Raw genomic sequence first — 57,816 nt, forward strand, 5'->3', positions numbered from 1 at the left:
CTAGTTAGGTAAGTTTTGATAAAAAACAATGTTTATTTGTTTTGTTTAGTTTGATTAATGCATTATGAAGCAATATTGTTCATCCTGGGTTTACAAGGCATGTTCATAACCAAAATATGCTTAGGAAACTAATTTTAAATCCAAATTGTATAGATATATAAGCTGGATAAGATTTGGCAGTTTTAGGAATTGAAACTTCATGTATGGTATTGATTTAATGTTATTTGTTAGTTTTTTGGATTCAACTATTTTTTGTATTGGTAATGTGGTTTGTGAAGACCAAAAACAGTATGTTTTGAGGCCTAGAAGGCCAAATCTAGGTTTTGATAGTAGTTCTTTAATTTTAGGAAATTTTCCAGATTCTAGGTTCATGTTCTTCGCATGAACTTTGCCTTTTAGATTATAGGGTTCTTTCGACTACCCAAACATATTTTGATCAAATCATGACTTTTGAGTGTAATCGAAGAAGATGGATGCTTGATTCTTGATCTATTCATGATTTTGAATAAAACCTTGCCCTTGATTGCATGAAAACTTGTCTAGTTTGTTATTTGTGTTTGTTGGGTTTCGATTTGATTGTTCATCGTGTTCTTCATATTCTTGATGTTTGATATGTTTTTGTAAAAAAAAAATTATGTTTTTGTGTTTTTATTTTAGTTTTGATCTGTTTTTGGTTTAATTGTTTGTTTTGCTTTAGTTTTGGGTCAAACCATAGTTTTCGGTTCGATTCAGGGTTGAGCTAGTGTTTTCAAGTCATCCTAATTGGTTTTGCTTTGGGCCAGGCACTAAGACTTTGCTTGGTTGGTTACTTTTTTGTTGAGGAATTTTTGGCCTAAGGGGTTGTTTGGCAAACGTATCTTTAGGCCTATTTTAACAGTTTTGTTTTGAATAAAAATGGTTGGTGGCCAAACAGACCCCAGATAAATTCCTAACAATTTGAAAAAAAAAAGTTTAATTTGAAAAAAAAAAGTTTAAGGACTAATTTAAAATTATTTGTGGGCCCGTTGCATATTTTTCTAGCAATTTTATTTAATATCGGGGTTGTAGACTTATACTGTAAGATGCTGACCTGATATTAAAATACATGCTTCTTGTCGAAATTTCCAAAATATCTGAAAAAAATTTCTCATTTCAAAAATAAAAAAAATATTTTATTTGATGTGCATTTGACCAAGTCTCTCAAAAGATAAAAATCATAATTTGCTTTATATATATATATATATATATATATATATATATATATATATATATATATATATGGGGTATGATTTAACATTTTATATATATACATAAAAATTCAAAAAATATCTTTGCATGGATTTTCAGATTTAATAATCAATTTATTGAATCCATGATAACTTGACCAATATTTTATTAACCCCTAAAAATTTTAATTCATGATAATTAATGGTTAACATTCTAGTATAAATGTTGAACCTACAAATAAGCTAACATTTAAATATTAGAAGTTGATTTGAAAACTCCTAAAATTATTTCGGGTATTCACCAAATTAATTGGGAGTGTTTTTCACCATAACATATGAGTTGTGAAAAACTCTTTCGCCTTCTAGGATAAGTAAACCCTATCAGGGCACCTATATGGATTCTTCCCACAAGAATTTATTTGGGCACACGAGCCCATAATGAATTTGAAACGCCATATTTATTCATGAGAATAAATCTTTATTCTAAGTCATAGACGAACCATCGGTTAAGAACCATCAATAATTCTACATCTAGACCACACAATGCTGCTTACCTCTAGTAATGTGCGTTAAAGGGTGCTAATACATTTCTTAACCAGAACTAATAACTTATCCTAGAATTTCATATAATACCAATATAATTGAGTTTTCTAGTAACCCTGAACTAGATAACTAAGTAGTGACTTCTTGATTTCAATGCTGCAACACTGTGTGCACATTTGTGATAATGATAATGATTTTTTGTCTTTGCATAACCAAAATATATAAAAGATAAAATCACTCTAATTTTCTAGAAATAATTTACTTGCAATTACATTTTGTTTTCTAAAATTCTAAAAATTACACTTTATATATCAAATATAAAAGTCATGATGTTTTTCCTCTGTCATACTTTATTTCAATGCAATTCTTCTCAATCATTGTACAGTCGTCAAACAAATTGCATTAAATTATATTAGGGGACTACTACTGTTATTATTATTGAAATTTCCTTCTTGTTAAATTTCCTTCTCTAAAATAATTTTCCATCTTGTTAAATAATAATATAAAATTATTTAAAAAGTTTCATTCAATAATTTAAACAATTAATTGAAGATTTAACGTAAAATTATTACTGTTGTTGTGTAATGCTAAACAGATGATTTAACATTTCATCCAGAAATCAAAATAGACATTTTTTTTGTGTCTTGAGATGAGCCTTCAAATTTTCCATAACTTGCACCGAATACACAGCCTTCCAAAAATAATAATATATTGTTGCAGTGATAAATAATATCATATCTTGTCGAAATGAATCTTCTCACTTTTCCATGATATATACAGATTGCACTGAGATAGAATACTCTCAATCTTTTGTCCTTGATAGGGTAATGAATATCCGGGAATATATATATATATATATATATATATATATATATATATATATATATATAGAGAGAGAGAGAGAGAGAGAGAGAGAGAGAGAGAGAGAGAGAGAGAGAGAGAGAGAGAGAGCAATCAAACAAGAAAATAATAACTTATTTCCACTCCTACACCATTACTCTTGCAATGGTTTCTCTTAACACCTTGTGCATGGAGTTGCACCTGGATTAAACCTCAATTTTCACCTCACTAGGTGGGAATAATTATGGAATTAATGTCAAACTTTACAATGACAAATTAACAAGAAATCAATTAATTGATTTGTCCTATTGCTTGACAGAGTCAATTAAGATCATGGACTGACACAAACCTCATGAACTCCATAAGAGTTAGATGGCATTTTTTAATAAGCTGGTTGACATTAGCTCTTAAAGGATATGTTAATGTATTGTGCCAATCTGTATATCAATTTCACCGACGACGGTGAGATATTTTACTTGGATCAAACGTAGATTTGTACCTTCCAACATAATCCTTTCAGTACAATGTTCAGCCATTTTGCAAGGATTTACCAGGTCCAAATGAGAAATGGCACCAAATTTTATTGTAAGATAGAAGTCTTTGACTTAATTTTTCCTGATAATCACCTTTGTTATCTTTCGTAATGGGCTAAAACATTACCAATTTGGCTACGAACGCGTTTCACAGTTCTAACAAAGAATTTTATGGCACCTCACCAACTCTCAAGCTGACAATTTCAAGGTTTACTACCTGCGCGCGTGGGAAACCACCAAGAAGAAGTAGTCAAAAGACAAGAATATAGAAGTTGTACCTCAGTCAGATTTGAAACTTAATTTTATGCTTTAATCCAGGCTGTATACATCATTAAAAAAACACATCTTTTTCAGCAATGATTAAATAGATCACTATATAAAGGGCTGGCATCCATGCTAAACATGCAACCACAAAAAGCAAGAGTTCTAAAGATGGAAAACAGGGGGAGGATGGGGCATTTGTCCCCAATGATACATGCCATAGCAATATGCCTTGTAGCCACCAGTGTGGTGGCATATGAGCCTTACTATTATAAATCTCCACCACCTCCATCTCAATCACCACCTCCACCATATCACTACTCATCACCTCCTCCACCAAAAAATCTCCCCCTCCACCATACCACTACACATCCCCACCTCCACCAAAGAAGTCTCCACCACCTCCATACCACTACTCATCCCCTCCTCCACCTAAGAAGTCTCCCCCTCCACCATACCACTACACATCCCCACCTCCTCCAAAGAAGTCTCCACCACCTCCATACCACTATTCATCTCCTCCTCCACCAAAGAAGTCTCCTCCTCCACCTTATCACTACACATCCCCACCTCCTCCAAAGAAGTCTCCACCACCTCCATACTACTACTCATCCCCTCCTCCACCAAAGAAGTCTCCCCCACCTCCATACCACTACTCATCACCTCCTCCTCCAAAGAAGTCTCCCCCTCCACCATACCACTACTCATCCCCACCTCCTCCAAAGAAGTCTCCACCACCTCCATACCACTACTCATCCCCTCCTCCACCAAAAAAGTCTCCCCCTCCACCATACCACTACACATCCCCACCTCCTCCAAAGAAGTCTCCAACACCTCCATACCACTACTCATCCCCTCCTCCACCTAAGAAGTCTCCCCCTCCACCATACCACTACACATCCCCACCTCCTCCAAAGAAGTCTCCACCACCTCCATACCACTACTCATCCCCTCCTCCTCCAAAGAAGTCTCCCCCTCCACCATACCACTACACATCCCCACCTCCTCCTAAAAAGTCTCCACCACCTCCATACCACTACTCATCCCCACCTCCTCCAAAGAAGTCTCCACCACCTCCATACCACTACACATCCCCACCTCCTCCAAAGAAGTCTCCACCACCTCCATACCACTACTCATCCCCACCTCCTCCAAAGAAGTCTCCCCCTCCACCATACCACTACACGTCCCCACCTCCTCCTAAGAAGTCTCCCCCTCCTCCATACCACTACTCATCTCCTCCTCCACCAAAGAAGTCTGCCCCTCCACCATACCATTACACATCCCCACCTCCCCCAAAGAAGTCCCCCCCTCCACCATACCATTATACATCTCCTCCCCCTCCAAAAAAATCTCCCCCTCCTCCATCTCCATCACCACCTCCATACTACTATAAGTCACCACCACCACCATCGTCATCACCTCCACCACCTTACTATTATTAGTCTCCACCACCTCTAACGCACTCTCCACCTCCTCCATACATTTATGCATCACCCTCGGCCACCACCAAAACACTACTAAGCTGTTGTAGTGTCAATTTGAAGTTTAACAACATGCAATAAGTTACTATTTCTTTCTTTTTCTTTGTTGTGAACGAACAAATTCCAAATTTGTTTAAATCAACTTTCTCTGTGTAACAAGGATCGAGATCGTATACTAATGGTGAATTCTTTTGTACGGAGAAGTGCTCATTGGAACATTAATTTCTCTTTATCCTTTGCAATGCAATAGTTATAATTGCATTAATTTGAAACGATAATTATCACATTACATTTCTCCATCTGTCAAATTTATATATTTTTGCTTGTTGCAAGTTTGAAAATTAATGTCTTGTTATTAAATGTCATTGGCCCTAAGCGATTTCATTGTTTGTTGTGTCTTTTTCCATTACAAACTGCGAAGAAACCTTTTGTCTTAGCTAGGCTAGTCAAAACCCTAGGCTAAGACATGGTTATCTGGATATTCTAAAGAAATATAGGATAGGTCAGGTACTTTGACTTATAAGTAAAGATATAATATAGGCCGAATGGTGGATTGAGACGTTCGAGAGAGTTCAATTTATGCTCTCATCTCTTTCAATACAAACCGAATGTTAACAAGTAAACTTTATTTTATGTATAATTAAACAAGTCAATTATGTCCAACAAAATTGGGCATAATAATTTCTACCCCTTGTTTTTTTTTTTTATAATAATCAAGGAATTTATTGATAGATGCTAGTGTTAAAAAGCCAATGGCAAATTACCATGAAAAAAGAAAATTACAGTTCTCCATTTACGAAGGAAAACAAAGAAAGAAGAAACGAGTATGAAATATTTACAAACACCATGTTTGTAATCAGAACTAAGAAAACTTTACTTATTTGACAAATTTATAATACGTTCTGAATCTCTGAATAAGTTCAATCTCGTGTATATAAAGTTTCTATTAATTGTCTGCAACTATAAAACTAGACGGGGAAGAATTAGCTCAAACATTGCATCCCAATTCTTGGAAAACCAATTTGTTACTAGCCAACTAGATTCCCCATAAAATGCCACAAGTCGCGCTGAAATTTTCCGTTTGGCTTAGACCATTGCAAGTCCAACATATCACAAAACGGTTCCACAATTTCCGAACTACAGAATAGTGTAAAAAAAGATGATTCGCGACTTCTATTTTTTCAGCACAAAATATACAAATTGCTTCCTTCAAATGTATTAGATATCTTCTAGCAAGAAACTCCTTAGCCCAGACTCTTTCATGACGTGAAAGCCAAATAAATACATCAATATTTGGAGGAACTATTTCTTTCCATAATAAATTAGATGGAAATGAAGAAATATACTCGGGTAATCAATTCTATCAATGAAGTTGTTGCACGATTTGATTGAGTAAGCACCATTTTTTTCTGGTTTCCAATGTTCGGAATCAGCTATATTCTGCTTCAACTTAATTTCTTGAATCAGATCAAGAATTTGACGCTTCTTCACTCTGCAGGCCTTAAGTTTCTCTTCCAAGTTAAGTTCCAACACCAAGAGTCATTACTCAAGTGAATTTCTACCCCTTGTGCTGCCAGGTATAGGACTTCTAAAATAATAATAAAGATGATAAAAAAAAGTGGGCCTTTATTTTTTAAATACACACACACACACTAGGTGCACCCTGCATCGGCTATCCATTCTTGTCCTACACAGGCGATCCTAACTGGGAATATATTGACTAATCCCAGAATTAGTTTAATGCAACCTAGATCATGTTATCAACTAATTCTGGTCTTACATAAGGGGACGATCTGGGAAAAACGTTGACTAATAAGCAATGAATAATTCGTTTTTTTACCAGTAATCATCATTTGTCTTGTCAGTTCTCTTCTGTTGAAATATGAAGGAAATAAAAGCTCCATGTGAAAGTGAAAGTAGAGAAAATGGAAGAGTTCTGATAAGAAGAGAATTTGGGACAAGAGATAAGGAAGGAACAGAGGAGAGAAAGGAAAGATTGTTTTATTAATTCAATGCCCTCTTCCATACAGAGTTTGTGAACCTAAATAGGCCACCCAAAATAACAATAATTCGAAATAACAGGGATTCCCAAAGTGGAGCTGAAGACCAGGATTGCGATTAGCATTCCTACTTCCACCACTTTGATTATTTGACTAATTCAACTTGGCGATAAAAACAATGATAAAACCAAAACAATAGCAGTCCACGAACTCAGCTGCTTCCACGTATTCAGCTCCTTGAGCCATGCAACACTTCCTCCACGTACTCTGCTACTTCTTATCAATCCATCCCCCTGCGAAGAACCTTGTCCTCAAGGTTAAATTGAGGATATGTCTTGGCGAAACGCCACAAATTCTCCCACGAAGCATCTTCTGGCAAGGCTCCCTTCCACTGAACTAAGACCTCTGTTTTGGGACGATATTTGCCCTTTTGGACCACCCTTCTATCCAAAATCAATTCAGGTTCTGGTAGTATGATGTCATCTGTAGACACAGGGGGAAGAGTTATCACGGTATCGTCAACAACCGGTCCCCATTTCTTTTTGAGCAAGCTGACGTGAAACACATCATGAATGTGTGCCCCTGCTGGTAGGTCTAGCTTGTAAGCCACAGCCCCCACGCGAGCTAAAATTCTGAATGGTCCAAAAAACCTGGGAGAAAGCTTCAAAGAACTCCTGAACGCTACAGACTTTTGACGGTAGGGTTGAAGCTTAAGAAACACATAATCTCCAACATCGTAGGTGACCTCCCGTCGATGCAGGTCAGCTCGAGACTTCATACGAGTCTGTGCTTCCAACAAATTTCTCCTGAGGTCGCGCATGATGACTTCCCTTGTTTGCAGTAAGTTATCCACTGCTTGGACCTTTGTTGTGCCTGGAATGTAAGAGGTCATGTTCGGAGGAGGAACCCCATAAACTGCTTCAAAGGGAGACATTTTTGTTGCCGAATGAACTGCTGTGTTATACCTATATTCTGCCCAAGCAAGCCATTCCACCCAGCCTTTTGGTTGATCCGAAGAGAAGCAACGCAAGTATTGCTCAAGAGTTCGGTTGACCACCTCCGTTTGTCCGTCGGATTGTGGATGATAACTGGAGCTATAACACAACTTTGTTCCCTGTAATTTGAACAAGGACTTCCAGAAAGTGCTAAGAAAAACTTTGTCACGATCACTCACAATGGAGAGAGGCATCCCATGAAGCTTCACCACGTTATTGAGGAACTTTTTTGCTACTGATACCGCCGTGTAGGGATGTTTTAAGGGAACAAAATGGGCATACTTTGAGAGACGATCTACCACCACCATGATCACATTATATCCTTGTGACAGTGGCAATCCTTCGACAAAATCCATGGATATATCTGTCCAGATTCGTTGAGGAATAGGAAGGGGTTGAAGCAAACCTGCTGGTCGGAGAGTCTCATGCTTGCAACGTTGGCACACCTCACAATCTCGGATAAAGCTTTTTACTGAGGTGCGGATACCAGGCCACACAAAACTGGCTGAGATTCTCGTGAGGGTCTTTAAATAACCAAAATGGCCACCTGATGGTGAAGAATGTCCATCGGCCAAGACAGCAGGTAACAGCGTGGAATTGGGACTTAAAAGAATTCGTCCATTTTGCATCCAAACTCCATCTCGTTGAACACAATTTAAGGGTTGATTAGTAAGCAAGGAATTATAATAAGGATGATTGAGTACCTCTTGCTGCAAGATTTCCCACCAATCGGCAATTGGCACAGTCAAGGCCTGAAATTGGAAGGCCGCCACGCGTGAGAGAGCATCAGCACCTTGGTTCTCCTTCCCTTGGCGATATTGAATGGTGTAATCAAAACCCATTATTTTTGGCAGCCACCGAGCTTGAGACGGCGTTGTGAGGCGTTGCTCTAATAAATATTTGAGGCTTCTGTGATCTGTCTTAATCACAAAGGGTCTGCCCAACAGGTAAGGTCGCCACTTCCTCACGGCTTTCACCACTGCCAACATCTCCTTGTCGTAAGTGGATAATAACTTTGATTTGCCCTTCAAAGCCTCACTGTAGTAGGCAATCGGTTGGTTGTCTTGAGACAAGATTGCCCCTAACCCGTCTCCGCAAGCATCACATTCAACAACGAATGGCTGGGAAAAATTGGGCAGTCGTAAAACTGGGGGGGAGACGAGAGCTTCCTTTAATTTGTCAAAAGCCAATTCACATTCTTCAGTCCAACAAAACCCATCTTTAGTGAGAAGTTTTGTTAAGGGGGCCGCGATTACACCAAATCCGCGTACAAATTTGCGATAATAACCAGCCAAACCCAGGAAGCCACGGACACCTTTAGGAGATGTTGGCACCGGCCAGTTCTGAACGGCGTGTATTTTCTCTGGGTCCACTGCCACACCCTCCGAAGAAATGAGGTGGCCCAAATACCCCACCGATAGCACCCCAAACTGGCATTTGGAGAGTTTGACAAATAGCTGGTGGTCAGCCAGAATTCCCAGCACCTGTTTAACATGCAGCAGATGATCCTCCCAAGACCTGCTATACACCAAAATATCGTAAAAAAAAACGAGGATAAATCTTCGCAAATGTGGCCTGAAGATATCATTCATGAGACTTTGAAAGGATGCTGGAGCGTTGGTCAACCCAAACGGCATTACCAAAAACTCATAGTGACCATCATGAGTGCGGAACGCCGTCTTCTGAATATCCTCCTGATGTACCCTGATCTGGTGGTAACCGGAGCGCAAGTCTAATTTTGAAAAATACTTCGCGCCATGTAGTTCATCCAAAAGCTCATCAATGACAGGTATGGGAAATTTATCTTTGACCGTAATCTCATTAAGTGCCCGATAATCGACGCAAAAGCGCCAAGACCCATCTGATTTTTTTATCAATAAGACGGGTGATGAAAACGGACTCCGGCTTGGGCGAATAATTCCGGACTGAAGGAATTCTTTGACCAATTTTTCGATCTCATTCTTTTGATAGTGGGGATACCTGTAAGGTCGGGTGTTAACTGGTGGTTGATTTGGTAGTAAAGGAATGCGATGGTCGTGGCTGCGCGTAGGTGGCAGGTTGGTGGGTTCATCAAATATGTGAGAATATTGTGATAGAATTTGCTCCAGGTCTGGTGGTAATGGAGTGTCTTGGCTGGACTGCACCTCCGAAACCATGTGAACAAAGAACCCCATACCAGATAAGTGCAACAATTCCTTCTCACTCAGCGGCGCCAACTCTGAACCTGTTATTCCGTGTAGAACGTGGGTTCTGCCTGATTGTTTGAAGGACATCCGAAGCTTCTTGTAGTCAGTCTTGATTGGTCCCAAAGTTTCTAGCCATTGGACTCCTAGCACTACTTGACAGGCAGCCACGGGCAGAACAAAGAAATCAGCCCGAATCGTGATTCCTTGGAGAGATAATGAGAGTCCAAAACACCTCCCCGTACATTCAATTACTTCTTTATTCCCTACTGTCACTTTGAATGTCTTCCCCTTAACCACATGCAATCCTAACTTAATGACCACCGATTGATCAATAAAATTATGGGTGCTCCCCCCATCAATGAGCACAATTAATTCCTTGTGGCCAATCCTCCCTGTTACCCGAAAAGTTCGTGGGTGTGATGTACCCACTAATGCATGGAATGATATTTCGGGTAATGCTTCTTCGTCAGGCTCAATATCCATGTCCACCTCATCTTCATCCCCCTGCGACTGCACATCTACCATCATGAATAATTGGGGTCTGGAGCAACGATGCCCTTGAACATACTTTTCATCACAGTAAAAACATAAGCCCTTTTCCCGCCGTTCTCGTGCCTCCTGTCCAGTAAGTCTTCGTGCAGGTCCACCAGGGAAATGGGAAACCTGTGGTGGTCGCTGAGAAGGGGCAGGTCCTAGTAGTCCCATTGTGGAAGTCTGCTGTCTCACCTGGCCTGAGGTTGCCGTAGTTCTGAATGTGTTGTTCGTCCTCCTTTGGAACTGGTTGCGTTCCTCAATTAGATGAGCGACGCTAATGCATTCCGACAGTGTTTTTGGTTGCTTCACTCGCACATCCAAACGAATTTCATCCTTCAGCCCTGCAATAAAACAGCCCACCAAAAACGTCTCTGGGAGCTCATCGACCTTATGAGATAATTTCTCAAATGCCTCCTGATACGCATTGACAGTAGTGACTTGTTTAAGACGGGAAAGTGCCTCAGATGGATCGTCATAATCAGTTGGTCCAAAACGATGGAGCAGAGCTTGGACAAACTCATGCCAGCGTAGCTGCCCTTTGCCCTTGGTATACCAGCGATACCATTGGAGTGCTACACTTGTTAAGTGAAAAGAAGCCAATTGAACCTGTCGCGGAGCATCAACATTCTGAAATTCAAAGTACTGCTCTGCCTTAAAAATCCAACCTGTTGGGTCTTCACCCTCACCAGCATAGGTTGGAAAGTTCAGCTTAAGGTTGGAATGACTTCTGTCGAAAGTAGAAGTGTGTGAAGAAGATGACCTGTCATGAGAAGAACTTCCCCCAGCAAAAGGATTTACTTCCCTCTCACTGGAACGATGGGTCTGAGCAATTCTCATTGCTTGGAGTTCAGCCATGACTCCTTGAAGAGCGTTGTTGACCCGATTAAAATTCTGATTTAATTCATCAAAATTGGCGTCGTGTCGTCCAAGAGCTTCAGTGATCTCAGCACGAAACTCTGCATTATTTTTACCACGCGTGTCCATGGGTTGAACCGCGCTCTGATACCACTGATAAGAAGAGAATTTGGGACAAGAGATAAGGAAGGAACAGAGGAGAGAAAGGAAAGATTGTTTTATTAATTCAATGCCCTCTTCCATACAGAGTTTGTGAACCTAAATAGGCCACCCAAAATAACAATAATTCGAAATAACAGGGATTCCCAAAGTGGAGCTGAAGACCAGGATTGCGATTAGCATTCCTACTTCCACCACTTTGATTATTTGACTAATTCAACTTGGCGATAAAAACAATGATAAAACCAAAACAATAGCAGTCCACGAACTCAGCTGCTTCCACGTATTCAGCTCCTTGAGCCATGCAACACTTCCTCCACGTACTCTGCTACTTCTTATCAAGTTCCAAATCATTTAAGTTTGAAAAGCCATTATTGAGGTTAACAATAATTGATTTATGCTAAAAGTTACAATTAAACGAACAAGAACACGAACCAATTCTTCTTGTTGCTGTAGTTTAATTTCCAAGAGCGAGATTTCTTGTTTATATTTGCTAGATGAATTATTGCATTTATGAAAATAATATATACATGAACTGATCTATTGATTAATTATCAGATCTTAATGAGTTCGACATTGGTTATTTAAATTCATACGGACACACACCCACGTATATATACAGCCAACTTATTTATTTAAAAGCAACGAAGGAGAGGGAGTTTATAAATGGTGAGTAATAATGTTGGCTAAATTTGTTACATGACTGACCTCTTAAAAACTACTGTCTCATGTTTGGATTCACAGTCTCACGGTGGATTTTGCCTTAGGACAACGCCTTTTGAAGAGAAATATGTGATACCTGGAATTTATAAACTACTTAGATCGATCCTCAACTCCTAATCAATATGTAATATTGATATAATAAGTGAGAGATATAAAAAAGTTTCCGCTGAAAAAATGGAGCAGCCAGAAAATGGAAGCAAGGCAGGAAGACAAAGATCCCATGTGGATACATCTTTAGTTTCTGCCAACTTACAGTTTTTAAATTATATGGGACACTCATAATTTCCTGTTCCACCCTGTTATCTGACAATTATAGTTTCAATTTTCATTTAATAAATCAAGTGGATTCGAAAAAAAGCAGAGACCAAGATAGCTTACAGAGAATAGCAACAAGGCGTAAAAACAGGTTAGTGAACAGCGTTACAAAAGCTTATATAAAATACACCGACAATTAAGTAAATGAATTGAAACTTCTTTAGGATTATAAGATTGTTACTATGTAATAGTATATTGCATATAAATAATAGATTACTTTTAACCAATAAAGTTCAATGTTAACCAAGAAGAGATAAAGTTTAGGACAGGGAGAACAAACCAGACTTGATTGTGGATTATACTTCGTAGAAATCTAAACTTATGTAAGAAATAGTTTATATAGAACAAAGAATGGATCAACATGAAGGTAAAAAGGAGCCTGTGTATGTAGAAAGATCCTTAGAACAATGATCGATATAAATTGAAATAACAGTTACCAAATTTAAAGAAGGATATTAGGGAGGAACAAATCAACAACAATAACAATAATATCTATGAAATTCAACTAAATTGATTGGATCTTCAAAACTTGTTTATCAAGTAGGCTTGCTACCAAAAGGGTGTAACCGGTAGGTTTATAACCATTAGGCTGATAACCAGTAAACTTGTAATCAGTAGGCAGTAATTTTTATAACCAATAAACCCAAAAAGAACCAAAAACATATATATTTTCCTATCAGGAACCTTCATTGAGTGGATGTACTCGATTAGAGACAACTCCTTGATTGTAATTTATTTTTATATGCAATAAACTTTCTTGTTCTTGAATTTCAGCTATTTTTTTCTTGATAATAATTAAGTATTAGGATTTTAGTTTGTTTATAAATCTAGAATTTTTAGTTAAAGTTTAAAACTTCATTGAGTGATAAATTATTGGTGTTCAACTTTGAATTCAAAGTCCTCAGCGCAGGTGGGCACAAAAAAACCCTAAAATATTTGGTCATTATAGTGAGAATATTATATTTATTTCTTTGAAATTATGAAACCGAAAAGACAAAAAATACCAAAAAAACTTAGAAGAAAAAGAAGAATTGGTAGAGGTCTCTATTTGAAGAAGAAAGTGAAAAGGTAGCAGCCAAGACTATTTAGCTATATATTTAGTCTTGGATATAATATTCTCTATGAGTACATCATGTACAGGAAACTAGAGAACTAGTCTAGAAGACAGCATGTTAATTTAGCTATTTATTTCAGTAAAAAATAGAACACTTCATATCAATGCATGACATTATTGCTTGAAAGTTTCCAGCCAGAAACATTCAGCCTGGCACAAACAATCAAAATTTTGACTGAAATGAGCCGTGGCATGACTTTAATTAGCTGACAGAGCCACTTTACATTATTGATCCGGTCGCCAAGAGGCTGCAATAATATTTAAAATTAATCTATTCATTTTTCCAAAGACGAATTGATCGATTTCAAGTTTGTTTTGTGTACGGAAGTGAAAAATTAACTGGGTAATCTTCAAGAAAACTAGTCATTAATTAGTATGTCATTAACATTTGTCTACCATTAATTTTCTTCGAGGAAGTAAAGTTCGGTTGTTTCCAATAAATCAAAAAAATATCACGTCAAATGTGAAATAAGACGTATAAAAAACTATTATTAGAATTCATTCAATAACTTAAGTTTTGGATTGCAATAATTATTTAACAAATTCAAATAGTAATACGATCAAGAATTAGAAATATCCATGTTGTGTTTGTTAAATAAAAAGAAAGATAATATTGTAAGTGAAGAAAGTTGTATACAGCTATGTACGTGGGTAGTCAGAGCCGATCTCTTTTGACTCTCTGGTTAACAAACACAAACACAAGTACTTGCATTGGGACGTCTTTCATTGCGTGTGAACTGACCAACTCCCTTAATATGTCAGACATTTTTTTTGTGTGTGTCTTCAGATGAACCTTCAAATTTTCCATAACATGCACCGAAAACACAGCCTTCCAATAATAATAATGTTTTGTTGCAGTGATAAATAATATCATATCTTGTCGAAATGAATCTTCTCTCTTTTCCATGATATATACAGATTGCAATGGGATAGAATACTCTCAATCTTTTGTCCTTAATAAGGTAATATATATATGGGAATATATATATATTGACCAATCAAACAAGAAAATAATAACTTATTTCCACTCCTGCAACCATTACTCGCAATGGTTTCTCCTTTTCAAACGTTAAGGAAGCTAGAGCAAACTCCTTGTCCATGGAGTTAGAGATTGGATGAGTTGCAACTGAATTAAACCTTAATTTTAACCTTACTAGCACTACCAGAAAATTGACAAATACAAACGTACACGAACATACCGACATAAATATTCTATTAGTAAATTGCGGTGAATTTTTCCAATTGAATATGCCCTCACAATAGCCATCAGTAAACACTGATGGAAATATTCCTTCGGTATATATTCCGAGAGAATTACAATGGAAAAAGAAGAAAAAAAAAGCCACAAAGTATCATGACGTATTATTTTTATAGACAAAATTACCAATAAATTTAAATTTGTTCATCAATAAATCCATATGTAATATTTAATTTATGACCTGACAACCGACCGTCCTCTCACTCTCCCCCATTTCTCCTTCTTCCTCCATTTTTCTCTGTAACAAACACCACAACCCCCCCTAATTTTATCATAAATCAACCTCCTACTACAAATCCAGTCACCTCAACACTCAGTTTGTCAGCATCTCTGTTCTGATTCAAATTTTATTGAGGATTCCTCACTTCAAGTAAGCAAAACTACCCATTTTTTATTTGAACTCAATTTTAAAATGTTAATTTTTATTGCATATTTTTGTACTATATGTATTTTGTTTGGGTGTTTACATATTTTATAGCTTTTTCTCATATAAATTTGTTGTATAAATGTATTATTTGTACATGGGGTTTGTTTGAGATTTTGTAAAATTGTATTTGTTTGTAAATTGATGAAATTTAATTTGAATTTGTGATTTAGGTGTTTTGTGATGAAATAAATAATGGCTTATTTAATGAGTTCCTTTTATATTTTGTCAATTTTATTATTGAGTTGAAATTTTCAGTAAATGTATAGAAATTTGAATTTATGTAGATAATTGGTAATGAATTAATTGTACTGTTAAAATAGTTTGAATAAGTTTGAGTTAAACCAATGTTCTGTTATTTATTTAGTTTATGTAATTAATTAATACATTTTGTTATCAATATTCTATATAGATTTGACATAAGTAATGGATGATCGTTTATGGATGTATCAAGATTCACTCGAAGAGTTATGTAGGATGGATTATTGCAATTGTTTCAGGATTTTATTAATTATGCATTATCTAATCTGAGAAATATTAGTGGAGGCGGTATTAAATGTTCATATAAGAGGTGTAAAAATAAAAAGTTTCTTGATCTAGATATTATAACGATGCATCTTCTACAAAAAGGGTTCATGGATAAATACTTGTGTTGGTTTGCACACGGAGAACCATATGTTCCTTACGAAACCATGGTAGAAAGGATGGTTGGGTCAACTTCAAGTTCTAGCAATGTGTATAGAGTTGTAGATGATAATAATAATCTTTTTAGGCGTATGGTTATAGATGCAATGAAAATGAATTGAGGTTATATTTTGAAAAATTAATTTCAATTAACAAATGCAATTTCAAGTTTACAAACATTGAAGCAGCTAGAACCATAACATTGGTGATGAAATCATCGATGGAAATTTCATTGTTTCAATGGAGTCAAGTTTCCAAACATCTTGAATAGAAACTTATGGTTGATGCATGGTTCGGAAGGTTTAAGGTTAGTACTAACTTAATTTTTTTATTATTATTACGTTAATTTGGTTAGTTTATTAACTTATTAATGAAAATTTTCTTGTACAAATTTTAACTCAAGGGAAACAATTTAATAGGATAGAGCTGACAACGTTATTGCAGGAGAGTTTGGGAGAATCACGCTACAACTAAGTAATATTGAAATCATGATAAAGATTTTTAATCCTTTATTCAATTTTATTATTCATTTACTAACAGATAATTTATTTGTACCATATAGGTTGCATCATTTTTGGTATGAGGTGCAGAAGAAAGCTAAAAAATATATGAAAGAAATGGAGCTTCTAGGCTAGAAGGAGGTGGCGATTTGGAAGGATTTCAGACCTTCGTACATCTTAGAGGTAGTGTGGGTGGAATATATTCAGCATGTGATGTTTGATCATTTCGTGTGATGATCACAATCCGGTGTGAAGAACTGAAACCGACATGTTCACAATTATGTTACCACGCACATCGGCAACTCCATTTTGTTCGTTTCTTGGACGCGAACCATTTTTTATTATAAATATATTTAAATAACTATAATTTTCTCTTGCAGGCTACAGTTCTTGGATGCGAACCAAACCTGATGGAGCTTTTTGTGGAAACACATGTGCAGATTGATGACTGCCAAAAAAGGATGCAACAACTCGTAGATAGCCGAGCTCAACACTTTGTGGTATGTTGTTTTCAACCATTTTTTTCTTAAGTTGGATGGAGGCATGATCATCTGGTGGACCTAATAAAAATTAGTTGTATTGTCTCTTTAACACTACAACTGATTTCTTGCAGACAACCCGTAGTGTTTCAACCGTTGGATACTCAAAATCAGTTATGAGCACTCAAACTCCAGAGTTCGAGGTGATTTTAAACCAGCAAGTTAAGGATCAGATGACCCATCTTACCGTTGATTATGAACAACTTAGTGTTGAGATGACCGAACTTCGCCGATTGGTATTGAAGATGAGATTACAAATGGGTGGTACATGTGCTCCCTCTTATTTGCCCCACGGTCCAGGCAAAGACTCGCCTCCTCCTCCTCCTCCTCCTCCTCCTTCAACGCCTCTATTCTATATTAGTTGTATTTGAACTTATAAATGTTTAAATTTATAATAAATATTTGAAGTTTATATTAATTTCATTTTTTTTAATTATTTTTGTTTCTGTTTAATAGATTTTAATATATATCTGACAGAGTTATCGATGGACATAGTCTGTCGATATATTCCAGAGTGTTGGAAAAGAACTACTGCAAATGTCACTGCCATTGTTTACTCACTGACGTAATAAAAGATGATTTGTTTGACGATTACATGTCAAATTCATCGACTAAGAAAAAAATTTACCGATGGAATGATATACAGTTATTTTGTCAATGATATTATTCAATGATGGAAGTATTAACAAAATGAAGCGAGTTAAGTTTTTTTTTTTGTGCACTTTTTCTGTCAATAAATCCATCTTTAAATTATTACTGACTGACTCACCGACATACCACAAATCACTAACGAGAGTTTTTCCAACAGATTATTTCCGTTTGTGATCATGTCGACAAGTTTCTTGCTGACAAATTGTGAGTACAAATATCAACAGAAAATTCTGTCAATAAATCTAAAAATTCTGGTAGTATAGGTGGGCATAATCATGGAATTAATGTCAAAACTTACAATGGCATTTTAACAAGAAATCAATTTATTAGACTTTCAAGACAAACAAGATTGATTTGTCCTATTGTCCTATTGCATGACAAAGTCAATTAAGATCATGGACTGACACAAACCTCATGAACTCCATAAGAGTTAGATGGCATTTTTTAATAAGCTGGTTGACATTAGCTCTTAAAGGATATGTTAATGTATTGTGCCAATCTGTATATCAATTTCACCGACGACGGTGAGATATTTTACTTGGATCAAACGTAGATTTGTACCTTCCAACATAATCCTTTCAGTACAATGTTCAGCCATTTTGCAAGGATTTACCAGGTCCAAATGAGAAATGGCACCAAATTTTATTGTAAGATAGAAGTCTTTGACTTAATTTTTCCTGATAATCACCTTTGTTATCTTTCGTAATGGGCTAAAACATTACCAATTTGGCTACGAACGCGTTTCACAGTTCTAACAAAGAATTTTATGGCACCTCACCAACTCTCAAGCTGACAATTTCAAGGTTTACTACCTGCGTGGGAAACCACCAAGAAGAAGTAGTCAAAAGACAAGAATATAGAAGTTGTACCACAGTCAGATTTGAAACTTAATTTTATGCTTTAATCCAGGCTGTATCATCATTAAAAAAACACATCTTTTTCAGAAATGATTAAATAGATCACTATATAAAGGGCTGGCATCCATGCTAAACATGCAAACACAAAAAGCAAGAGTTCTAAAGATGGAAAGCAGGGGGAAGATGGGGCATTTGTCCCCAATGATACATGCCATAGCAATATGCCTTGTAGCCACCAGTGTGGTGGCATATGAGCCTTATTATTATAAATCTCCACCACCTCCATCTCAATCACCACCTCCACCATATCACTACTCATCACCTCCTCCACCAAAAAAGTCTCCCCCTCCACCTTATCACTACACATCCCCACCTCCTCCAAAGAAGTCCCCACCACCTCCATACCACTACTCATCCCCTCCTCCTCCAAAGAAGTCTCCCCCACCTCCATACCACTACTCATCCCCTCCTCCACCTAAGAAGTCTCCACCACCTCCATACCACTACTCATCCCCTCCTCCTCCAAAGAAGTCTCCCCCACCTCCATACCACTACTCATCCCCTCCTCCACCTAAGAAGTCTCCACCACCTCCATACCACTACACATCCCCACCTCCACCAAAGAAGTCTCCCCCTCCACCATACCACTACTCATCCCCTCCTCCTCCAAAGAAGTCTCCCCCACCTCCATACCACTACTCATCACCTCCTCCTCCAAAGAAGTCTCCACCACCTCCATACCACTACTCATCTCCTCCTCCACCTAAGAAGTCTCCACCACCTCCATACCACTACACATCCCCACCTCCACCAAAGAAGTCTCCCCCTCCACCATACCACTACTCATCCCCTCCTCCTCCAAAGAAGTCCCCACCACCTCCATACCACTACTCATCCCCTCCTCCACCTAAGAAGTCTCCCCCTCCACCATACCACTACTCATCACCTCCTCCTCCAAAGAAGTCGCCACCACCTCCATACCACTACTCATCCCCTCCTCCACCTAAGAAGTCTCCTCCTCCACCATACCACTACACATCCCCACCTCCTCCTAAGAAGTCTCCACCACCTCCATACCACTATTCATCCCCTCCTCCACCAAAGAAGTCTCCCCCACCTCCATACCACTACTCATCACCTCCTCCTCCAAAGAAATCTCCACCACCTCCATACCACTACTCATCTCCTCCCCCACCTAAGAAGTATCCCCCTCCACCATACCACTACACATCCCCACCTCCTCCGAAGAAGTCTCCACCACCTCCATACCACTACTCATCTCCTCCCCCTCCAAAGAAGTCTCCCCCTCCACCATATCACTATACATCCCCACCTCCTCCGAAGAAATCTCCACCACCTCCATACCACTACTCATCTCCTCCCCCTCCAAAGAAGTCTCCCCCTCCACCATATCACTATACATCCCCACCTCCTCCGAAGAAGTCTCCACCACCTCCATACCACTACTCATCTCCACCCCCTCCAAAGAAATCTCCCCCTCCACCATACCACTACTCATCTCCTCCTCCTCCAAAGAAGTCTCCCCCACCTCCATACCACTACACATCTCCCCCTCCTCCATCACCATCACCACCTCCTCCATACATGTATGCATCACCTCCACCACCAAAACACTACTAAGATGTTGTAGGGTCAATTTGAAATGTAACAACATGCAATGAGTTCCTATTTATTTCCTTTTCTTTTGTTGTCTACGAAACAAATTAGGATTCCTAATTTGTTTAAATCATCTGTCTATGTGGAATAAGGATCGAGATTGTAGATCCATGGTGAATTCTTTTGTACGGAGAAGTGATCATTGTAACATTTCTTTGTACCATTTTGCAATGTAATAGTTGTAATTGCTTTTGGAAGGATAAATATCACATTACATTTCTCTTTCTGTCGAAATTATATAATTTTGCTTCTTCCAAGTTTGAAAATCAATGTCTTGTTATTAAATGTCTATTGGCCCTACGTTGATTTCCTTGTTTGCTGTGTCTTTTTCCATTAAAAACTCCGAAGACATATATTCGTTAATTTAAGGGAAGCACGTAAAAGCGTAATTCGCGAGTCCCAAGTATGTGTTTGTTCATAAAAACAACGATGTGGTTTTTCAAATTATTATTTTTTTACTTTAACCTAAGCCATGTATATTAGCACCTCCAATCTATGATAGTCTATTGAATAACTTTCTAAACAGTAAAACAATGTAGGAATTAATATAAATTAGGAGACAATGTGATTGTTTTATACACTTATTTTGTATTAATTATAATATGTTTGGATCAAATGAGGAATAACAGAAACGCATGTGTTTACCAGGTAGCCAGCTACAAATGGAAATATTCTAAAGAAATATAGGATAGGTCATGTACTTTGACTTATAAGTAAAGATATGATATAGGCCGAATAGTGGATTGAAACGTTCGAGAGAGTTCAGTTTATGCTCTAATCACTTTCAATACAAACCGAATGTTAACAAGTGAACTTTATTTTATGTGTAAATAAACAAGTCAATTATGTCCAACAAAATTGTGCATATGAATTTCTACGCCTTGTGCCGGTGAACTCACTAAGTCATTCAAATTTCATCACATCAACGTAAAAAAAAATGTTCCAAATAAACCACAGCCTAAATTTAATAACTATGCTATTAGTGTTGGGCTTCAAGTTTCTAAGAGATACTTTCCAACTTGATTCTTGGATCTTATTTAATTGATTTTGTCTTGAAAAGAAACTCTTATGAAAAGAAAAGAGTGCCTAAAATATAACTTCGGGGATTATGGTGCCAGAAATAGGCCCAAGTCATAGATTTAGAGGTAAGTATGGGCTACACAATCCAAAAGACATTGTTTTCCAACAAAGCAAACCCCCCAACAGTATTCTATATGTGATCTTTGTAAACAAAAAACTACTTGTCCATGAAACTTCACGGAGAAAATCCCACTACCTGTTCAACAATGTCCATGTACAGATTGTTCCATTGTTCTTCTTCTGTTTGGCATAATAGCCTATATATATATATATATATATATATATATATATATATATTAAAAAAAACGTCCGCATAATGGCTAAGCAATGGACTATAAAAACTGTAACGACGACCTTAATTCCTTCTTATTTGATTATTCTGTGGGCACCCTTTGGGAAGTGGATGAAGCCATTACAAATAGACTTAAAGCAACTTGCTTTTTGATCAATCACATAGCAGATCTTTCCTTCCATCGACAGAAAAAAAAAAAAACTTTCAGCCACGATTGAATGCACAAGTACTTTTAGGTTGTATGGTTCTTGACTTCATCATGGCCAACACAATTAACTCTCTTGTCTTAAGTAGTTCTGATTGGGACGCCACTAACTAATGGTTGACACATAAATGCACCAAACAACACGGAAGATCACTATATAAAGGGTTACAGAAGCGTATGCAAGTCACAGAATTACAGTTCTAAGAATTCAATTTCAGGTTATATATCAACCTTCAATTCCTAGGAATGGGTACTTGGGGAAGGCCAGGGCATTGGCCTTTACAGCCTGTTTAAGCAGTGGCATTTTGCCTTGTACCACTAGTGTGGTTGCCTACCAGCCTTAATTCTTCGCCGCCGCCACCTCACCACCCCAAATTAAACTCTTCTACAAACACTCATCTTATAAGTTACCTTCAATACCAAAACATGTTGCTCATCTTCCACACCATTACAAACCTCATCTTCCTAGCATGAAAAATCTCCATCCTACCAGTACAAGTGATTAGTACTTAAAAGTGCATTTTTATCAAGGTTTTATATCATCATTTTGCACTTGAAATATCAATAACTCCTTAACTAAAACATGTTTTATAATAACATGTTTAATAATATAAGATACCTTTAATTTATTGTAAATGTTCATCTTAAATGCAAGCCTATCACATAAATCAAAGGATTGATTGATGAGTTTAACTACTGAAATTGAGAAGACAGAGAGGGATAAGCTTAGAAAAGAGATGTTGGTTCAGTTCAAACTAAAACACCATTCGGTTATTAGATCATAACTGGAGTTGTAGAACTTGGATTTAGGTCTGGTTTATATGTATGAAAAGCTAAGACATAAGCCTAAAACTTTCATGAGGAGTCCAAGATTTAAAAGAGCCATTTTCAAGTTCAAATGGTAGCAACAACGGAGAAGTCAGAATTTGTCCTGCAGCCCAGACATTGTTCAGTGTTTTGCCCATATCTCGAGTTCTAGAAGTCCAAATGCACCGATTCTTGTTTTGTTGGAAAGCTGAGACAATTTCCCAAAACTTTCAGTTCAAATTCTGATGTTAGCAATGACGTTTTGTTCAGACAAGAAGATAAGGATTGTCACCAAGTCAAAATGTGGTCATCCACTCAACAATTAGTCATCAAATCAATAGTTTTGAATTTTGGCCTATAAAAGGAGGCATTTGCCATGCATTTAGGCATCTTGGTTTTCAAATCAAGATCATGTTCTTGCTCTCTCTTTTTATATTTTTGTAATGCTTAAATTTTGTTTATATTAATCTCTTGTTTATGCTTTTCATTTCCTTTCCTTTACTTAGTTAACTTATATCTTTTATGTTCTTATCTTGTTTATTTATGTTTCTCTCTTTCATTATGTTTAGTTAAGTTTATTATGTCAAGGTGAAAAGGTTACACTAATGGTGTAAGAATAAGTATAGTGTAAACTCAACATGGACTTTAATGTTTGATACTAACATGTTTTGTATTTGTTATCTTATTCACTCTTAATACTTTGCTTGGTAAATGGTTAATCTAGATTTATGTTGTATAACCCTTGGTATAACAAATACTTGATCCTTTCATAACCAACTGTATGAAAGGAACTTGATTTGTTGTTAATATAAATTAACATCATGAATACCAGACAATATTTACAAGTATTAGCATTATTCGAATAAGATAACTAATGTAATCATGTTAACAATATATAATCCGATTGGAACCTCCTTTGTGTGTGGTTTCCAGTGGAGTAATAAAAAGAGTTTATACTATACTTATTTGAAATAATATTAGTAGATCCTCTAACCTTGACAATTGTTTTATCCTTGTTTAATCCTTACATCTATATCCTATAAAATTCTCATAATTCTTGTCGCACCCTCGCGAGCGGAGCGCGGCGTCGCGACGATCCTTGATTGGTTTCGGGGTCTTTGTTTTGTGTAAAGGGAGTCACCACCTAGTATTATGGTCACTAGGAAACCTAACTAGTCTTTCAGAGATTCTAAGGCAAGGGACTGGTTGCGTAAAGGGAAGGTGTTAGCACCCCTAGTACGCCTTACCTAAGGTAAGCTGCTTGGTGTTTGATTTGTTTTATAATTGCTATGGTGTTGGTGTTTTCTAATCCCATCAGTTTTTCTCGGTTTGATTCTAACTAAATTTATTAAGATAGAAATCCAAGGAGATTTCATGTGCTTTACAAGCTCATTTTCCCCCTGGTATTTCAAGAGTTTGCGACTCGTAAATCGCAAGGAGTAGGGACAAAAATTTAGAAATCTAGGGTGCTTTAAAAATCTATTTTTTTTTGTCTTAGTGTTCTATACTCTCACGGCTCGTGAACCGTGGAGTAAAAAAATTGAAATGTCCTCGATTATAATCAAGGCTTCTTTCAAGGATGTGTGCGGATTTATTATTCCTAGAAAATTATTTTGGATATTTACCATTCCGGGTTTCTTTATCCAAATATTAACAGTGACTAATAACAAATTATTCCCAATAATATTTTGGATATTCGTCCTTTAAGGATTTCTTTATCCAAACATTAGCGGTGAATAATAGATGAATTCCCCCCAAAATAAGATTTTTATATTTTTTGGAATATTGGCCAATACCCTTTGGAGTTTTACAAACATGTTGTAAAATCCAGAAATGCAAGAAAATAATTTTTGTTGTGTTTAAGAAATCCATGCAAAAACATATTTTCGAAACTTCCAATATTTTTTTAAAAAAATAACGTTCAAAACATGTTAGGATATTGGCCGTATGCAACACACAAGAAATTTTTTTTTTGATATATACGTAAATTTGTCACATTGCGTCAAAAACCGGGTATTCTAAACCCGAGATTTATATTTTTTACAACATAAAAAATTCAGACCTTAAAATAATATGCCCAAAAAAATCATAAATCTCTTTCTCTTTATTTTATTTTTTTGAAAGAAAAAAAGGTCTGGCCGGGTCACTTGCCCAAGCAAGTAACCCGGCTGGACACAAAAGGGCGCAGCCCTCTTTTATGTATGGAGAGCTACTGTTCAAGAGAATTAATTCACTTGAACAGTACAGACACATATAACCAAATGGAAAGAGACCACGCTAACAGTGCAAACACAAAGAAAAAGAAAGCATGCAACCGGTAAATAGAAAACAAACCTGGAGATGAAGAAACTGCAGTGGCGTTGAAAGAGTGATGGTCGCTCGGTCTGTGTCCGTCCTTCTTCTTCTGTTCTTTGTTTGGGTCTGCTTATTGCTGTTAAGCTATGTCAATTGATTAACATGATCTATAATTCTGCAGAAAGAAAGAAGAAACAGAGAGATAGGAGCAGCAGAGAAAATACTTGATAATAGTTCTTATTTTGCATTGATTGAATATACCACGAGATAGTTGTGTTTATATATCTGTTTGTAACAGACTAACAGACTTGGGCTAATTAACTAACTATCCACTATATTAAGATTGTGACAAGTGTCACAATCTAAAGTAATGTACTCTAATATACTCTAACATCCCCCCACAAGATCAAGCGGTGAGGAACCAAGCATGAGATTGCAGCAATGAGTGTGGAACAGAGGAGCACTCAGCCCCTTTGTAAGGATATCAGCAAACTGCTCCTGGGAAGACACAAACTGCACTGAGAGTTGTTGACGTGAGACTCTTTCACGGACAAAATGAACATCCACTTCGATATGCTTAGTCTTTTGATGCTGAACAGGATTGAAAGACAAAGCAATGGCAGACAGATTGTCACAAAATAGAACAGGCACGCCAGGCAACGAAATGTGCAAAAAGGCTAATAATTGTTTTATCCAATCCAACTCAGCTGAGGTGAAGGATAAGGCACGATACTCAGCTTCGGTGGAAGATCGAGAAACAGTTTGTTGCTTCTTAGAGGACCAAGAAATGGGATTGTTACCCAAGAAGACCACCAATCCAGTAGTAGATCTCCTGTCATTAGGATCCCCTGCCCAATCAGCATCACTAAATGCCTTTAACTGTAAATCGCCTCGAGTATATGAGAGACCAAACTTAAGAGTGCCTTTTAGGTATCGTAGGATTCTCTTAACAGCAGTAAAGTGAGACATCATAGGGTGCTGCATAAACTGGCAGACCTGATGTACAGAGAAAGCAATATCCGGCCTGGTGAAAGTGAGGTATTGCAGAGCTCCTACAAGACTTCTGTACAGCTGAGGATTTGGATAAGGCTCCCCATCGTCTTTGAGGAGTCGATGGTAAGGTAGACAAGGAGTATCACATGGTTTAGCCTCACTCATTTCAGATTTAGCTAACAAGTCCTCAACGTATTTGGTCTGGGACAGAAATAAACCAGCAGCAGTGTGAGTAATTTGGATGCCCAAGAAATAATGGAGGGAGCCTAAATCGGTGAGATCAAATTCAGAAGTAAGAGCACTAATGACTTGCTGAATCACACCAGACGCACTCCCAGTGATAATGATATCATCCACGTAGAGAAGCAGCACCACAATCTCATGACCAACATGTTTGACAAATAACGAAGAATCAGAATAAGTGGTTTCAAAACCCAAAGAAGGAAGGAACTGAGTAAACCTGTCATTCCAAGCGCGAGGAGCTTGTTTGAGGCCATACAAGGATTTATGCAGTTTACAGACGAGTTGAGGATGATTGAGATCTTCAAAACCAGGAGGTTGAGCCATGTAGACTTCCTCTTGGAGAATACCATGCAAAAATGCATTTTTGACATCTAACTGGCGTAGAGACCAGTTAAAATGTGCAGCAAGAGCCAAAACTAACCGGACTGTGGTAGGTTTCACCACAGGACTAAACGTCTCCCCATAGTCCAATCCAGGTTCCTGACTGAAGCCCTTAGCAACTAACCTTGCTTTGTGCCTGGCAAGAGAACCATCAGAATGTCTCTTGATCTTAAAAATCCACTTACAGCCAACAAGGTTTCTGTTTGCTGGCAATGAAACTAAACTCCAAGTGCCTTGAGTATGTAAGGCATCAACTTCTGCTTTCATGGCCTGTAGCCACACAGGAATTTTAAGGGCAGCCTTGTAATTGGTTGGTTCAACCAACTGCATTTCAGGGGTCGCAGGAACCTGGATGGTGGCTAAGAGAGCCTTCCTTTTTATAATCCCACTCTTGCTTCGAGTCTGCATCGAATGAAGATTGAGTGGAGGAATGGACAGCACTACTTGGAGATTGTCAGGAATAAAGCCATGAGAATCTAAATCAGATTGCATACTGATATCAGGTGCCACAGGGAGCAGAGGAGAGGCTGAAAGTGGAGCAGTAATGGACTGTGGACTAACAGAGTCTGTAGATGGGGCAGGTGTATGAGTGGTAGAGGGGTGAGAAGGAGACACTGAGCTGGTGGAGACAATGGAATTTGCTGTATTGACAATAGTCACAGGACAAGAAGACAGCGGACTGGATTGCAGTATGTTTGAAGGTGTAGACACTAAATCTGAGTATGGGAACTGATGCTCATCAAAGATAACATGCCTAGACACAAACATTCTCATTGTTGGTACATGATAGCATAGATAACCTTTATAGTTTGTGGCATATCCAAGAAACACACATTTTGTAGTTTTGGCCTGCAATTTGGTGCTATTATAAGGCTTGAGAAGAGGAAAACAAGCACATCCAAAAATTCGAAGGTGTGTAATAGGTGGAGAGGATCCAAATAACATCTCAAATGGTGAGGTATGATGAAGAACAACAGTAGGCATACGATTGATTAGATAAGTGGATGTTTGACAGGCATAAGACCAGAATTTGGATGGCAATTTAGCGGTTTGTAATAAGGTGATAGTGGTTTCAATTATGTGTCTATGTTTCCTCTCTGCAACCCCATTTTGTTCAGGAGTATATGGACAAGAAAGCCGATGGGAGATGCCCTTGTTAAGAAGAAAAAGTTTCAATCGATTGCTGGTATACTCACCCCCCCCATCAGTTTGAAGAGTTTTAATGGTGGAGGCAAATTGAGTAGAAACAAAGGAATAAAAATCAACAAAGGTAGAAAACAAATCAGATTTATTGACTAAAGGGAAAAGCCAGCAATATCTAGTACATTCATCAACAAAGATAGTGTAGTATCTATAGCCATCAACTGAAATAGATGGTGCAGGACCCCACAAATCAGTATGAATAGTATGAAATGGAATTACAGACTTATTGACATGCTGTGGAAAAGGTAGTTTACTAAACTTTCCTTCAAGACATGGATGACACATGAGAGGTGTAGGTGTTTTGGAGACATGCACGTGAGCTTTATTTAATATCAAGGAAACAATATTATTTGTAGGATGACCTAACCTATGATGCCATAAGGTGGACTGAACGAGTTGACCAAGATAAGATGTAGCTTGATAAGGCTGTTGGGAGGTTGCAGGCGAGAAAGAGTGGATAGGATACAATCCATTACTGCACAGCCCTTTGTAAAGGATCCTCCCTGTGACTTTGTCCTGAATCCAAAAACAAAGAGCATCAAATATGAGCCGACAGTTATTATCAAGACAAAGACGGTGTACTGATAGCAGATTCTGAGTAATTTGAGGAACACAAAGCACAGAATGCAATTTGATTGGAGAAATGGATGAATGAAGAGTAGAATGACCAATGTGGGATACTGTCAAACCTTCACCATTGGCAGTATGAATGGTTTCAGTGGATGGATATGGGGAGGCCAGCGATAGATTCGCCAAATCAGCCGTCATATGATTCGTGGCACCAGAGTCGGTGAGCCACACTTGAGAAGACCCTGAGGAACAAGATGCTGGAGAGGCAGAGTGGATCACTGTATGCATAGCTTGCATAGGAGATTGTGGTACTTCCCGGTTCTGTGAGGATGACGCCTGATATGGAGTATATTGCTGCATAACTTGCATAGGAGTTTGATGTACTTCCCTGTTCTGTGAAGAAGGAGCCGGATATGAAGGATACTGCAGAGACTGTGGCTGCAGAGAAAAGGATGACTGTGGAGAATACGAAGCAATGTAATTTGGACCCTTATCATTATAGAAACAATACCAGGAGGTATGATTGCTTCTACCACAAATGTTGCATCTGGTTCTCTTAGGAGGAGAAGCTCCACAGAAAGGAGCAGTGTGTCCCTCAGAGTTGCATAGCTGACAGATTGGAACCATGAGTGCAGAAGGATGTCGACATTGCTGAGTAGGGGATTGACCAAGGAGTCCAGAATTTGAGTTAGGAAGCACAGGTGCCATGGAGGAAAAACCTGGTCTAGAAGCAAAGAATCGAGATCCCTGAGTAAATCGACCTTTACCCCTGTTCTTGTTTCCATTATATGGCTGAAACTGTCTAGTAGGCACCTGAGACTGCCCATGATGTGGAGAGAAACTCCCTTGTGTGTATGTGTCACCTGTACTAGCAACCATAGCTGATAGGAATGGAGAATTAACTGAAGTGTCAATAATCACTTCCTCTGCAAGCAATTGTGAGCGAAAGTCCTTCAATGAGATCACACTTTCTCTTCCCCTTATAACACATCTAAAAGTATTATACTCAGCAGGTAAGCCATTCAAGGCAAGAATCACAATGTCTTCATCTGCAAAATATACCCCAGCAGCAGACAAGTAGTCCCGAGCCTCTTTAATTCGATGAAGATACTGTGAAACTGAATCTGAACCCTTTTTAATGGTTTGCAGATTGGATTTCATCTGAAAAATACTAGTCCTAGACACAGTGGAAAATTGTTCCTTTAATCTAATCCACAAATCTTTAGAGCTAGTGCTACCAATTGCACAGGACATAGCAATCGGTGATAATGTGGCAGTAATTAATTGCATAATCGCTCTATCATGCATTTTCCATACTATATATTCATCAGATTGAGAGGAAGAAGAGGTGATACCAGATTCAGCTGAGATTGAACAATGTTGAGGTGGACAGGGGAGCAAACCATCAACATACCCCATAATTCCATTACTTTCAAGTAAAAGTTGCATCTGGAAGTTCCAATTGAGGTAATTCGATTCATCAAGTTTGACATTGACTGATGTAGGAATGGAGGAAATGAGAGCTGTAACTGGAGATTGAAGCAACTGGAGTTGCGAAGCAGTCACCATCAGGATTTCAAGTTTAATCCGTGGATGAGACAATACACCAAACACTTGCTGTGCAAGTTGCAGAAAGAAATAGAACTCAAGATGAAGATCACAACGAAGCACTATATACTCCAAATATGAAGAACAATATGTGAGTGCAGAGAGAATAACAGTAAAATGCGGAAGCAACAGAGGATCTAGAAATTTCAAGCGTGAGCAATAATCAGCTCTGATACCATGTTAAGCTATGTCAATTGATTAACATGATCTATAATTCTGCAGAAAGAAAGAAGAAACAGAGAGATAGGAGCAGCAGAGAAAATACTTGATAATAGTTCTTATTTTGCATTGATTGAATATACCACGAGATAGTTGTGTTTATATATCTGTTTGTAACAGACTAACAGACTTGGGCTAATTAACTAACTATCCACTATATTAAGATTGTGACAAGTGTCACAATCTAAAGTAATGTACTCTAATATACTCTAACAATTGCCTCCTTCTTTACTCTGCGTCTCCGTCACTCTCTCTACTGATTCCTGCCTTTCTTTTCCTGTTTCTGCAGTCTTTATTTGCAGAAAAAAATGGAGCAAAGGCGTGTTTCTTGTCTTTCTTTTGCTGTTCCTCCCGTTCTCTCTGTTCTCTCCTCTCTTTTCTTATTTTTCTGCTCTCTTTTTGCTCTTTCTTTGTGCGTTTTCCCCCCTCTTTAGGTCAGCAGCCGAGGCTTCTATATAGCCTATACACGGCTTTATTTAGGAAACAAATATTACATTAACTCTAGGGTGTATTCTCGGGTGAGCAGAAATAGGAAACCAGAATGTTTGATTCTGATTTTGTGATCAGCAGTGATTTCTTTCCTAGTTAGAGGATGGTGTGGCTCTTTTCTTTCCTTCCATAGGGCCAGCTGCTCCCTTTGAAATGAGGCAACAAAAACGTGGTCTTTAGCTCCAAAAATCAGGCGTGATGAGAAAGGAAAACAACAGAGAAAAAAAGGAAAGAAATCAGATGGAGGGTGCAGTTGCAAAGTCCTATTTTCCTTATTCGGTGCGGTAAAAATCCTGTCATTTATGATGATCCAGCCCCCCTCTCCAGCTTTCAATGTCCTTCTTCAATTCAATCCCTCAATTTAGCACATTTCGATTCAGTCCTTGGTCCAAAAAAAAATCCTTCGAATCAGTCTCGCGAACTTGGGCAAAAATCCTTCTCGCGGCCAGGAATCCCTGCTTTCAACACTAGATATTCAAATGAGAATATCTTGAGCTTTTGATATTGAAATCAAGCGATTCAAAAGCCCAAATTCATCTACGTGTCCCGGACTACAACTTTGATGAAGGATTCAAAGTGAGATAAATTCTTTTTGAATAACAGAATTGCAACCAAACTCGGCTGGAAACCTTCTCGCGGCAAGATTCTATGTTTTCACGCTAGATTTCAAACAGGAATATCTTGAGTTTCTGATATTGAAATCAAGAAATTCAAAAGCTCAAATTCATCTACGTGTCCCGGACTACAAATTTGATGAAGGAGTTGAAGTGAGATAAAATCATTTTAGAGAACAGAATCTGCCAGTAATCTAGTTGGTCAAAAAGGTTCTTGATCTGACGATGCTGAGCATCCGAATCTGACTGAGAATTTGCCCTAAGAACAATGATCCCTAGGACCTAATAAAGATGTATGTCAATTTTTTAACGTATCATGAGTGACAGAATATACCTAGGATGGTCAGATATCGTACGAAACCGAGTCAGAATCAGAGCCTAAGTTGGAACAAAAAATTGCGACAACAGCAGAACCATTTTTTTATGCAAATTCTGAGGGATTTATTCAACCTTAAAAACCAGATAAAAAAGGAATGAATTTGGCATTATGAAGACTTCTGATCAATATAAGAAAACCTGATGATTTTGACACCAAAGGGGAAGGATAAAGAGAGCAGAAAACAGCTCAAACAGGGTTTCAAAAAAATATTTCTTTCATCTGCTTTTGTCAATCTTCCAGCAAACATGGGGTCCAAAAATTAGTCACAACAGCTGCCCCCTCTTTACAATGCTTACGAAGCAAAACTTGTCAAGTGCTTCGCGTAGTAAGTGTTGTAAAGATAAATTATATGTTCATGCTAAAACTCAGTGCTTTTCCTAAACAATGGTCTCCCTATCAGGTGACCTGCCTATCTTAAGATTTCTAGAAAAACTCCACGTTTTTTTTTAGAAATGATCCATTTATTGGGTGACCTGCTCATCTTAACATTCTTAGAAAACTCAACGCTTTTCTAAGGAATGGTCTCAATATCGGGTGACTTGCCCACCTTAAACTTTTCTAGAAAACTCCACGCTTTTCTAAAAATGGTCTCAAAATCAGGTGACCGGCCCCTCTTAAAATTCTTAGAAAACTCCACGCTTTTCTAAGAAACAGTTTCAATATCAGGTGACCGGCCCCTCTTAAAATTCTTAGAAAACTCCACGCTTTTCTAAGAAATGGTCTCAATATCGGGCGACCTGCCTATCTTAAACTCTTTTTTAGAAAACTCCACGCTTTTCTAAAAAATGGTCTCAAAATCAAGTGACCGGCCCCTTCTTAAAATTCTTAGAAAACTCCACGCTTTTCTAAGAAACGGTATCAGTATCAGGTGACCGGCTCCCTCCTAAAATTCTTAGAAAACTCCACGCTTTTCTAAGAAATGGTCTCAATATCGGGTGACAGGCCCCTCTTAAAATTCTTAGAAAACTCCACGCTTTTCTAAGAAACGGTTTCAATATCAGGTGACCGGCCCCTCTTAAAATTCTTAGAAAACTCCACGCTTTCCTAAGAAATGGTCTCAATATCGGGTTACAGGCCCCTCCTAAAATTCTTAGAAAACTCCACGCTTTTCTAAGGAATGGCCTCAATATCGGGTGACCTGCCCACCTTAAACTTTGTTAGAAAACTCCATGCTTTTCTAAAAAATGGTCTCAAAAACAGGTGACCGGCCCCTCTTAAAATTCTTAGAAAACTCCACGCTTTTCTAAGAAACGGTTTCAATATCAGGTGACCGGCCCCTCTTAAAATTCTTAGAAAACTCCACGCTTTCCTAAGAAATGGTCTCAATATCGGGTTACAGGCCCCTCCTAAAATTCTTAGAAAACTCCACGCTTTTCTAAGGAATGGCCTCAATATCGGGTGACCTGCCCACCTTAAACTTTGTTAGAAAACTCCATGCTTTTCTAAAAAATGGTCTCAAAAACAGGTGATCGGCCCCTCTTAAAATTCTTAGAAAACTCCACGCTTTTCTAAGAAACGGTTTCAATATCAGGTGACCGGCCCCTCTTAAAATTCTTAGAAAACTCCACGCTTTTCTAAGAAATGGTCTCAATATCGGGCGACCTGCCTATCTTAAACTCTTTTTTAGAAAACTCCACGCTTTTCTAAAAAATGGTCTCAAAATCAAGTGACCGCCCCTTCTTAAAATTCTTAGAAAACTCCACGCTTTTCTAAGAAACGGTATCAGTATCAGGTGACCGGCTCCCTCCTAAAATTCTTAGATAACTCCACGCTTTTCTAAGAAATGGTCTCAATATCGGGTGACAGGCCCCTCTTAAAATTCTTAGAAAACTCCACGCTTTTCTAAGAAACGGTTTCAATATCAGGTGACCGGCCCCTCTTAAAATTCTTAGAAAACTCCACGCTTTCCTAAGAAATGGTCTCAATATCGGGTTACAGGCCCCTCCTAAAATTCTTAGAAAACTCCACGCTTTTCTAAGGAATGGCCTCAATATCGGGTGACCTGCCCACCTTAAACTTTGTTAGAAAACTCCATGCTTTTCTAAAAAATGGTCTTAAAAACAGGTGACCGGCCCCACTTAAAATTCTTAGAAAACTCCACGCATCCTGTCGCACCCTCGCGGCGATCCTCGATTGATTTCGGGTATTTTTGTTCTATTGTGAATAAGGGAGTCGCCACCTAGTATTATGGTCACTAGGAAACCTAACTGGTCTTTCAGAGATTCTAAGGCAAGGGACTGGTTGCGTAAAAGGAAGGTATTAGCACCCCTAGTACGCCCTACCTAAGGTAAGCTGCTTGGTGTTTGGTTTGCCTTATAATAGCTATGGTGTTGGTGTTTTCAAATCCCATTAGTTTTCCTAGGTTTGATTCAAACTAAATTTATTAAGGTAGAAATCCAAGGAGATTCCATGTGCTTTAAAAGCTTATTTTTCCCTTAGTATTTCAAGAGTTTGCGACTCGTAAATCGCAAGGAGGGAGGACAAAGATTTAGAAATATAAGGAAATTCAGAGCGCTTTAAAAGCCTCTTTTTGCCTTAGTGTTTCATACTTTCACGGCTCGTAAACCATGGAGTCAAAAGTTGAAATGTCCTCAATTATAATTGAGGCTTCTTTCAAGGATGTGTGATGACTTATTATTCCTAGAAAATTATTTTGGATATTTACCACTTAGGGTTTCTTTATCCAAATATTAACAGTGAATAATAACGAATTATTTCCAATAATATTTTGGATATTCGTCCCTTAGAGATTTCTTTAACCAAACATTAGTGGTGAATAATAGATGAATTCCCCCAAAATAAGATTTTTGTATTTTTTGGAATATTGGCCAATACCCTTTGGAGTTTTACAAACATGTTGTAAAATCCAGAAATGCAAGAAAATAATTTTTATTGTGTTTAAGAAAACCATGTGAAAACACATTTTCGAAGCTTCCAATATTTTTTTTTTAAAAGAACGTTCAAAACATGTTAGGGTATTGGCCGTATGCAACACACAAAAAAACATTTTTTGTATTCGGTCCAAATCACAAGCACCGCAATTAAACACAAACATTACGATAAAAAGTAGCAAGCCATCATATATATTGTAAGATTTACAAAAAAAAAACTTAAAACAACTCATAAAAAACCATTCAAAAGCCAACTAACTTAAAATCCTATAACTGGAAAATGGAATACTTCTGTATGCGCAAAGGGGAGCCAAGGTTCTGACACCAAAGTTTGAGCTAAAAAAAAAATGATGCAGTGCAGCCATACTAATTTCATGCGAAAGGAGAAGAACCTACGCAGCATGCTCTATTCCCCGTATGTTAAAGATTAAGACTAAAGAAATAAATGGCAGCTACCTCGTTTTTAAAGAAAACATAAACAAGTTCTTGAAAAGAACAAACAGCAAACCCCAAATATACATACGACAAAGAAGAAAAAAAACTGAGGCTCATACCTGCTGACACTACAACATTATCCAGTTTTACCGACGGACTAATTCTGTCGGTGACAGCAATGAAATCCGTCGGTGAAATAATTACCGACGGCCTCACCGACGGAACACGTCCGTCGGTATACCAGTCGTCGGTAAATCCCATTTCCGTCGCTAAATCTCTCGCAAATAAAAAAAAACACCCATCGACGGAACACCGACGATCTTACAGACGGATACGCGCGCGCCAAAAAAAAGTTTCCCGCGGGAACATTACCGACGGAATAAATCCGTCTGAAATTTAAACGGTAAGTACCGACGGAATTACCGACGGCAATTCCGTCGGTAATGATGGCATGGCTGGTAATTGTGTTGCAACTCTCTGTGAAATACCGACGGATATTATCCGTCGGTAAATCCGTCGGCATTTAATCACCGACGGATATTATCCGTCGGTGATGCCGTCGGTAATGATGGCATGGCTGGTAATTGTTTGGCAACTCTCTGTTAAATACCGACGGATAGTATCCGTCGGTATATCCGTCGGTAGGTATTTAAAATATATATAAAAAAATAATTTATTAATTGTAAAACACCTTAATAAACAAATAAAAATGGATTAAACATTAAAAATATAAAAGTAATGTTAAATAATATTCATTACAAATTTAATGTGTTTAAAAAACAAAATTAAACTAGAATAGCGGCGGAGCTGGAGGAGGAGGCAGAGGAGGAGGAGGCTGGTTGTTCCCGGGACCATACGGCCAAAAAGAAACTGCACAAGTATCGTCACCCATCTTTGATCTCATCTCCATGACTATTTGACGGAGCTCATCATAATTCGTCGAGAGTTGTTGATATTCTTGTTTCAACGCAATGAACTCCTCAGACTGGGTGTTCGATATTGATGGAGAGCTTCCAACAGTTGAGACACTACGAGTCGAACGCAAGTTTTCAGCCGTAGTGTTAGAGAGCCCGTAGACCCTATTTTATCGGGTCCACCAGACGATCCCGCCTCCATCCACAAATCTGGATGGGTCGACGGATTGTCCCCATATCTCTCCCTCAACCGGCTATTATAGGTTTCCTGAAAATTCCATCGGTAAAAAAATCATCAAATGCAATTCAAGAAAATAATAACTTACAAAATAAAATGAATGAACGAACATACCACGAAGTGCTGAGCACGGTTGTCCACGAACTGCTGCACCTCCTTTTAGCGGTCTTGACTCCGCACATGCGTCTCTACAAACAGCTCCATTGGACTCGGTTCACGTCCAAGAGACGCAGCCTGTAAGGAAAAAATAGGTTGAAAGTTAAATATATTATAAGGAACGACAAATTAATTAACGATATATTTCATTAAAATTAATCTTACCATTCGTTTTGCATGTGTGCTGAAAGGGACGGATCCACCAGTGTGCGTGGTCACCGAACCATGAATTTGCCGGTTCTGGTTGTCGGCTCCGGACTGTGAGCGCCGTGAGAACCGCTCTGAGGTCACGTGCTCAATATATGTCGTCCATATTTTCCCCGAGATGAATGGCGGTTTGAATTCCTGCCAAACCGCTACCTCATTCCATCATTCAAGACCGTTATCCCTCGCATGTCTTTTTGATTTTTTTTTTGGTGTCATACCAAAAATCACGCAACCTACTTCCATAGTAACAAATTAGAATTTAAAACATAAAATTATAAAACAAAAATAAATATTATTTTTGATGTTACCTAGTTGCCGCGTGATTCTCCCATACCCTCCTCACAACATTGTTGTCCGCCCTATCCCACTCAAATTTGTTCTGTGTACATAAATAATTCATATAAAATAAAAATAGTACAAGATATAAAATTATAAAAATCATTTATTAAAAATAAGCTGGAAATTAAAAATTAACACCGACCTGAAATCGCTTAAACCATGCATCCATATTAGGTTTCCACTCAGGATGTTTGGAAACTTGGCTCCATTGAAACAATGGAATCTCCATCGACGATTTAAACGCCAATGTTATAGTCCTTGCAGCCTCAATGTTTGTGAACCTGAAATTAAATAAAAGTAGTAATAGTAATTAGTTGTTCATAAATTATGTTATAAGTATATAAAAAAAAAACTAAAACCTAAACAAACTTACATTGAGAGGTCATCCTTCCATTGTGCTTGGTACTTGCGGGTGAATTGACCCCGCTGTGAAGGCACACCGCTTCTGCGCTGTGAAACCGCGCTAGAAGAGGCAGCATCACAAGTTGGCGTAGATTCCTCGTCGTGATCAGCACCTAAGGATACGTCCTCCTCGCTGCTAGAAGAACTAGCTGCAACCGTCTTCTGACGACGTGCTGTAGATTTCATTCTACGCATCTACACAAATGTATACGAATAATTACATAATTAACTTCGATTATTTAAAAAAAAATTCGACAGACTCTCCCCTGTACTTGGGGGTCCCAAGTTGTCGACAAAATCATATTACACTTCCAATTTTATTTCACATCCCGATCCAATCATCCTGGATCTCAACCCTACTCATCATCATCAACACAACATTTTATTCAATAACATCATATAGAATTACAACTATGAACATTCATTGTTAAATTGGTACTTAGAGTTACAAACATTATATTAAAGTCATACATTCAAATTTACGGATTAATATTACATTTTTAACATAAATTCAACAATAACAATTATAGCAATACAAACAATAATATCCTAAATTAAGATAAACTAATTAAATGTAATTATATATATATAAATTAACATTTTTAAAATAAATCAACAATAACAATTATATATATAAATTAACATTTTTAACATAAATTCAAGAATAACAATTATAGCAATACAAACAATAATATCCTAAATTAAGATAAACTAATTAAATGTAATTCTATATATATAAATTAACATTTTTAACATAAATTCAAGAATAACAATTATATATATAAATTAACATTTTTAACATAAATTCAAGAATAACAATTATAGCAATACAAACAATAATATCCTAAATTAAGATAAACTAATTAAATGTAATTCTATATATATAAATTAACATTTTTAACATAAATTCAACAATAACAATTATAGCAATACAAACAATAATATCATAAAATTAATAAATAAAATTAAAAAACTAAAAAACACTACACAACACACAACATAAACACAAAACAAACAATACACAAAACTAAAAAAACACTATATCAATTCAAAATAAATTTGGGAATAAAAAATGCTTACCTTAATAGTGTGTTGAATTTAAGATTTTATCTACAAAAAATACACAAAACAAAGAACACCAAAAAAAATAATCATAATTAAAATAAAAAAATACAAAGATAAAGAAAAAAAAATACATACCTTTTAAAACTACCACCAAAACAATAAAATCCTTCTAAAAGCTAAATATAAACGAGAGAAGAAGAGAAAGGGAGAAGAGGAGAAGAGAAAGGGAGAAGAGGAGAAAATGAACAAAGTGGGGGGATGGGGCGGTATATAAAGCAATTTTTCCGACGGAATTACCGACGGAAATTAATTGTTGTCGGTGGAATTAAATTCCGTCGGCAATTAATTGAAATGCGCACCAAAAAAGTTCAAAAATCCCGCCAAAGTTTTCGATCCGTCGGCAAAGCCGTCGGAAATTCCGTCGGTAATCGTGCAAACGGACACGTGTCAGACATGCGTTAGCCGTCGGTGATTCCGTCAGTATTTTACGTCGGTAATCGTGCAGACAGACACGTGTTAGACATGCATTTGCCGTCGGTGATTCCGTCGGTATTTTACATCGGCAAAGCCGTCGGTATTCGTGCAAACGGACACGTGTCAGACATGCGTGCGCTTCGGGATGTGCGTCAATCCGTCTGTGATTCCGTCGGTAATTGACGTCGGCAATGCCGTCGGAAAGCCGTCGGTGAATGTGGCAAAATCCCGTAAATTTTTTGCAACTCTTTGTGAAATACCGACGGGTTATAGTCCGTCGGTATACCCGTCGGTGAAACCATAAATTTTTCTTATTTTTTTTATGTAACCCTGTCAAAAAATCTTGAATTGCAATCTTACAGCACACACAACACAATAACAAAGGCTGACCCTTAAAGAAGAATAAATATTTCATGTTTCAAATTATTACATTATAAAATAAGGCTTTATAACATGTTTAGTTAGTCGGAATTTTCATCTTCGTCCTCTATTGAATTGTTATCATCAGCTTCATCGCACTCTTCAATTTCGTTATCATCTTCTTCAACAACATTCTTTTTTCCACTAGTAGAGCTCAGAACAACATTCAACTCCTCTGCGTCAACATCAACAAGACTATCGTTGAAAACACGAAAATTCGAATTTTCTTCTAAGTCAATCGATGGAGCAACTCGGTATGGTTCAACCAACTCACTAGCTTGAAAGACTTCATCTATCACACTTGTGTCTTCGTTCTCATCCTGAACAACCTCGACACGACCCTTGGGTTTTGTTTTTAAAACGGATAACCAATCAACTCTTGATCGGTCCTTTCTAAAGGAAGGGGTGTATGTGTAATAAACTTGTTGGCATTGCTTTGCAAAAACAAAGACGTCGTTTACGTTGCGGTGTCTAGCTTTTGAGTTGATTTCAACGAGACCATAGTGAGGATCTACTCTGATTCCTCTGTCAGTTGTGTCATACCAATAGCATTTGAATAAAAACACTCTATTTTGCTCGCTATGATATTGCAGTTCGATGACCTTTTCCAATCTACCGTAGTAGTCAACTTCAAACTCACTAGAAGTCGATCCCTTAATACAAACACCGTTGTTGTATGTCTTTCTTCCATGCCCGTATTCTTCAGTATGAAAGACATATCCATTGACAAAATATCCATTATAGCACTTGACTTTTCTTTCAGGGCCCAGACATAGTAAAGACAGTGAAATAGCAGCACTACCTCCCATTTGATAAACCTAGCTTGTAAATTAAATACAACAATAATCAATAAACGAATATTATGTAACATTGACTACAATTAATTACATTGCAAGAGATAATGAGTTTGTGATAGGACTTACATGTGTTCTAAACCATGTGGCAAATTGTTCATCTTGTAATTGAAAGATCTGGGATTCGGTTAGCTGTGAGTTATTGGACAGTAAGTATCGTCGATGTTGCCTGCAAGGTTGTTCCAAATTATATGAGTGTATGGTATCACAAAACATAAATAGTACACTCTTGACAAAGTTTAAGTCGAACATCTACTTACTTAATAAAAGGTCTCAACTCATCACAGTTAAATAGGACATAATTGTGTGCATGTCTGAACTCTATTTCAGACAAATATCTTCCCCTCACGGCATTTTTAGGTGTGGGTCGTCCAGGATTGGAGACTATTGACAAGTTCCCACTTGAATGCACTTCACCACCATCATCATGCCGTGGAACACGGTTTATCCTCGTTCTCAAATGAGGTTCGAAATAGTATGAGATAAATGTTAAGATCTCCTCAATAATATACGCCTCACATATTGACGCCTCAACATGCGCCTTGTTCTTAACCTTTTTTTTAAGATTGAACAAGTACCTGCATATATATATATATATATATATAAATAAAAAATTATCAATTAAAAACATTAAAATAAAAATAAAAACATTTAATTATAAATATCATAGCAACTGTAATATCTAACCTCTTGAATGGATACATCCATCTGTACTGGACCGGTCCTCCAACTTTTACCTCAAACGGTAAATGTACGGGTAGATGCTCCATTGAGTCAAAAAATGATGGAGGGAATATCATCTCAAGTTTGCATATTGTCTCGACGATATTCTTTTCAAGCCTTTCAATGTGATCAACATTCAACTTGCTGGAGCATATGTCTCTGAAGAAACGACTAATCTCCGTTAGTGCATCCCATATCCCCTTTGGCAACAAATCACGAAAAGCTAATGGGATGAGTGTTTGCATAAACACATGGCAGTCATGACTCTTCATTCCATATAATCTGCATTCCTCCGTATTAACCAACCTTGATATGTTCGAGGCATGTCCATCGGGAAAACGCAGACTCTTAAGCCATTTGTAGACTAGTAGTTGTGCGTTTTTCTCTAGCACGAAGCTTGCTCTTGGTTTTGCGACCTGTGACCCATCACAAACCAACTCCATATTTTTACGGTTACAGAACAGCGCTACATCCAATCTAGCCTTGATGTTGTCCTTTGTCTTCCCCTTCACATCCATGACGGTGTTGAAAATGTTCTCAAACACGTTCTTTTCAATGTGCATGACGTCAAGGTTATGGCGAAGAAGATTGGTCTTCCAATAAGGAAGCTCCCAAAACATACTTCGCTTCACCCAATTATGGGTCAAACCAAAACCAGGAAACTTCTGCTTACCTGATTGGAGATCAAACACAATTTCACCGTACTCTGACACAACATCAAACAATTCTTCACCGGAAAGACGCGGGGGTGCAACATCATTTTCAACTCTGCCAACAAAGAAATCCTTTCTGTTCTTTCTGTACCTGTGGTTATGTGGCAAGAAACGACGGTGACAGTAAAAAAAAGAAGCTTTACCCCCGTTTGTTAGCATGAATGCCTTGTTGTTCTCCATACAGTATGGACATGCTAGCTTTCCATGCGTGCTCCAACCAAAAACCATTCCATAAGCTGGGAAATCATTGATAGTCCACATCAAAGCCGCTCTCATAACAAAATTTTGTTTCATCGAGATGTTATAAGTCAAAGCTCCAGAGGACCACAACTGCGTCAACTCATCAATCAACGGACGAAGACAAACATCTATATTCCGCCCCGGACTGCTCGGACCTGGTATGACCATAGATAAAAACATGAACTCCGGCCTCATACACATCTCCGGTGGCAAGTTATAAACCGTCAGTATGACCGGCCAACAAAAATAAGGAGCAGCAAATAACCCGAATGGGTTGAATCCGTCTGTACACAACCCAAGACGCACGTTCCTTGATTCAGCTGAAAAGTGAGGATGCATACTGTTAAAGTGTTTCCAGGCTTCACCGTCAGATGGATGAACCATCACTCCATCAACCGCATGGTGTGATTGGTGCCATGTCATGTGCTCAGCAGTCCTTGGTGACATGAATAACCTCTGTAGTCTAAGTGTGATTGGGAAGTATCTAAGTTTTTTATATGCCACGAGAGTCTTCCCTCTACCAGTTCTGGGTTTGTAACGGGAATGCCCGCATGTCATGCACTCGGTCATCTCAGTATTTTCAAGGTAGTATAACATGCAGAAGTTAGGGCATATATCAATTTTCTGGTATCCTAAACCGAGGGGTTTCATCATGGACTTGGCAGCATAGAAGTTCTCTTTCAGCCTGTTCCCTTCAGGTAAAATGCTTCTCGCCCATTCAATAATCTTGTCATAACCGGCCTCACTCAACTCGTGATCTGACTTGATGGTGAACACCTGTGCTACGGCTGATAATTTACTGTGGTTCGTGCAGCCATCCCATAATGGTTCGTCAGAATCTCTAAACAGATCAAAAAACCTTGTTGCATCTGCATTAGGTTCTTCTTCTACGATTGGACATTCCCTGACATTACCTTCACTCATTCTCATTGCATCCATAACCATATTCATGTAAGGATTACTGTTCTCATTTCCAACTTCATTCATGTTGCTAGAACTAGAAGTTGACCCAACCACCTGTTCTTCCATGCTCTCATCAGGAACAAATAGTTCTTCGTGAGCATACCAACACATGTAATCTTCCATGAACCCTTTGGTTAGAAGATGCATCGTTACAACATCTTGATGCAGAAACTTTAAATTTTTACACTTCCTGCATGGACACCTAATACCGCCATCAGTAAAATTCCTCGGAATAGATGTTGCAAAATTAATAAAACCCTGGACACCGTTACAATAATCCATCCTCCGCAATCCTTGGGGTGAGTCCCGATACATCCATGAACGATCATCCATGACTTCTATTGAACCTCTATAAAACATAACAAAAATATTGGTTTTCCCTGACATTATCCAACAAACTAAAACAACACTTATGTTAAATATTCATTATCAATTATCAACTATCAACGTTCATACATACAAATTTATACATATATAAATTTACAGAAATCACAACTTCGAAATAGAATTGATAACAATTAAACAAGACTCGTTAAACAAGCTATTAATTATTTATTTCATCACAACGACACATTTAATTCGGTGTAATTCAAACAAAATTTCAACAATTTACAAACAAATATAATTTGACAAAATCTAAAACAAACTATAACAACTATAAAATTATACATTCATACTACAAGTTTCTTTGACAAATAACAATTAAACAAGTACAAATGTTAACAAAATACATATACTAAAACAATAAAATTCACAATTAAATATTAAAACTAAAAAGGATAGATTTACTTACAAAAAAATGATAAAATCTACAAGAAACGGATATTATGACCATATACAAGATATAAGAAACTTGAGTGCTCGTGTTGAGAATAATGGAGAGTTGGGATGGGTGTTTGGCTGCAGTTTGGGAGGGGAGCTGCAGTTTGGGAGGGGAGAGGTGGGATGGGAAAGAAGAAGAAGGAGAAACATAGGAAGAGAGTGTCGGTCGATTGGTGGGCATATAATGGTTTTTTCCGACGGAATCACCGACGGAAGGAATCCATCGGTGATTCCGTCGGTGAAAGTGACACGTCACTGCACGGTATCTCAGTTTGAATCCCTCGGTAATGTTCGTCGGTAAAATCGCCTGACGTCACCACGCCGTTGCATATTTCCAGACAAACTGTATACCCCGTCGGCGAAACCGTCGGTATATACCGACGGAAATATTCCGTCGGTATATACCGACGGTTTCGCCGACGGATTTATTCCGTCAGTATATACCGACAGATTTTGAGACGAAATTATTTCCGTCGGTAATTCCGTTGGTTTTCTCCGGTTTTCTGGTAGTGTGATATGGCATGTTTTAAATGTAAAAGATGACGTGCAAGCCGATGGACAAAGCTTCTGCCTTCTCGCCTCAAGCATCCACTAGGCAGCAACCTTCTGATTCTTTCTCTTCACTCTTCCAGGACCGCAACCTCCAAGTGGACTTATGAGAGAAAAATCAATGTGTTTCTGGGAGTCAAACCTGTTCATCCTGCGGAGAAGGGCTTCACCTTCGAAAATTCAGCGTTGGTTCTTCTCATCCAGGGTGAGAAACATTCTTGCAGCATTATGGATGCGGCTCAGGGACGTCGTGTCCTCAAGAGAGCAGAGTGAGCGGAGACCAGCAAGGGCAAAAGGTCTATGTTGATGAGAGGGAGAGGGGACAGTGTGCGGCCAGAGAGAGAGATCTCTGTTTTCTTTTTAAAATCAGGGGGGTGGCTGCTTCGTTTTTAAAAAGATCAAAGGGGGGGAGGGTTACGGCTTCTTTGCTAGAGAGGATAGGTTTAGGTTTTTCTTTGTGTTTTCCTTCTTTTCTGAAAAATTACCCCCTTGTCAATATTTTTCTCCCCCCTTCTGCATATGGCTGGAGGTTCACTTATATAGAAAATCTCTACACGTGCTATTTAAGGAAATATTGCAATAATTATTACAGAGATTATCTTCTATAACTAGCACCAACAAATCCTATATATATGGCATTTTATATTGCAGTGATTATTTTCCATAACCAGCACGAATCAAATCATATATCTATGGTATTTTATATTGCAGTAATTATATATGATTCAATAATTATCTCCTTGACATATTGTTTCCTTGATATTAGCCCTGATGCTCTATGTTATCGCCACATGTAAACCCTTATTATTATTTTTTTATTTATTATTTTTTTATTTTTTATTTGAAAATTTATCAAAATATGGGTCAAAAATTGGGTAGCAACAGATGCCCCTCTTTACAATGCTTACGAAGCAAAACTCCTCAATGTTTTGCATAGTAAGCTTGTAAAGAAAAAGTATTCCTTGCTTGCTGAGTGATCCACTCATCCAAGGACTTCACTGTTTTCAAAAAAAATGGTCTCATTATCATGGGTGACCTGCTATTTTATTTTTAAGAAAATCGGTCTATTTTCACGAGCGACCTGCCCACGCACACTCTAACCTGGTCTATTTTTAGGAGCGACCTGCCCACATACTCACGCTGGTCTATTTTCACGGGCGACCTGCTCTTTTGAGTGGGTTAACCTAAGATCCCATCTGGTGATCTCCTTTAACTTGAAAAAAAGTCGGTGTGTAGCTTAGTCAACCTGAAATCCCATCTGGTGATTCCCTTTAACCAAAGCTAAACTCTGTGTATGGTTGGGTTAACCTGAGATCCCATCTGGCGATCTCCTTTAATCTGAAGCAAAGTCGGTGTGTAGCTCGGTTAACCTGAAATCCCATCTGGCGATTCCCTCTAACCAAAGCTAAACTCTGTGTGTGGTTGGGTTAACCTGAGATCCCATCTGGCGATCTCCTTTAATCCGAAGCAAAGTTGGTGTGTAGCTCGGTTAACCTGAAATCCCATCCGGCGATTCCCTTTAACCAAAGCTAAACTCTGTGTGTGGTTGGGTTAACCTGAGATCCCATCTGATGATCTCCTTTAACCACAACCAATACAAAAAATGTTTGTGTGGTCTCATTATGACGGGTGACCTACCCAGATGGAAGATGGTGGTCTCATTATGATGGGTGACCTACCCAGATGTAAGTGAAAAGGATTTTGGAAAGGGGTCTCAATATCTGGAGACCTGCCTATTGTAAAAAATTTAGAACAACTCCACATTTTATATATATATATATATATATATATATATATATATATATAGAAAAACTCCATGTTTTTTTTCTAGGAAACAGTTTCAATATCGGGTGACCGGCCCCTTTTAAAATTCTTAGAAAACTCCATGCTTTTCTAAGAAACGGTTTCAATATCAGGTGACTGACTCCTCTTAAAATTCTTAGAAAACTCCACGCTTTTCTAAGAAACGGTCTCAATATTAGGTGACTGGCCCATCTTAAAATTCTTAGAAAACTCCACGCTTTTCTAAGAAACGGTTTCAATATTAGGTGACCGAGCCCTCTTAAAATTCTTAGAAAACTCCACGCTTTTCTAAGAAACAGTTTCAATATCAGGTGACAGGCCCCTCCTAAAATTCTTAGAAAACTCCACGCTTTTCTAAGGGATGGTTTCAATATCAGGTGACCTGCCCATCTTAAGATTCTTAGAAAACTCCACGCTTTTCTAAGAAACGGTCTCAATATCAGGTGACCGGCCCATCTTAAAATTCTCAGAAAACTCCACGCTTTTCTAAGAAACAGTTTCAATATCAGGTAACCAGCCCCTCTTAAAATTCTTTAGAAAACTCAACGCTTTTCTAAGGAATGGTCTTAATATAGGGTGACCTGCCCATCTTAAGATTCTTAGAAAGCTCCACGCTTTTCTAAGAAACGGTTTCAATATCAAGTAACCGGCCCCTCTTAAAATTCTTTAGAAAACTCCATGCTTTTCTAAGGAATGGTCTTAATATAGGGTGACCTGCCCATCTTAAGATTCTTAGAAAACTCCATGTTTTTCTAAGAAACGGTCTCAATATCAGGTGACCGGCCCATCTTAAAATTCTTAGAAAACTCCACGCTTTTCTAAGAAATGGTTTCAATATCAGGTAACCGGCCCCTCTTAAAATTCTTAGAAAACTCCATGCTTTTCTAAGAAATGGTCTCAATATCGGGTGACCTGCCCATCCTAAAATTCTTAGAAAAACTCCACGCTTTTCTAAGAAATGGTCTCAGTATTGGGTGACCTGCCCATCTCAAACTTCAAAAGAAAACATCTTACCTCGAGGAAATGAAGCAGTGCTGGTTCACAATTCCTATCCTTTTTCTTAGTTCCGTTGACCTGAGATTTTGCACCTCAGCGGTTTTCCCAAAAACTTGGAACTATTTTGGCCTTTGTCACACCTTCTCCTGCTAGGTTAGTGTTATGAAAATATGGCATGCATGTTTTTTTTGTTACCTATTTTGGAAACATAGGTCCCCCTTTCTATTGTAGACTTATTGAGCTCATGTTTCCATTTGTTTGTCTGACTCGTCCTCTTGAAACGGAATATGCTCCACGCGTTATACTTCCTATCCTCTTGGTGGAGAGATCTCTGGTTCCTTATGGGGCCCTTTCTTGCTCCATTGAGTATTGTCTTTTATTATTATTTTAAAAGAAAAACTCAAAAGATTTGGTTTTGTTCATAAAAACTGAAACTTTCAATGTAATTAACAATTATCATAAAAAATGCTTTTTTAGAAGTTTTTATAATGATACCTCTTTGGGCTTTGGTTTACTATGGGCCCCTATGTGCACTTCGTGCACTTCTTGCCCCTAGTGTGGTGTGCAAAAATATGTCAAGTTTAGATTTGATTTGGTTCTCTCCAATTGATGGAGTCATCTCCTTAGTCATGCGTAAAAAAAACAGTTCTTTTAAGTAAAAGATTTCAAATGCTATAAGATCATACGTTTTATGAAAAAAGGTTCTTTACAAAGAGAATTCATGGCCGAACTTTATTTTATTGACTGGGAAGCATAGTATTTCTTTATAGAGTCAGCATTCATAGGTTTAACTAGATCTTCTCCATCCATTTTAGATAACAATAAAGCTTCTCTCGAGAACGCTTTCCTTACCACCAAAGGGCCCGCATTGTTTGGCGCCCATTTACTCTGATCTTCTCCTGGTAAAAGGCCACATTTTCTTCAATACAAGATCTCCTTCGTGGAATCCTCAAGGTCGAATCTTCTTGTCGTATGATTTGGCAATCCTTCTTTGATAGAGTTGATGATGACATATTGCGGCTATCCTCTTTTCACTGATCAGATTCAGCTGTTCATATCTAACCTTTGCCCATTCTACCTCTTCTAGCTCAAAGTCTATCAATACTCTCAATGAGGGGATTTCCACTTCTAAAGGCATCACCGCCTCTATTCCATATACCAACGTATATGGGGTGGCTCCTATTGAGGTTCGGACTGCGGTGCGGTACATGTGAAGGGCAAATGGCAACATCTCATGCCAATCCTTGTAGGTGACTACCATCTTCTAAATAATCTTCTTGACATTTTCGTTAGCAGCTTCTACCATACCATTCATCTTTGGCCTATATGGCGAGGAATTGGAATGCTTGATTTTCCATTTAGCGCAGAGTTCTATTATCATCTTGCCATTGAAGTTCTGGGCATTATTAGTCATAATCTTTTCTAGTGGACCATATCGACAGATCAAATCTCTTTTCATAAATTTCTTCACCACTTTTTCCCTCCACGTCATCCAAACATCTCAACAAAGTCCCGTCAGATGATTTCTTAAACAAAGTTTCCCCAACAAGATAGAAATCCCTTGCCAACCTCCTCAAAGTCTTCTTGTCGATTGTGGATGCCCCCATGGGATATGTCTGGTTTTGGATGAAATTCTTGATATCATAGTACCAAGGGTTTCCATCTATTTCTCTTTCAACTGAGCAACAATGAGCTAGCTTATTTCTGATATCAATGTGTACCGACTGTACCTTATGCCCAAAGTCTATTCTAGCTATAGAAGCTAGCGTGACCAAAGCATCAACAAAATGGTTTCCTTCCCTTCCTAGATGGGTGAACTTTATTTCCTCAAATTCTCTAGCTAATTTTAGACAGGTATTCTTGGTAAAGTCTCAACTTCTTGTCCTTGGTTTGCCATTTTCCTTTCACTTGGAAAATAATCAAAATCGAGTCTCTATACATATCTATCTTTCTAATATTCAACTCCAATGCCACCTCTAAAACGAGAATGCAAGCTTCCTACTCCTATGTTGTTATTGCACCCAAACTGCAACTTAACTAAAACTGAATACTACTTTTTATTAGGAGAGATTATCATTGCATCAGCTCTGTTACCACATACATTTATAGTACCATCAAAGTACATAGTCCACTAATCTAATTTCCCTTCCTCAACTGAAAACACATCTTCATCAGGAGGTACTGCTTGATTTTCTCGAAAGCTTCTTCACACTTTTTATTCCAAATCCCGAGATTCTTCTTCCTTAACAATTGAAGATTGGGTCACAAGTCGTGGTTAATTAGGATATGAACCGGGCAATGTAATTCAATCTTCCTAAGAACCTTATTACGTCCTTCTCAGTTTTGGGAGGTGGCATAGATTAAATAGCCTTTACTTTGTTGGGATCCACTTCTATCCCTTTGTCATTCACCCAAATCCTAACAACTTCCTAGATTTCAACTCGAATGAACACTTTGCATGGTTAAGCCTCAACTTATACTTCCTTAGTCTTTCGAATAATTCCTTCAATATTTGAACATGATTTTCTCCCTCTCTAGATTTTAGCAATCATGTCATCCATGTATACTTCAATCTCTTTGTGTATCATGTCGTGAAATAAAGTCACCATGGCCCTTTGGTAGGTGGCCCTAGCGTTCTTTAAATCAAATGGCATGACTTTGTAGCAAAAGGTTCCCCATGGTGTTACAAATGTTGTCTTTTTCTTATCCTCTTACGCCATTTTTATCTGATTGTAGCCCGAAAATCCGTCCATAAGGGAATATGTGGAGCTACGTGCAACATTGTCAAACATATCTATGTGTGGTAGATAAACTCTGATTTTATCTTCCTTTTCTTGGGTACTAACACTATATTGGACACCCATTGTGGATATTTGACTACTTTTAGAAAATTAGCGTTCCACTGCTATTTAATTTCTGCTTTGATTAAGACATTCGGATTGGTCATTCTCAACCTTTGCTTAACCGATTTGCACCCTTCTACTAATGGTACCCTATGCAAACCAAGCATATCCTTGTAAGACCAGGCAAAAAAAAACATCTACATAATTTCAGAGTAGTGCAATCAACTCTTATTTTTCTTTAGGGGTGATCACAATCCTTTATCTTCAGTTTATCTTTTAATTGTTTTCATTGCCCACATCTATGGTTTCAAGTTCCTCTCTAGCGGGTTTCCAAGCTTGTTCATGTTGTCCTATTAATTTTGTGAATTCCCTAATGTTGTATCCTTTAAAGCTCGGCCATTCATTCTCGGTGTAAAGTGCAGGTGTTTGTTTTAGAAGATCCACTTTGAAAACGGAAAGTGATGTGTAAAAACATCAAGATGAACTTTTTAAAATGTATGATCTCATTAAAGGGAAAAAGTTGTCTCAAAACATTTGCTCGAGCAAATCGATTAGGTGCGCAACATCATTCCAAATTCCTTCAAGCTCTTTTTGGTACTAGGTGTGACCTTTCTTTATTTTTCATCATTTTCGTTTGTCAAGTGTTGTGGATTTTAGAAGGGGGACCTATGTTTCTAGGTCTGCAGACGCGTGCATAGATGTATAAGAAAATGTAAGATATAATGCATGATTGTGATAAGAACGTATTTGTATATTGGGTATGGATGCAGCCTTCTTGTGAACGAATAATAGCCACCACCTTATAAACATAGGTTCTCTTGTCACATTGCTTTGCTAGGAGTACTGCCTTTCGAGTCATTTGCTTGAATCATATTCACCAAGAGACAGATTTTGCATAAGAAGATGGGTCAACGCCCTTTTCATTAATGCTTCATAAGTTTATTACATTTAGAAATAAAAAGGAAATACAACATATTAATCCCTTTCCTCCACAAACTCTCTAGCCAAAGGTAAGAAGGCAAACCCGCGGTTCTCAATCTTCCCTAGAAAGGCATCGGTTTCAGCTAGGCTTCGGCGATAGCGAATGATGTCCGCTCCCACATTCCACGCATTGATTCTAATAATTAGAGCATGTGTAACAACTTCGTCCATTTGCTCATCTGTCTTGGTCATCTTTTCTATTAGCAACATATTGGTTCTGTTCAAAGCAGCGTTGTTGGCGTCAATTTGATCCTTGTGTTTTTTTCTATTGTTGCTAGCTTCTCGTCCAAATACTTCACCTTTTCACGTTCTTTGTCAAGTTTTATCATCATAACTTTTATCTCATTCTTCTTAACCGTTAACTCTGCTTCAACACCCTCAAAACCTTTCCTTTTACTTTCTGCTTTTGCAATCCCCGTCGAACGGCTTTCCAACTCCATATATTTCTTGTTCAAATCCTCATACTTCCCAATCCTATCCATTAGTTCGAACTGAACTTGTGCAAATTTTTCTTGGTAATATTATATGCTTCCTTGGAAATCGTTAAAGTCAATCTCCATTGCTTCAAGTTCAGAGCAACTTTGCATCCAATCCAAACTCATCCCTTTTAGCTCCTTCTCACTTCTTTCCCTAGCAATCTTCTCCTCACCCAGCTTTAACTCAAGCTTTGTTATTTGCGCATCTCTAGATTGCATTTGCTCATCTAGAAATGCTCTCTTTTTATCTTCTTTTAGCATCATTTCTTCCAACATTGCCTTGTCTTTTCTGCTTTTGGTCAACTCTATCCGAAGTTTTTCCACTTGTCTTCTCAACTCCTCTTCATTATTGACCGTTTTCCTCTTAATAGGCTCTTTTACAGTTTGGAGAGATTTGACTTCTACACAAGGCATGGTTGAGGCAGCTAAGTCTCTCCATCTTGCATATCCTTCACTTGCACTTGGATCCTTTAAATCTTTTATCTCAACCAAAACCAGATGCTTCCAATCTTGTTTGATGATCTCCAAAACTTCTTGTGCAATGGGATCTTTGAACAAACCAAAGAATTGAGCAATTCCCACAGTCCTTGGAACAAACTGCATGCCCCCAAGTTGTCTTACCACCAGGGCAGGAGCATAACTCATATAACCTGTAATCCCTACCAATGGCACCCAACGTCTTTGTCCACAACTCATTAGGACTTTCACTACCGTTACCCATGGGGCTCTCCACTTGAAATCACTATTAGGAAAACCTTCAAATTTATCAACTCAACCTTGGTTGTCTAGATCTCCCCATTCTTCTTCTTCTACTAATTTCAGGGGTCTTTGGGTGAACCACCAAAAATTATTGAAGACAGGTTTTTTTGTTTCGATATGGCCAACCATCCAGATATACAACAACTGCGTACATCATCTCATTGCTCCTTTTCCGGTCCTCCTACAATGATTAAGTGTCAAGATGGTTTCAGCTAAAATAGCAGCCGCTGGATTGATTTGTGTATTCTCATACTCTACATAAGCAGCGGCGGCCTCCAAACTCATTACACCCGTCTAACTTGGGAACAACACAAGGCCAAATATGCCCAAGGCAATCAATCTCTCTTTTTCTAATCCTGACTTCTTTTCCAGTTCAATTTCTAGCATCCTCCATTTTAGACCGGTAGCATTCTTTTCCCAAAAAATTTCCAAGTTGGAGATTCTGAGCAGTTTTGACAGTTTGGGGATGATCTTGTCAGATCTCAAAGGCAAATAAATCCAATACAGATTGTTTGGAAACTCAGTCAACATCCCATATTCCTCCATAGTGGGACATAGGTCTATGCTTCCAAAAGAAAAACACCGGTAGTCTGGATCCCAAAAATGAACTAAGGCTCGCACAGTTGGGCTTAAAACTTCTACCCTTGCGATTTCCACCAAACGTCCATATTTCCTAAAAAATGCATCCTTATCCACATTCTGAAAATGAGTCGTTAACTTGTTCACCTCATTCATAATGCAATTCAGGTTCTTGATTGGTGACATCTTAGCATCGCTTCTAAGGCAGTCTCCTTCAGTCAATTGTGACAGTTCATAATTTTTCCCATACTCTATGATGGAAGATTTAGTGATGGTGGCCATTTCATTCACAAGTCCTGCAATTCAAGATGCTTTGGGGGTAGACTTGTTTTGATGCAAAAGATATTATGGAGCATACAACCTAAGGATAGGTTCTAGTTCCTTTACGTGAGATATAGGGTAGGTTTACTACTTGGTCTCTAAAAAAAGGGTCTCTTGTTGTCCCAGTGATCGCCCTTGTAAAGGCAATATGGGGGTTCAGCAGATAGTGGGATGGCACATGTACCAATTACTATCAGTCTAAACACTCAGCAAAGAGTTGGGGTTTACACAAACTGAAACCTTGACTCAAGTCATAAGGCAAGCTGCTAGTTCCCCACTTAACTTAAAGTTAAATGTGTGTGCCCTCAAAAAGATAATAATAATAAAGTGATGTATGATTATACCATGTATGACAGAATGTAAAGATGCATGCTAAAGCTTTTAAACAAAGTATCATTCATATAAGAAAGCAAAAACCAATAACACATAGCATAAACAAACAAATTACAAAGCCTAGTCCTAAGTCCCCAGTGGAGTCGCCATCCTGTCGCACCCTCGCGAGCGGAGTGCGGCGTCGCGGCGATCCTTGATTGGTTTCGGGGTCTTTGTTTTGTGTAAAGGGAGTCGTCACCTAGTATTATGGTAACTAGGAAACCTAACTAGTCTTTCAGAGATTCTAAGGCAAGGGACTGGTTGCGTAAAGGGAAGGTGTTAGCACCCTTAGTACGCCTTACCTAAGGTAAGCTGCTTGGTGTTTGGTTTGTCTTATAATTGCTATGGTGTTGGTGTTTTCTAATCCCATCAGTTTTTCTCGGTTTGATTCTAACTAAATTTATTAAGATAGAAATCCAAGGAGATTCCATGTGCTTTACAAGCTCATTTTTCCCTTGGTATTTCAAGATTTTGCGACTCGTAAATCGCAAGGAGGAGGGACAAAAATTTAGAAATCTAGGGTGCTTTAAAAATCTATTTTTTTTGTCTTAGTGTTCTATACTCTCACGACTCATAAACCGTGGAGTAAAAAATCTAGGGTGGAATATATTCAGCATGTGATGTCTGATCATTTTGTGTGATGATCACACTCCGGTGTGAAGAACTGAAACCGACATGTTCACAATTATGTTACCACGCACATCGGCAACTCCATTTTGTTCGTTTCTTGGACGCGAACCATTTTTTATTATAAATATATTTAACTAACTATAATTTTCTCTTGCAGGCTACAGTTCTTGGATGCGAACCAAACCTGATGGAGCTTTTTGTGGAAACACATGTGCATATTGATGACTGCCAAAAAAGGATGCAACAACTCGTAGATAGCCGAGCTCAACACTTTGTGGTATGTTGTTTTCAACCATTTTTTTCTTAAGTTGGATGGAGGCATGATCATCTAGTGGACCCAATAAAAATTAGTTGTATTGTCTCTCTAACACTACAACTGATTTCTTGCAGACAATCCATAGTGTTTCAACCGTTGGATGCTCACAATCAGTTCTGAGCACTCAAACTCCAGATGGCCCATCTTACTGTTGATTATGAACAACTTAGTGTTGAGATGACCGAACTTCGCCGATTGGTATTGAAGATGAGATTACAAATGGATGGTATATGTGCTCCCTCTTATTTGCCCCACGGTCCAGGCAAAGACTCGCCTCCTCCTCCTTCTCCTCCTCCTCCTTCAACGCCTCTATTCTATATTAGTTGTATTTGAACTTATAAATGTTTAAATTTATAATAAATATTTGAAGTTTCTATTAATTTCATTTTTTTAATTGTTTTTGTTTTTGTTTAATAGATTTTAATATATATCTGACAGAGTTATCGATGGACATAGTCTGTTGATATATTCCAAAGTGTTGGAAAAGAACTACTGCAAATGTCACTGCCATTGTTTACTCCCTGGCGTAATAAAAGACGATTTGTTTGACGATTACATGTCAAATTCATCGACTGACAAAAAAAATTACCGATGGAATGATATACAGTTATTTTGTCAATGATATTATTCAATGATGGAAGTATTAACAAAATGAAGCGAGTTAAGTTTTTTTTTTGTGCACTTTTTCTGTCAGTAAATCCATCTTTAAATTATTACTGACTGACTCACCGACATATCACAAATCACTTATGAGAGTTTTTCCAACAGATTATTTCAGTTTGTGATCATGTCGACAAGTTTCTTGCCGACGAATTGTGAGTATAAATATCAACAGAGAATTATGTCAATAAATCTAAAAATTCTAGTAGTATAGGTGGGCATAATCATGGAATTAATGTCAAAACTTACAATGGCATTTTAACAAGAAATCAATTTATTAGACTTTCAAGACAAACAAGATTGATTTGTCCTATTGTCCTATTGCTTGACAAAGTCAATTAAGATCATGGACTGACACAAACCCCATGAACTCCATAAGAGTTAGATGGCATTTTTTAATAAGCTGGTTGACATTAGCTCTTAAAGGATATGTTAATGTATCGTGCCAATCTGTATATCAATTTCACCGACGACGGTGAGATATTTTACTTGGATCAAACGTAGATTTGTACCTTCCAACATACTCCTTTCAGTACAATGTTCAGCCATTTTGCAAGGATTTACCAGGTGCAAATGAGAAATGGCACCAAATTTTATTGTAAGATAGAAGTCTTTGACTTAATTTTTCCTGATAATCACCTTTGTTATCTTTCGTAATGGGCTAAAACATTACCAATTTGGCTACGAACGCGTTTCACAGTTCTAACAAAGAATTTTATGGCACCTCACCAACTCTCAAGCTGACAATTTCAAGGTTTACTACCTGCGTGGGAAACCACCAAGAAGAAGTAGTCAAAAGACAAGAATATAGAAGTTGTACCTCAGTCAGATTTGAAACTTAATTTTATGCTTTAATCCAGGCTGTATACATCATTAAAAAAACACATCTTTTTCAGCAATGATTAAATAGATCACTATATAAAGGGCTGGCATCCATGCTAAACATGCAAACACAAAAAGCAAGAGTTCTAAAGATGGAAAACAGGGGGAGGATGGGGCATTTGTCCCCAATGATACATGCCATAGCAATATGCCTTGTAGCCACCAGTGTGGTGGCATATGAGCCTTACTATTATAAATCTCCACCACCTCCATCTCAATCACCACCTCCACCATATCACTACTCATCACCTCCTCCACCAAAAAAGTCTCCCCCTCCACCTTATCACTACACATCCCCTCCTCCTCCAAAGAAGTCCCCACCACCTCCATACCACTACTCATCCCCTCCTCAACCTAAGAAGTCTCCACCACCTCCATACCACTACTCATCACCTCCTCCTCCAAAGAAGTCTCCCCCTCCACCATACCACTACTCATCACCTCCTCCTCCAAAGAAGTCTCCACTACCTCCATACCACTACTCATCCCCTCCTCCTCCAAAGAAGTCTCCCCCTCCACCATACCACTACTCATCACCTCCTCCTCCAAAGAAGTCTCCCCCTCCACAATACCACTACACATCCCCACCTCCTCCTAAGAAGTCTCCACCACCTCCATACCACTACACATCCCCTCCTCCTCCAAAGAAGTCTCCCCCTCCACCATACCACTACACATCCCCACCTCCTCCTAAGAAGTCTCCACCACCTCCATACCACTACACATCCCCTCCTCCTCCAAAGAAGTCTCCCCCTCCACCATACCACTACTCATCACCTCCTCCTCCAAAGAAGTCTCCCCCACCTCCATACCACTACACATCCCCTCCTCCTCCAAAGAAGTCTCCCCCTCCACCATACCACTACTCATCACCTCCTCCTCCAAAGAAGTCTCCCCCACCTCCATACCACTACTCATCTCCTCCTCCACCTAAGAAGTCTCCCCCTCCACCATACCACTACACATCCCCACCTCCTCCTAAGAAGTCTCCCCCACCTCCATACCACTACTCATCACCTCCTCCTCCAAAGAAGTCTCCACCACCTCCATACCACTACTCATCACCTCCCCCACCTAAGAAGTCTCCCCCACCTCCATACCACTACTCATCATCTCCACCTCCAAAGAAGTCTCCCCCCTCCACCATACCACTACACATCCCCACCTCCTCCAAAGAAGTCTCCACCACCTCCATACCACTACTCATCTCCTCCCCCTCCAAAGAAGTCTCCCCCTCCACCATATCACTATACATCCCCACCTCCTCCGAAGAAGTCTCCACCACCTCCATACAAATACTCATCTCCACCCCCTCCAAAGAAATCTCCCCCTCCACCATACCACTACACATCTCCACCTCCTCCAAAGAAATCTCCCCCTCCTCCATCACCATCACCACCACCTCCATACTACTATAAGTCACCACCACCACCATCGTCATCACCTCCACCACCCTACTATTATTAGTCTCCACCACCCTCAACTCATTCTCCACCTCCTCCATACATGTATGCATCACCTCCACCACCAAAACACTACTAAGATGTTGTAGGGTCAATTTGAAATGTAACAACATGCAATGAGTTACTATTTATTTCCTTTTCTTTTGTTGTCTACGAAACAAATTAGGATTCCTAATTTGTTTAAATCATCTGTCTATGTGGAATAAGGATCGAGATTGTAGATCCATGGTGAATTCTTTTGTACGGAGAAGTGATCATTGTAACATTTCTTTGTACCATTTTGCAATGTAATAGTTGTAATTGCTTTTGGAAGGATAAATATCACATTACATTTCTCTTTCTGTCGAAATTATATAATTTTGCTTCTTCCAAGTTTGAAAATCAATGTCTTGTTATTAAATGTCTATTGGCCCTACGTTGATTTCCTTGTTTGCTGTGTCTTTTTCCATTAAAAACTCCGAAGACATATATTCGTTAATTTAAGGGAAGCACGTAAAAGCGTAATTCGCGAGTCCCAAGTATGTGTTTGTTCATAAAAACAACGATGTGGTTTTTCAAATTATTATTTTTTTACTTTAACCTAAGCCATGTATATTAGCACCTCCAATCTATGAT

At 38.2% G+C, this 57,816-nt stretch overlaps 1 protein-coding gene across 1 annotated transcript; it reads left to right on the forward strand.

Annotated features, from left to right (window-relative positions):
* Nucleotides 1-3,657: 3,657 nt before the first annotated feature.
* Nucleotides 3,658-57,550, forward strand: LOC18094312 (extensin-2; the record flags this gene model as incomplete). The annotated part of the gene is made up of 6 exons (XM_052445497.1): nt 3,658-3,997; nt 4,046-4,120; nt 4,217-4,333; nt 18,983-19,942; nt 55,988-56,710; nt 56,904-57,550. Coding segments are annotated over 6 exons (2,517 nt in total), but the record flags the coding sequence as incomplete, so codon positions are not given.
* Between the last annotated feature and the right edge of the window lie 266 nt (nt 57,551-57,816).

Source organism: Populus trichocarpa, chromosome 1 (genome assembly GCF_000002775.5).
Source record: "Populus trichocarpa isolate Nisqually-1 chromosome 1, P.trichocarpa_v4.1, whole genome shotgun sequence".
NCBI classification, from domain to species: Eukaryota; Viridiplantae; Streptophyta; class Magnoliopsida; order Malpighiales; family Salicaceae; genus Populus; species Populus trichocarpa.